The 72089-nt window shown below is 33.6% G+C and overlaps 1 pseudogene; it reads right to left on the bottom strand.

Annotated features, from left to right (window-relative positions):
* Positions 1–24408: 24408 nt before the first annotated feature.
* LOC149579647 (putative CCR4-associated factor 1 homolog 6 pseudogene) lies at positions 24409–24954 on the bottom strand (annotated as a pseudogene).
* Between the last annotated feature and the right edge of the window lie 47135 nt (positions 24955–72089).

The raw sequence follows: 72089 nt of genomic DNA, 5'->3' as shown, positions 1-72089 counted from the left end.
CGTCCTTATCATCAAAAGATCATAAAACAATCCTTAAGTCAGCCAAAAAATGGTTTACATAGAAGTTTGTGCCATTACAAATAACTATGTGAAAATTGTGTAACTCGGCACTTGAAGTCACTGATGCTTAGCATCAGGTATAAGTTCAATGCTATGACTTACCCTCTGAATGACTCAACATCCATTGCTCACTTAGCATCTGAATAGCTCAGCACATACTTTTTGCTCGATACTTGAGTGACTTGACACTTATTAGTTACTCATCCCATACTAAATATTTATCGCCTGACATATACTATCTAACAACTTATGCTTGGCATGTGTTACTTGTTTGGCATGAACTAAGTAAATGACTTAAGTATATTGTCACTCATTTGTTAAAACCAATCTAAGATTAACAATCTCCCCCTTTGACATGAGTGGAAAAATATGTGGTCATGCATGAATAACCTTTAGTCTTTCAAGCATAACTCAGATAATATCCACTTACATTCAAAACTTCAAAACTTCAAAATTTTGAAAAAACTTATGACTCATCAGTCATATGTCAAAATTCAACAACTTGCTCCGAGCTAATTAAGTTGTTCTTTATTTGAATCAAAATCATTCCTCCTACTAAGTAGATTTGTATTGGCTGATATATGTACTCTGTTTCTTGTCATTGACTACTCCCCAAAAATATTATCTCCCCCATATGTATTCTTATTTCTCTCATACTTCTTATTTCTCCCCCATTTTGACAATTATGTCAAAGGGTTATACATTGAGAGTGTATTTGATCAAAATTATTTTGTGGACCTCAAGCATTATTTTCAAAGCAGCATCCCAATTGTCACAAGGTACCCCCAAGGACTTGATTTGGATGGCCAGCTCAGCAACAAGGTAAACTAAGCCTTCATGAGTAGAAAGATGTAGATTTTCCTAAATGAGTGTTTTAGAAAAGGCTAGTTCCTTGTGCAATGTCTCCATATGTGGAGTTAGGATAGGCTGGATGCTAATCAATTTAGCCTTAATATTTGCTTCATCTACATGGAACACTGCTAATTGGCTCTAGGAGTTCAAGAGGTTCTTGATATGTTTCTCACTCTAGACTAGAGATTTTAGCAGAGTTGTACTGGATGACTATATATGACTCTCTAAACTTAGCATGTGGCTCCCTATTTCTTGTGTGAAGAGTGTTGGATTACACAATTTGGTGTACAAAGAGAAAATTTTCTCTAGTAACTTCTTCACACTATCAATTTTGGTTGCTAGCTCAACCTATCATAGTACAATAACACTTGATATATTTTGATCAACCTTCTATTGAAACTTTCTTTCAGACCATTCAAGTAACTTTACACGTGAATCTAGGTCTGCATCATTTACCTATTCCACTATGCTAGTTAACTGCTCTAAGATTGGCTTGGTTTATTCTGGTGCTAGTAGATTAAATGCATCAAGAAAAATGTCCTTGATATCTTTCAAAGCTTGCTTCTACCTATGCTCTTTTCTGAGTAGTTCTTGGTTCTTCTTCTTTGCAAGAGCATCTTGGAGTACGCTTATCTGTTCAATGGTGATGGTTGTAAAATCAAATTCGGGCAACTCAATCACTTCATCCAAGTTCACATCAACAAATGATGTAACTTCCTCTACCTTAGATGTGCTTGGATTCAACCTTGATGATTGTAGGGGTATATCTTCTATTCTTGGCCTGTGAAGAGCTTGACTTGGAGGAGTAGCAGATTCTGGCAAATTCACCAATGTTTGTATTGCTAGTTGCTCCTCAAGTTTTGTGGTCATACATAGCTCTTCAGTCTTATCCTTTGCTTGCTCTTTATTCAAAGATGCACCTTGATCTTGTAGTGTAGGTGTAGGAGTATCTACCTGACAATGTCGAACTTGTGTTCCTTCATTCTTTTTTGTTTCATTTTTATGCTCTCCAATTGTCTCATCCTTGTCATTTTCATTATCCTTTAGATTGACTGAGACTGCAGTACCTTGTATCAATGTACTGATAGTGGAAGTTACTGTCTCCTTCCTTTGATATACCTTAATAGGTAATGTAGGTTGTACAAATGTGAATTGAGGAGGGGTTGTAGATGTCACTTGTTTTTGTGCTTCCTCCCCTATAGATGCCTTTTCTGCCTTCTCAATTTCATCAACACTTACTAGTACAAGATTTTCACAAAGTTTAGCCTGGGTAGTGGATTCTACTAGTATCTTTTTCAATTCTTTCTCTATAAGGGGATTGATGTTCTGAGTGATAGTATTCGAAACATCCTTTATCATTATAGTATCACTGCCTATATTCACCTCATATGGAGGACTGACATGCAACACTAGTGTATCTTGTACACTTTGTTCTGGGTAAAAGTACAAAGTTGTGTCACCTTTTAGGTTGACTTATCAAAATGAATGAATTTGAGTATTTCTATCTAAAAATCATTTTTTTTCAAAAATATGATCTAGATAAATTTATTCTAGCTAACTTATATATAGTATGACACTTTTCCAATTGAAAATTTATATTAAATGCATGTTTTATACTAGTTTGTATCCAATTACTATAGAAACAAAATTATTTCAAAAAAGTGGCATTTCAATAACTCTTACTATTTTTTATTATATTATTTTAATAATATATAAACACCATTTTATAGATCTTAGAGTCAAGAATATTCTCATATAGATTTTATAGTGTTTTAATTAGATATAGTATATTTCAATTAAAAAATTCTATAAGTACGTATTTCAACACTCGAAAAGATGTCAATTTTGAGAAAGAAAAATAATATTAAATCATGTCAAAAAAATTTAAAAATTATATTGTGTTCTAGAGGAGAGAGTCCCCTTCAAGAATTTATAATTTCCTGGTTAGAATAGAATTATTTTGAAAAATGTGGTGGGAGATGAAAACTATTGATTTCAGGTGACTTGAAATTTGAACCATTTTAAAAGAAAAAATATAGGACTAAAGTCCATTTTTATTTTTGATTGTTCTAGTTATATATTTTATCTATAACATAGTCTGAGATCAAAGAGAAATAAGTTTATTTCCATTTAGTTTTGTGGTGAGAGCTAGACCCCTAATGTTTAGCATTTTTCAGCAGCTAAAACATTGTCTATAAAAAGTAGGAAAATATATCAATTCTTATTCCAAATAATTATTAAAAATTATAATCATAAACTTCATCCATTTATACACATCTCAGTAGTTTACCTCATTTTTAAATTCAAAACAACAGTAACCATTTTGTGGCATTGAAGGTGAACAATTATACTTTTGTTACCCTTTCCCTTTACAAAAGGGTGACACAGGTTTGTTCTTTTACCCTTCTGTCTTTTGCTCATCATCAGCTGGTGCTTGTGTTTCTTCATGTGTCTCAACGTCTTCCTTTTTGTGCAACTATGCTAGCATCAACTGTAGTAACCTCATTTACTTGTTGGTGTTCATATTTTTCCTCACCTACCTCAATAGGTGCCTGCTCAATTGTCTTGGGTGCTATTAGACCATATAGTGATTTCCAAATTTGAGTGGTCTTTGTACAACATCCTCAATATCATTCTATAGTATGTGGAATGCCCTATATTTTGGTGCAAATTTTCTTGTATACTTCTTTAGTTCCTTAGACATTGTCATCCTATCCAATTCTAGTTTTCACTTGTGCAAGTGTAGTCTCTCTAAGTTGTCTTTCTATATTGAGACTATATTGCCACTTCTACTCAAATCTATCAAATAATTCCTCTGGCAGAGATTTGGCAATCTTAATTGGAGTTTGTTTATGCTACCATCATGGCATATATTGACTCCTCCACTTGGTTCATCTCAACTTTTCCAAATTTTCCAAACTCAATATGTGCAAGACTAGATAAATCAACATTATTCCTTATGTCCTCACATATATTGTCTAAATCTAAAGAAGGATGGTGACTTACCACTTGGAATTGGCTATTGTAATCAAATTCATTCTTCTCTTCATCAAATTCAACTGGAGCTATGTACTTTCTCCTCAATCTCTTCTAAAACTCATCTTCTTTGGTAGCTGATTTGGCCCTCTTCTCTTTTGGTTTATCTACTTCTTGATCCTTTTTGGTAGTAGCCTTTGTGCTTGCTCTAGTAGAGGGAATTGTAGGCTTAGGTTTTCCAACCTTCCTTGGTTTTCTAGCTGCTGGGGTCTTAGCTTTCCTCTTCTTTGGCTCAGGTACTTCACTAGCTTCTTCTTCCTCGGTACCCTCTTCAATTTCTACTTCTTTTGCTTGATCTTCTCCTTGACCTTGAGTTAAGGCTAGTGGTGCTTGAGTAGGTATATCTTCTTCTTTTTCATCATCATCATCTTCTTCTTCATCTGCTCCTTCACCAAATTTCTCTTTAAGTTTTTTCACAATATTGTTCTTCTTCCTTATGACTGTGGTAGTCTTCAAATCCATCGTTATCTTAGATTTTTTGACATCATAATTCCCAAAGGTAGTAGCGTTAGCATCTAAATCTTCTGCAAGTAATGTTGTGATTGTTGTAAAGGCCTCATCCACATTGATTTCATAACCTAGTGGCCTTAGCCACCTTACCATTGGAACTACAACTTGAGCATATGTAAAATCAGTGTCAACTAGAAAGAAAACATCATTGAAATGTTTGTCAACTAGTGAACTGGTATCCTTAGTCCTTTCCTTCATTGATTGCTTGAAATCTTCAAAGTACCTGGTCATAACTATATCAAAGTTGTTTTCATGTTGCTTCATAAATTCACATATCTGCACTACAATATATCTATTTATTTTCCAGGAAACTTTACCAAAAGAAGGGAATCTATTATTTATGTAAAAGAATATACATACATGAATTGAACCAAATTTACATTGTGCACTTTTGGTCTTCCTTATTGCTCCCAAATTTTCTAACAACTGTTGCATCTGAAACTTGGCAAGGTCATATGTATGACCCTTCTTAACTATCTTATAGCCCATGTCAATAGCAATACATGGTACACTATTGAGCCTGTTGGATTGATAGAATTTATGTTCCTTAATCCTCACTACAAAAGAAATTAGGGTATCTAAGATTGTATCAATTGTCATGCCTCATTTTTTCCACACTGTCCCTATATTCTTCTTAATGACCTTTTTAGATTCACTCCTCATGATTTTAGGTTTGTCAAGTGTTGTATACCCAGTTACTCTATGTACAATTTTCTTTGTGGTTTCCACTAATTCATTATCCAACCATATATAATTATCGTGAGTTCTACTCAGAACTATCTTAATCCATTCAGTCTTGAAGATATTGGGGAAATCTAGGGCACAGGTTAACCCTTTTCTCTCTACAATTTTGGATTCTTCTTTCAACACTCCATTTTCACACAATTTCCCATAGGTTTCCCTAATCTCCATATCTCCTATGCTACTCACCTTGCATGTGTAGCACCACCTTACATCTGGAATCATCAAAACTCGTGGCAAGATCATTGACAATGCACTAGATGAATCTTGCTTGTAATAAATATTAGGAATGGCTCTAAAGTTTGGTTGTCTGATCTTATTTCTTACCAATTGCACCTTTAAATATTTTTTACCCTCTTTAACCTTAGGAGTTAAAGAACTAGATACCATTATGTAAACTAGGATTTCCAAAAATTGAAACTGTGTAGCTCGGTAGATGATAAATACCTTTGAAAATCTACTGTGATGGTGTGGAGCGACTGTTGAATCCTACTTGTAAATGCTAGGAATGATTTCTTTACTTCACCTTTCACTCTTCATGCTCTCCTTCAAATTCAAATGATGTCAACTGAGTAGAAATCGATCATATAGACCTTAAAACCTTGCATTTAATGCTAAGTGCTTACATAGCTGTAAGCTTGGCTTCAATAGATATTTTGACTCACTCAACTTCCATAAATTTTTCTTTACACTCGGCAACCACTATGAGCTTGGTCAACACTATCACTAATGATAGCTCAACATCAACTAACATTTCACTCAACAAGGATAGTGAAAATTTTCATGCTCTGTAGTAACATAAAAACTAACAAAACTTAAAGATATATTCTAGATTCTTAGCAACACTTTGCATCTTTCTTCATGAAAATATAATATTTTAAGAACTAATTTCTTGGAACTGATGTATAGTAAATATTTTAAATATCAGTCCCACACATACCTCTTGATTGCTTAATTGGAAGTGGTGTGATCACCTGACCCATTGAATGAAGTAATCTCATCTAAACTTGATGTGCTGTAATCTTCCTTTCACTTTCATGTCTTGTTCATCTCATCTCTAACATTCTCAACATCTGCCTTTCCTTTTCCTTTGATGAACTCACTGCTTGGTACCTTTGACCTTGTTGGAAAATACCTGCTTATGTGACTAGTCTTCAAATAGCTAACATGTAGTTTGACTCAACCATCTTTTGTAGTAACTTCTGAAGTATGTACTTATGCAATTTTTAGAAACATGTCCATACTTTTGACAATAATGATAACTATACTTAGTATTATAATCCCAATTATAAGATTTTTCATTGTGTTTTACCTTTTCCTTCTTGTTTGATGACCATTTAGTCTTGGATCTTCACTCATATGCTCTATGTCCATACTTCTAATAGTTATAGCAATATTCTTCAAATGTTTGTTTGTTTATGGTCATGGTTCTATATTCATGTGGTTGGTGACCTTGTTTGTTGCATTTGTGGCAATGATCCATGAACTTCTTCTTATGATTTTGATTTGCAATCTTGCTCCTACAAACATTAGCAGTATGACCTATCTTACCAGAATTATGACAAGTAGGTTTGGAGTTCTTACCTTTGTTACTTCTCTCTTCACCACTTTTGGAGATTCTCCTTCTTCTTTACTAGTGTAACCCAATCCAAATGTGTCACTATTGGATCTAGGGGATCTCATCATTTTCTCAAAGTACTTGATGGCTTCACTGGGTTTATTGAAACTTTCAAAAAACTCTTTTTCTCTTTTCAAATCATTTCTCAATTGTTCATTCTGCAACTTCAGTGTGGTATTCTTAATATCCTTTGCATTTAGTTCATGATTTGCAATCACCATTTGACTCAAATTTTCCAATTGCATGTTAGCAATCCTACTTAGCTCTAATGTTTTCTCTTCTAGTCTATTGGTGAAAATTCTTTTGCCATCTTCAATCATGACTTTGTCTTCTTCATCTTTCTTTTTCTACTCGGTCACTTCACATAGCAATACTGATTGGACTTCTTGTTCTCTTCTAAGATTTCTGACCTCTTTAGTTAGGGTTCCATTCTTTTCCATTAGATCTACAACTACTGCATCAAATTCATTGGTGTTTCTATCTGCAAACAATTGAGTAGTGTCAATTTCTTGGTATTGTGTGTCATTCTCTTCAATAGCTATTTTATTTCTTTTTTTCAATGATCACTTTAACTCATCTCTTGCTTCATTTAGTTGATGTAGAGAAACTTGTATTTCAATCATCTAGTTCTCAATACTATTTCCCAAATTATAGACTTCCATCTCCAAGATCTTTCCTCAAAGTTGCAAAGCTTTACTTTCTAGAGAACCAAACTTTGATATCAATTGTTGGAAATACAATAGGGAAGTAAACTCTAAGGAGCTAGGTGGGTGAATCAATGCTTAAAAGTTTTAACCTCAAAAATATTCACCACACATCCATCTCATAATCTATGCATATAAACTAAAATAGAAAATTAAGCATATACATCCATAGCATGAAAGTAAAATATTCAATCACATATATGACACAAGATATTTGGTTACCTAGAGAATCTCTAAGGAGAAGGTAAAACTAGTGTGGGGATGACACCCACAAATCTTCACTACTGCAGTAACAAAGTGTATCTAATGAAGGTTACAATGTTTTTGATCATGAAACATGATCTACCCTATGAAAGGTCTGACCTATTAAAGGCATACAAGATTATTAGATCTTACCTTGTTAAGGATTTCAACACCATATTAGAAGTGTGTTTGGTAAAAGGACTTGAACTTATAATGAAGTAAGCACCCTGTTAAAGGATTTACAATAGCCTATTAGGACTACTCTATTAAGAGCTTTAACTGATTCATCTATTATAATATTTCAGCAATGATCCTTCGGTTAGCACTCTATTGCTTGATGTCAGATCACCTCTATATTGATGTGTACCTAATCCTTTTTTATCAAGTGTAACTCTGTTGTCTTATGATTCCTTTTCTTTATTCTTCTTTAACTGATTCTGCAATGCAACTCAAATCATAACACCTTAATCACCATGAATTCTCTGTTTCTACATGCAAACTCTCTTCAATTCTCCTTAAGCATTCTTAGAAAGTGTAGGGTTTGTCTTCCTTAAGAAGACCTAGATGACTTATGGTTAGATATGAATCAATGATTGTGATTCACCCATATGTCCACTTAATCGTTCCCTTTTCCTGACTAGATGCATGTAATGCATAGAGATTCATAGTTAAGATTCATCCTTATCATCAAAAGATCATAAAAAAATCCTTAAGTCAGCACAAAAATGGTTTACATAGAAGTTTGCACCGTTACAATCAACTATGTCAAAATTGTGTAACTCAACACTTGAAGTCTCTGATGCTCGACATCAACTATAACTTCAATGTTGTAAGTCGACCTCTAAATGGCTTGGCATCCACTAATCACTCGGCAACAAAATAGGTTGACAATTACTATTTTCTTGGCACTTGAGTGACTTGACACTTACTAGTTACTCAGCTCATGCTAAATATCTATCACTCAACATATACTATCTAACAACTTATGATCAGCATGTATTACTTGTTCAACATGAACTAAGTAAATGACTTAAGTATATTGTCACTCGTATGTCAAAACCAATATGAGATTAAAATCTAACCTATATTTTAAAGAAAAATACACCTTAATAAAATTTTATATTGTTTAGAAAAGAAAATTACATGGGAAATGCATTAGTTTCTAGGTTCGATGAAATTATCTCTATTCTATTTTGGAAGAAGAGGAAAATATATGCATCTAAGCTATTAATTTTTTCATTAGACAAATTTCAAACATTATTGCCCAAAAATTAAAGTGTATATGTCTAGTTATAAAATTTTGAATTGCTTCATTTATGTATGATACTTCTATGAACACATTATTAAGACCAATGTTAAATGAATTTACATGTAGGAAATTATTATTATGAAGAAAATATAAATACTCTAAGTTTAGAATGCATAGTGCTTAAAAGTAATTTTAAATGTTCTAAAATTTTTTCCTTGGCTAAAAGTACAAAACCATCATAATTTTATAAAGAAAAATGTTGATAACACAGAAACAGTTCAATTCTAATGACATAAAAGTAGCATTTGTTTAAATAGAAACATATGACATATGTAAAATTAAATAAAGTTTATGCCTATAAATTTTTAATATTTTATCAATAATTTATGTAATTTTATTTTATTTTTGAGGTCCATTTTGAATTGTTATAGATATTGGATGTATTTCTTGTCAAACAAGTATATGTAAATAATATTTTTTTCATTTAATTTTAGTATATGTTGTAGCTAGAATATATTGCTAGCACATAAAAAGAGAAATACTAGTGTTTGATGTATATTTTCTCCATTATAAGTAATAGAAGTTTAACTTAGTAAAAAATAATAGTTTTTTCAATATGATTTTCTATTTATTTTTCCTCTTTTTAAGTAGCATTTTCTTGAATGTTAAAATACACACTTACAATATTTTAAAATTATATCATATTATATCTTAAATGTATATGACGATAATGTTGACTTTCTAATCTATAAAAGCATTTTTTCTTTTTCTTTTTCTAAAGATAGTTGTTCTTCGATGGTAAAATAAGATTAGGCTAAAAAAGCTTGGATCTATTGGAAATACAATATGGGAAAGTAAACTCTAAGAGGTGTGGGGGTGTTGGGGGGGGGGGGTGTGGGGGGGTGTTGAATCAACACTTCAAAACTTTAACCATAGTATTTTTCACTACGCATCCATCTCACAATTGTGCATGTAAACTAAAATACCTAATTAATCCTATACATCCATAGCATGAAAAAGTAAAATCATTCATACATATGACACAAATTATTATTACCTAGAAACCCTCCAATGAGAAGGTAAAACTTGGGTGGGGATGACACCCATAAATCTTCACTATTGTAGTTGTAAAGTGTATAAAATGAAGGTTACAATGTTTGATCATGAAACATGATCTACCCTATTAAAGGGTTACAAGATTGTTAGATCTTACCCTGTTAAAGGATTTCAATGCCCTATTAGAAGTGTGCCTGGTAAAAGGACTTTAACTTACAATGAAGTAAGCACCATGTTAAAGGATTTATCATAGCCTATTAGGACTACTCTGTTAAGATTTTTGACTGATTCACCTATTAGAATGTCTCAATAATGATCATATGGTTAGCACTCTACTACTAGATAAAAAATCACCTCTTTGCATGTATTTTTTATCCTAGTTTGATTAGATGTATCTCTTCTGTCTTCTAACCATTTTTCTCTATTCTCTTCTAATTGATTCTATAATGTATCTCAATTCACAACACCTTAGTCACTATGTATGCTCTGTTTGCGCATGTAAACTTCTCTCTTCACTCCTTCCACCCCCATAAAATTTTTAGGGTTTTTTCTCCTTAAGAAGACCTTTGTGACTTAGGGTTAGGTTTGGACCAATGCTTATGATTCACCCATATTTTTGCTTAATCCTTGCCTTTATCTAATTGGTTTCATGTACTACATAGGGATTGGCAATTAAAATTGGTTCTTATCATCTAGGATCACAAAATAATCTTCAAGTCAGCTCCAAAATGGTTTATATAGTAGCTTGTGCCATTACAAACAACTATGTGAAAATTGTATTACTTAGCACTTGATGTCCCTGATGCTTGACATCAACTACAACTACAATGTTGTAAGTCGATATCTAAATGACTTGACATTCATTGGTTACTTGGCATCATCTATCTTCTTGGCACTTGAGTGACTCGGCACTATCTATTTACTTGGCACATACTAAGTATCTCACTTGGCATGCACTATCTGACATGTTCGACATGCATTACTTGTTTAGCATGAACTGATTTCTAACTTATCAATGAATTAAGTGTATAGACACTCATATGTCAAAACTAATCTAAGATTTATAGAATCTAGACTATTCTGACATGGATCTATAATTTTACTCCATAGACATTACATTTGTTAGACATCTTCACTCAAGCATCAAATTGAATATATTTAGAGGATTAATTAGGAGAGAAGGGTACAAATCTTTTAATATCTTGACCATCTCACTATAATGACTTCAACATCACACTTTAATGACTTCCAAGGAGCATGATCTAAATGTAGTCAAGAAATAAGGGGTTTCCTAAAATCCAAGGCTAATGACATAGATGCATTGCAGAGATTTCTAGATTATTAGGCATACAATCATTTATTTGTTTGTAGCCTCCCAATAATTTTGTAGTGATATAAATTCAATTATTTTGAAAATACATAGTGACTAAGAGGAATATTAGGGATTATTGTGTTATCTTACTAAAATCATAAATTGATATGTTATAGATATTTAATAGGATTTTGTTAGGCTACTTATATGTATAAACAAGAGGGATTCTTTTGGTGTTAAGAGGAGAGTACATGTACAATAAGAAATATAATATAGTCTATCTAGATCTAAAGGTAGTCAATAGATAAAGGGTTTTCTTGAACTCCATAGCTAATGATGTAAGTGTATGCTAGAGATTCTATGTTCATTTGTAACCTTTGAGTAATTTGTAGTGATTTGAATCCAACAATTTAGAAAAGAAAAAGTGAGTTCGAAGAATAATAGGGATTACTGTTTGATCTTTCTTATCTTCATTAATATGTTTAAAATATGTTACTGTCTTTCATTAGGATATTTGTATGTATGAAAAAGAGGTAATATTTAGCCTTGGGAAAGGGAGAATTTGCCTACAAGAAGAAATTTAATATAGTCTCCCTAGATCTTAAGGTAGTTTGGAGATAAGAGGTTTCATCAACAACATCGCTAATGATATAGGTGTCTTCTAGAAATTTCTATATTTCTTTTGCATATATGCATTTGTGTTTTTAAAACTTCTAAATAATTTTATAGTAAAGCTTATCAATTTATTTAGAATATATCTAGAGTTAGAGGAAAGTACAGTTGTTAATGGTCATACCTAACATTGAAAATCGAAAAAGACTTACTAAAAGTGAAATAGAAAAGTGTGCAAGAGAAGGTAAAGATTGCAAAGTTCTTCCTTTTCTTGTTTTTTTTTTTTCTCCTCTCTTCATGAAGTAACAAATTTTTTCTTTACATTTGTGAGTGCTAGATTGGTAAAGAATTACACTAGTGATTTATTCATATCATGCGCTAGAATTGTAAAATTTGAGTCAGCGTGGATGATGTACTTAATTCTGATTGGTGTTTGAATTAAATCATTATTATGATAGATTAAATATTAGTGAGGAAAGAAATTTAATGAACAGTTGATGGACTGAATTTTGAGTGGTGTTTTAGTTACATGCTTTTAATCAATACAGTTGTTCGATTATTTGAGATTGTACTTAAAGGTCTAACAAAAATAGTCTTAAAAATAGAGGGTGATTATTTTAAAATGACATAAAGAATAGATTCTTTCATATAACATAAAATATTATTGAAATTACTGTAAATATGAAATTTATTTTAAAATAGAGAATAAAATTTAAAGATGAACTTCTTTAAAAGTCACCTTTTAAAGATTTACATCCTGGATTTTAATAAGATGAATTATTTGCGATGATTTTCCATAAGAAAAGCATCAAACATCTATCAAAATTATAATAAAGCCTCACTGAATTCTTTCATTTTAACTTAAATTTATCATCTCTATAAGACAATAGTAGTTTATGTAGTCTTATTTTGAGAACTTTTTTGAATTTTAAAATTGAAGGGACAAACTCCATTTAGGGTTGCATTAATGTTTAGATGAAAATATTATATTTTCCCATGTTGAATTAGCTTGATATGTTGAAATAAAATGAATGTTAGTCCCTAGCAACCCCTTTCCTAATCGTGGTGATTTATTTTTGTCATTAATTTATCCACTTGATTGACCACAAAAATATGAGAGGTGGATAGACATTGGAGAAGAAGCATTTAATACACTCATCAAAAGACTAAAATGGGATACTCTACCTCCCTTTAAATAAATTAATATTAGTATTGAGATATAGATATTATTCATTTATCCATCTTAAATCAGCTTCATATCATTTAAAAAGATTGAATAGCTACACTTGGTGTGCACATCCCTAATCTTATTGATTTATTCTCATAATTAACTTTTCCTCTTGGTTGACCACAATAACCATGAGAGATGACTACACTTTTTGACCAAACTTTTTGAGAGAATCATCCATGAAGACACTCAGACTTAGTCTAAAATGGAAGACGTGAAACTAAAATTACCCATTTGCCATACTTAGATTAGCTTTACCTAATAAAAAAAATAGAATGAATGGACACACCGCCCAGCCACATTCCAGATCTTAGCATGTTATTTTCATCAAATTAGTTATTTTGGTTGATCATGGTATGCATGAGAGGTGGCTAGAGCTTGGATGAGAAACATTGAAGACACTCATAGATAGTCTATTGATTGACTAATTTTATGAGCGCACCTATTGCCTCACAAGAAATAAAGTACAAAATGAGTGGAATATTTTCTATGCCAACAACTAGTAGATTCTTACATATAGGTGTGAGTTGGCAATGGAGCCCTCTTGTTCAAATAAAATTTAACTAGTAGATTATCACATGTATGTGTGAATTGGCAATGAGGCCTTGTTATTGAAATAAAATACAAGAAAAAGAATTAAAAAACTCATCAAATCATTATTCAATGGTTCAAACATAGATCAACAATTATATGTGAAAAAAGGCTTTGTAATATAATAAAGAAGAAGAAAACATTCATTTAAAAGGCAATTGTAGAATAGGGGATATGTTTATTTTTTAAAAGAAGTATTTCAATATAACATGCAATCAAGTAATCTAAAATTTTCAAAAATAATTCTTAACCTTAACTCACTTTAATAGATTAGTATTTCCAAAAGGCTAAGATTATATATCTAAATTGACCCACACCATACTAGATTGATGAATTTATTAGCTCCAGATGTACAGATGTATAGGCTCATTTCAATCTCCATATTCCAATGTTTTAGCAGTGCCTCTATTTGAGAACCCATTACTATTATTGTCAAGATATGTGGGTATGTTATGATAAATGTAAAAGGTAGTGGAATTGAGAAGAGAGAATTTAATATCATCTAGACTAGGGGAGAGACTAAAATAGAGGATATTTTTATTAAGAAAAATAAACATTAATGGGTGTTGACCCAAAGTACAATCAAAACTCTAGACACTAATAAAGAACAATAGTAGTGCCAAATTTAGAGCTCCCTCTTTCAAAGACAAAGGCCCACAAATGATTGACCTATGAACCATGGTCAACATTTGCAATGAAAGACTTGGAACAAGGTCCCAGAAAAGTTGTATACTTAACCAAAAAGAAAAACAAAGCAATAGAGTGTGTCCTTTAAAACTACCAGCAATCACTTGATCATGGTGAAAAGAAAAACTAAAATAGGAAATCACCATAATAACAAAGGCAAAAATGGAGGCCATCCATGCCTGTCAGAACACTACACCAAAATATAGGACCAAACAAGACTAGACCTCTAGCCTTGGAAAACATAGTGCATATCTTCTAACCATGGGTCCAGGCAAGGCTCAACCTCCAACCTTTGGAAATGTAGTCAAGATTCTTCTAGTCCCCCATAAACTCTCATAGCACCATAATACATATGAGAGGAGTGACAGGGAGGAAGACCAAACCCTAGCGATAATAATTGTTTCCCCTTCTTCCCCTAATAAGACCACTAAAAGTAGCACTTCGATAGACTAAGTACTATTGTGATACTTTTAAAATTTTATAATTTAACTAGTGATTAAATTTTTTTTTTTCAAAATAATCATTCTTTAAATTTACTTACAAAACTATTATATTGCATATTATAGATGCAATTTTTTTAACTTTATAATTTCTAGAAAATATTTTCTACAATTTGATTGGTGACTACATTTAACTCTTATATTGGCCTGATATGATGGATTTTAAAACTAGTACTTTTTAAGACTGGTTTTTTATTAAGCTAATGTGATTCATTAATGTTTAATAATTTTTTGAATGTAGGAATAATTTTTTGAATGTAACTGAGTTGATTCAGATTTCTACATTTTACTATTGTATTTTCTCATAATATATTTTTTTAGTTCAAAAATACTAACAAAGCTATATTATTTATATTATATAATTTTTTAAGAAATATTATTTTATATTATTATTATGAAAATATTACTATTTATATATTATAATTTATTTATAATATATCAATAATTATACTAATAAATAATTTTTTTAACATATTATAATAAATTTATTAAATTAAAATTAGATTTATATAAAAACTAGAGGCAAGTAATAAGTCACTATGTGGCACTTGTATATATTATCTAAGTTTGGTAATAATCAAATTCTAAAAACTCTATATATAAAATTACATTTCAAAATTAATATATATTTTAGTTGTAAAATTGTGTTTGTGTGTTTCTGTGTGTGTGTGTGTGATTTAATTGATAATTATATTTTTCAAATGAATCTTCTTTAAAAATTTATTTAGATTCATATAAAAAAAATAATAAATTAATTATATTCTTACATAAATATAAAAGAATAATAAAATATTTTAAATTGATCAATTTTCAATTTAGTTCTAAAATATAAGAACAAAAGAATAATAATAAATAATTATAATTTTTACACAAAATAAGTCAACTTATATATAATCAAAATTCAAATTATCAGATTATTAATCATGCTAACTCTCTCTAGTATAGTTCTCTGAATAATAAAAGATGGAATAAATAATTCAAACTCCTTTGGATTGGAACTATTGAACCCAAAGTTAAGTGCTTCAAATGGCTGGCTTTGTTGGACAAACTTCCTCTCAGGAAAGATGTTGATATGGCTAATTGTTGTAGCTTGTGCAGGCTTCCTGAAACTACTAGGCGCATTCTTTTTTATCGTATGTTTGCTAAGGAAATATGGAGATTATTTGGCATTATTTACCCCACTAGCATCACTATTATTGAAATTATCAATAATCGTAGCGATGGATTAAGCAAAGATGCTAATAAATTCTAGTTTATTTTATCCTCTAACATTCTTTGGTAGATCTGGAAGTGCAAAAACAAGGAAAGGTATCAAGGTTTTCATAGATCTAGTACTGAGTCTTTTCAAAAACTCATTCAATATAAAAAACTTTTACAGGTTCAAACTGCAATGATGATTGATAAGGATAAGCTGAAAAAGTTCCTTAAAGATGGTTCCGCAACTTTTTCATCTACGAGTTGAAGCATGGTCTTATCTAGAAAAAGGCTCTAGATGACTTTTAGATGTTCGAAGGTGCCTGCAACTACCTAAACCATGAGATTAGGAAGAGAAAGAACATTGACATAGAAGAGTTGTGCATTCTGAACAAGATCCAAAACAGGAACATTGTATGGATGGAAGGGCTCTTAGGGTGGACCACTTGGGTTATATTCTCCATTAGCTCTCTTGTGCTCTTGGCCCGTTTTGGTCTTTTTTTTTTTGTATGCATAAACTTTTCTAAGGCTTGGCCTCTTTGATACTCTCCATGCTACTTGGGTTCTCACCCTAATTATTATTTTAATCCAATGATTATCAATATAAAAAATAAATTCAAATTGAATATACTAACCAACTAATAGAAAGAACCATTAATTTAACTTAGGTGGACTTAATGTAATTCTTAAACCATTTTCTTCTCTTCCAAGGAAATATATATATATATAAAGAAAAAGAAATAAAAGGCCTAATCAACACTTATTCCTTTGTGGCGGGCCAAATATATCTCTGACCACACAATGAACCTCTGTGTTCACAAAGTGTTTTGAATAAACTTTATTTAATGTTGAACATGTTCAAACACCATTAAACATTACCGAAATCTAAGCATTTAGATTAAAATTGTTTTGATTGGCTGTCTACAGTACCTATGTTGGAGTCCACCGTGTTAGCTGACATTGAACAACTAAGTGACCTTTATAAACTGCCTTATTCACTGATGGAGAATGTCCTCAACAAACACATTTTTCGACCAAGAAAGAATAAAAAACATGTATATACTTCATAAATAACTATAAACATAGTTTACAATTTAAGATCTAATGGGTCTATTGTACGACAAGGTGTAAACAACAAACTAAAATGTATACATTGCCAAAGAGGACACTTATTAGTCCCTGCCGCCCATAGGTCGAGACTAATGTTTTCATTGTACTTTTCAATTAGACGTTGCCTCAGAACTCATCCAAATGTTAAAACAATCCCACTAAAATCCTCCTCTAGCCTGCATTTTGATTTACCATTATTTTCCAGATTGATTTGCACTGTGTTTCTATTGGTTTTGGATGACTTTCCTGGTAGTCTTTTCATTATATTCCAATAATAATAAAAATTTAATTATTTTCCACTCCACCTGTTCTTCCAACATCGCACAGCACGTGCCCTTTGCATGTTCGACTGACATTCCCGTGCTTTTTCTTGTCGTGCCTCCATTTTCGTTTCTCAAAATACCCTTTGCATGCTTCGTTGACATTCCAATGTTGGCTATTGCTCGCTTTCTCAAAATATGTGTTCATGATGAAGTTCTCTTATTATTACCATCTTTACCATTTTACTATTCTGGACAATGCTTTTGCTTCTAGCTGTGCTTTTCGAAGTTCTTCTGTTCATGAGTTCCTCTTCCTTGTGTTGGTTTTTCCTTTTACCGCACATTTTCAAAGGTATTCTATTACAATTTTCTAGTTTCCATTCATTCATGCGGTAATTTTTCTTGATTTCATATATTAGGGCTTAGTTTTTTATTATATCTATTTCCTACATTGTTGGGTTGGAGAGGAGAGTGATGGCTCTTGGCTAGGGTTTGCAAAAACCAGATGTCTTCAATTCTATTGCATTCTATGCATGTTACAAATTTCACCACCCTTGAGTAGTAAGATTTGGCTTTCATTTAGAACTATAAATAGGGGATGCCTTTTTAAATCTCTCTATTGCTTAGCTTCATGGGACATATATGCTAACGCATAGTGATAGCATAACAAAGATTATTGGCAATTAGGAGACCTCAATCAATCTGTCCTTCACCACTAAAAATTTGTAGTAGTTTGTTATATTCATTGTATAATGTATGGCTCCACCCATTCTCTAAATATTAATAGAAGGATCAAATTGATCAGTTTCATGAGGAAATCTATTAGGATTTTATTCATTGTTTACTTAGTTTGGTGTGCTATCTCTGTAATTATATCATCGAAACTTTATTATACTCCAAGGTTTTCCCCTCTTCACTACAATTGTATTCATAGCATCATTTGTTTTACTCTTCTCTATTTTTATGCAACTCTATAAGAATAGAGATAGAAACCATATATCTGATTTGAAAACCTTAGAAGCCGAAATCCGAAGAGTTTTCTAGCCATTGAGGAAGTGTCAGTCCCTTCTCAGCCAAATTGTGCTTGTTGGTTTAACACTGCTTATTAATTCTAACAGCACAATTCTAAAACTATCATCTTTAGATGCTCTTTCTACACAAAAAAAAAACTTAGTAATTAGATCTAATATATCATTGAAAAAAGCATAAAAGATTATACCAAATAATAAATAAAAACCAATCATTCAAAGTGTTTATCTTTGTGAAAAATTCTCATCTGCGGTTAGTTTTCTGAAAAAAAATTAATTTTTTTTCAATTGCTCATATTTTATTTTAAAAATGCATCATTTTAATAGACGCTTGTGGTTATCCTTGGTCTACATGAGAACCTAGATTGAAGGTTTGATCACATGTATTGACCATATTTAATGGATAAATTTCAAACTTGCCTTTGTTCGTTTACGTGTCTGTTTTCTTCTGACTGTTTATGCCCATGTACAACATTATTTTCTTCATCCTCTTCATCCTTTTCAAAACATGATATGGTCAATTTCCCAAATCAAGCTTACTTTAATGATTCACCATCTGTTAGGTTCCCATTACATTTCTAATTTCAATCAAATATTTCAAATTGCTAGCAATAGAACTAAATATTGGTGAACTTTTATTGTAGTTTTCCAAAACCCTAATTGTATATTGAATTATAATTATTAATTATTTCCTATGTGTGTAAAGTGTTATCTTTAGTAGAGATTATAATTCTAATTATATTTTTATAAAAATAAAATATTCCTATCTCTTGGAGATATTTTGACAGGGAATGTGAAAGCATAAAAATAAGATATTAGGGTAAAACATTTTCGCTAATTATGTTTGAAAGCTTTATTCTCCAAATATTGCGTTATATTTTGTCTAGAAATCCTGATATTTGGAAATCTAATTTTCCAAAACCCTAATTCTATATTGAATTATAATTATTAATTATTTCCTATGTGTGTAAAGTGTTATCTTTAATAAAGATTATAATTCTAAATTATATTTTCATAAAAATAAAATATTTCTATCTCTTGGAGATATTTTGAGAGGAAATGTGAAACCATAAAAATAGGATATTAGGGTAGAACATTTTCCCAAATAACATTTGAAAGTTTCATTTTCCAAATATTGTGGTTAACCAATATTAAGGTGGGAATGAGTTGGGCTAACATAGAAGTAGTTTACCCTAGAAATAATTTTGAAATTAATTTCCCATAAAAGCATCATACAACAATAATAGTAGAAATAATTTAAAGCTATCTGTATTTGATTTTAATTTTTCTCAATTGGCACACATGACTGCTACATTTTCTATATCTATTATCTTTGTTGGTATTAAGCCTCTGTAACTCATATTTGTTGTCTAATACAACTCACTAAGGATCTCACATGTTTTCATTTTCTATAGATTGTTCATGCTCCCAGCATTTCTTCAACCTCTCCATCTGCAACATTTGAGGTAAGTTGTCCATTGCCATAGCCTTGAAATTTTCTACAAATGATGTTTCTACTTTGTACATGCATGTTGTTCATAGTTAAGTTCATTTGTAAATAGAACTGACAACATAAGTATTACAACATCTTTTGTAATTGCAAATGCTTTCTCTGCAACAACCTTCTATTTGCTTAAATATGATATTTCTAAGACCTCCTTAGTCTTAACAATCAATATGTCATCAAAAAGATCACATCAAACAAAATAGAACCCGCAAACTCCTATCATAGTAGAGTCATATAAGTAATCTAAATTAGCTTCCCAACCAGATATACTATCAGTTGATCAAGCTCTAGAAAACCACCATTGCTTCCGCATTAATTCATTCAACTACATTGTTGGTGACTATTTGTTTGACACAATACACGTCCTACTTCATGGGCAATACACAACAGTCGAGCTTTGCAATGGACTCGTAAGCTATTTCTTGGAATCCCTACATAATGGTTGTGCTATTGCTCTAAGATGCTTACAACATGAACTACACCCATCAATACTATATGACTTGCATGGCATACATGATCCAACCACCTACTTATGTAGGATGCAAATTTTAGCAGCAAGAACAAATCTAGCCAGTGAAACAGGACTTTGGGGTGACACATTTTGCATTCATTGGCTAGGATGATGGTTGAAACTCCCTATATGCCTCTAGTCATTAACGCATAGGAAACCATATCTACATTTCAATATAGGTGCACCTCATCTACTACTATCGATACTTTTCCATGACACTAATCTGACGGCAAGGCATTATGAACATATTTTTTCAAGGAAAAGTATACATAATGCCCAACAAAACCCCCGAATAGACATCCCCATTATATATTGCACTCTAGAGAACACTTGGAACATTATCGGTCAAGCTTTTACCAACATTAACCTCTCTCGGCTTAGCACATTCAATGCTCCATGTGGCGAGAGCATGTTTGCTACTATAGCCTTCCTAGCTGACAATCAGTTTGATGCAACAGCTTTACGATTATTCACAGCACAATCATTGGCTAATGCTATAAAAATTTAGGATACTATTGCCACATCATGCTTTAGATCATTGAAACACCCTCATACAATGAATGGTCCTCTTGAACAAATATAAGTACTGATATCTAAGATTGAGATTCCATATTCTACAAGTGGCCTTGAAGGATTTGAATGTTGTTTACTATAGTTATCCCACATATTCCAGCTAACCATATATGTATGGTCAGCATCTCAACAACCACAACCTCATATATATTGCAATTGCCAAGAACCAAAGAGATATATTAACTTAGTTTGTTTCCCCAATAATTTAGGGTATTGTCATTACGAGCCATTAAGTGAGACAGTTACCAATGCTTCTACATCACAAGGTACTTACAACAATGTTGTATCAAGCATGCCCAAAGTATAAATTCCAAAAGTGCGTTCAATAGTGTCTACTGCCCGTCATTCATTATGTTTGTTAAAAACAACAATCCACAACAAGGACACAAATGAAATGCAACTAGCACAAGAAAAACCTATTGCACCCAACAAATTTGAAAATAAAAAACACTCCCCTATACAAGGGAAAAGAAAAACTACCTTTCGTAGGCCAAGGCAAGTTCACTACCTTGCTAAAGATACACATGCAAGTACCACAAACAATGTAGTTGACAAATCCATCAAGCTATACCTGTGTAGCCTTCATGATGTACCCACGCAATCATGCACTCTTTGTGAAATACTATGCTTCCACAAGGACCTATACAAGGTCGGCGATGCATTAGTACATGAATTGTCATTTATATCTATTTCAACTAACATGAAATCAATTTCATTAGACCAAGCTATTTGCAAGTGATGTATAGATTTTGTGACACTTGGTAAAGTCCTTGTCTTTGCATCGCTATACAACATGCAATGCAATACACAAATCAATTCCATTCATGGCTTGACCACATTAGAATAAAGACTAGTCTCACTCCAAATTGCTTTTGCACAAATTTGACAACTAGGATACAAAAGGGCACAATATGGATTAAATGGTACAATCATCAATGTGCCAGTAGATTTTAATAAAGTCCAGAAAGCATTGCCTAGAAAAATGGACGAAGCTAGGACAATAGAAATCCGACTAAAGCGCAAGTTAGAATATGAAAGTGCTTATGCACAAGGCAATGTTTGCCCTACACGTGTTATACATGCCTTAGCAGAGCTATCAAAAACATCACTATATGTGAAAGAGAACATTACGATCAACAATGACTGGGAAAGCCTCTTTAACAACAATAAAGAACACAAGCAACAAGACATAGAAGAAGACACAGATGTAGATGAAACATTAGCTGAATATGATGCTTGGGAATAGCAAAAACAGATAAACCATCCCACAAAAGTATGCACTATGATCATTTTCTATTAAAAGTTTTTTTTTTCTTTAAATTTTCTGTCCCCTCATTGGTTCACAGTCATTTTACTGACAGTATTTTTCTCTTTTCTCTACCCAAATTTGAGGAAAAATAGTTTTGACAAATCATGACAAGCAGTGGCAAGAGATCCATGTGTGTTTTGTACAGTCCAGTATAGGTGGCTTCTACATGTTTCATGTTGCATGTTTGAGTAGGTTGTGGTAAGCAGTGACGAGATCCACTTATGTTTTTGGGTAACCCATTGTAGTTGGCTTCTACATTTCTTTACCGGAAGTGATTGTGCCCTTGCAATGCACGAAGAGCTTTTCCTTTGACATTTTTTTTCTATCTTAATATGCCTAGTATTCAAAGGTATTCCTGTCTATTATTTGTTGTTTTATTTTTACATCGCATCAGTAATTCTTTTTTATTTGTACCCAACAAGTTTTTGCTTCTATTTTGTTTGCTCCTCTATATTTTTTATTGTCTATTTGCATTCTACAACTTATCCATAATGGGGCTTGGCCCTTATGTATTAAAGTTTTCTATATGGGTTTCTTTATTTTCTTGTCTATTTGTAGTTAGAGTAAAGAAGCATGGTTCAATCTCAAGGCCGCTATACAAAACACAAATTTTTTCTAAGATAAATGTTCATCTTTTACCCTTTTTTTCAGATTACATGTTTCAGTTTATGATTCAGATTATTGTTTGAGTTGCCTTTCTTTAGAACGAGATATGTCATTGACCATCACTTAGAAATCAACTTCAGCTGTAAATTTGGCTCTCTCCAAAAGATTTGGCATCCTTTGACATGGTGAAGGGTAAAATCTAACGAAGAATATCCTTTAGCCTATGGAAAAGGAGGATTGGCTAAAGGTCTTCTCCATGCCTCTAATTTTTTAAGGGAACATGAAATCTTGAAAATTAGTTGTATCAATATCTGATACTGCAACTAGTTAGACATAATTCTATTTTTTACCATAGCATGTTTCTGTTGTATTTGAATTTACTTTTAGCATCCTTTGGTGATTGAAATAATTTCTTTTGTTCATTGTAATGCTGGTTGGGTACTAAAAAAGTACTCAAAGTATTTCCTAAATGTTTTCCCCATCTCATGGTTTGCTTCTTTTGGCAAAGTTATATTTTACATTCTTTTGTTTTGCCATGGTATGTCTGAAACACTTTATTGTTAGCCAAGAAATGTTCTTCATAGGCATATAACAATCACACACGTAAAAGGTTTAACTTACCATGACATTCTCATGTCATTCTCTTAACATCTAGGGAGTCAGGGGTCCACTATATCTATTGGATTCCAGCATAAGCCTATTCCTATTGAGCTCTATCATTTTGTAATGGTTTTGGATTTCATCATAAGCCTATTCCCAAATTCTTCATTTTGGAACAGTTCCATGCCTCATTTTGCAAGTTTTCCTCCAATATTTCCACACATGCTTGGGCAGAGCCATCTTGCTTAGTTGCATTTTCAGAGTCTGTATTTCCACCATCTCACTTATCGTTTCCTTAGTTGTTGGAATACGTCACCTTGCTGTAGGTATTAATTTCTATGGCCTTTGTGTTCGAAGGGCTTTCGAGCATCACACCATTACCTATACCACCTGTTGTGACCGCCAATCACCATCACCCCAATCGGGGGCCCCCTTTCTATTTTAAAAAAAAAATTTGCCAGCTTTTTTTTCCTTCTTTTGCGGAGTGCAAGAATGAAGAAGTCACGAAAAAACCAAAATCCCTTCATTCCTTCAAAATTCCGCTTTCCATAAAGCATTTGAATGCAGTTTTAAATCAGTGAGGAAAATGGATAAAATCCTTCGTTCCATGAAATGTCTGATCTTGCTAAATATGGAGCACAATTTTAAGATAGTGGAGGATTGTTGGAAAATGACAAAATCCTTTATTCCATGAAAATCTCGACCCGCAAATTATGGAAAAAGAATACATTGATTCAAAAGTTTGATCAAATATGCAAAATCATAAGCACTATGAAAAGTAACCCATCTGATATTCTCATTCAAAACAATACCCGAGGACATAAAAAGCTCCACAAAATGCCTTGAATTGATGCCTGTGTAGCTATTTTTCTTGAAAATGATCCCACACTGCCTCAGCAACTTGATGGAATCAGGGGCATGGAGGTCCATAAATGGGTTAAACTCCCTCAGATTGAATTGTCACACACACGGCTGACTCGTACCGCACTTTGCCAGATTTCCCTCTTCATCTAAGAAAGTAAGGCCCAACTGGATCAATTTGAGGTTGTTCACATTGACTTTCAAGGTACAATAATGGTACTCTGCCTTGCTCCTGGATCTCCCGTATGGCCTTATGACAACCTCGGGGAACTCTGTATCCATGGCTACATATCGGTATCAATCTACCATGCCTCTGATCAGCTCAAATTCTTCTTCTAGTTTATCTACCCACACCTCCCTTATGCAAACTGAATCGCTCTTAATCCTAACCATCATGAACTCAATTCAATTCAAGACAGATCCTCCCAACTTTTATGAATAATTGTAGTGGGAAAATATGAGAGCAAACATATATAGATCAGCAAAACAAGCTTTTTTCCTTTTTCTGTGGAGTGCAGTTTTAAAGAAGTCGGGAAAAGTTGTAAAATCCTTCACTCCATAAGAATCTCGCTTTCCATAAATTGTGGAGTGCAAGTTAGCAGGAGTGGAGGAATAAAGAAAAATCCTTGATTTCATAGAAAACCCACTCCTGTAAATTGATTGTAGCACTAGAATTTGTTCAAAAATGGTGAAAAGCGGGAATATTGAAAAATTTAGGAAAAAAATTCAGAAAATTTAGAGGAAGAATGAATTTTCTTATGAAGTGAAAGTTGGATTTAGAGAGGAAAAGTGAAAAAATGATTTTCCTTCAAAAATTTTTTTTTGGATTTACATTAAAAAATTAAATATTAGTTTACTAATATTTAATTTGATTTTTTTTGAATAATAATCCAAAAAATAAAAATGGAGAAAAAGTTGCAAATGAATTTGATTTTTCATTTAGAAATGGAAGTTAATTAAATATTGATTTTTTTAAATTGATATTTAATTAATAAAACAAAAAAAATCAAAATAGAAGAATACTCAGCGTCATCATGAAGCTAAGAGCATTAAAGATAGCAACTTTTTGAATCAAGTAGCAAAAAGGCGACAAGTGGCACAAAAAATGGAAACCTTAATGGTTAAGTAAAGTAGTTGCCTGATTTTAGTCTGCAGCTTTAAAGGCATCTTTTTGAAGAATGATTTATAGAAGATACCCTCTCATTCATTCAGGCTCACAAAAAAAATTGAAGAGTAGATCGAGAATAGGAGTAAGATTTGAGGAATTCAAGGAAGCAGATTTTATTTGAGAATTTTTTTGAAATTGTTGAGGAGTTTTTTGGGAATTCACAATAGAAGATTTTGAATCCTATCAGTAAGGAATTTTCTTCACAGTGAGTTGTGGAATTTCATAGTTCTCGTGGAAGTGTTAAAAAGTGAATCTTGAAAGGAGTATGGAAATTTTGGCAAAAATCCAAAATCTTTGTCTTATGGACAAGTCATATCTATTCTTTTTAATGCTTTCCTTGCATAGTCTTATGTATGTACGTTTTCTGTTTTGCAGGAAAGGAAAATGGCAGAGCCCAGGGGAACAGGAGAAACGCGAGGACAATTGATAAAGAATGAAAGGAGAGGATTCTATCCTGAATCCAAAATCATGTCAAAGTGGATAGAAATTTGAGATACAAGTCTTGGCGGCCTTGATTTGAAAGACTTTAATCGAAGAATGCTCGGATATAACGATTATCACCCAACACACTTGGCTACAAAAATTGTGAGAAGTGGAATTTTTTGCTGCAGCCGATTTCCCTCCTTCTTTTCAGCATCTAGAGTTAATTGTGGAATGTACCAAGCATTACAGTCCTAGAGATAGAAGCATCCAGGATTCTGAACGAAATATTCTGGCAGATTTTTCTCCGACATCCATTTTTGAAGCATTTGGAATTCCTTCAAATCCAAGGCTGGTCACAAAAACACAAGAGCAAGCACTGAGAATCTATACATATGGAATTAACTTTTGTGAAGAAATAATCAACAAAAGATGGTTGAAAAATAATAGACCACATCATTCCAAGATTCCTAAAGAAATATTATGGCTCGACTTGCAGAGGGAATATAGTGATATGGTCATGATGTTGAGTCGCATATTTGGCATGCCTTATTCTTATAGGTTTGAATCTTAGATGTGGTATTTTGTTGAGCAGGTAATAGAAGAAGGTAACAGAATAGATTGGGCTAGGCTCATAAGTGATAACCTAAATGAGCAGTTGATGAATCTGGAGCATACAAGGAGATTTTACATGAGCTCCTATGTCATCTACATGCTAGCACAGATGACAAATTATGATGGACTACGATGTAAAGGACCAATTGGAAGTGGAAGCCAACACCTCAAAGTCCATGAATGTTACCCGCAATTGCATTTGTATTCAAAGGATGATTACATGAGGGTTAATGATATATTTGCCATGCCCATAGTAAGAACACTACAATTGAGGCCACATATAAGAATGTCAATGGGTGCAATGAAGTTGGTTGAAGAATATGGCGCCTGGTTCATTCAATTTCATACCTTTTCATGCATCCAAGTTCAAGGATTCTCCACGGAGCCATAAAAACTTCCTAGGTATCCAACGGATAAGATGGTCTTGTTAGAGCTTACTAGACAACTTACTACCTATGAAAAGATTCAGAAAGGGAAGAAGAAGTTGGGATTGCAGTTTCCAATTTCCATAGGAGAAGGGAAAATTGAGGTATGCCCATGTCTAAAAGCTATAGAGAAATCATCAGATGAGCTCCACTTCTTTCACCTTCCGCTTTATCCAAAGAGGAATGATTTTGATCCTTTCAACAAGATCTCATCAGCAGGAGGGTCAAAGTACCAACACAAGGTTCACCTTGAAGACTTTTGGGCAAATGCAGTAGATGAGAATGAGATTAGAAAAAAATTGCATTCAAGACTACCATTGAACATTATTAGAACATGCAACATATTCAAGGTTCCTGATCAAATGGAGGAGGACCCAAATGTGATGCGAAAAGGATTCAATCCAGAAATGACACCTCAACCATTTGATTGGAAGAAGAAAGAAATTATAGATCTCGAAGCCCTTTCAAAACTAGTCTTAGATTTTACAAAGTGGTGGATCAAGTGTAAGATTGAAAAATTAGTTGCACCAGCTAATGGATTCACATATAGGTTGCTTGGACACAAACCACTTAGGGATGAAAGATCAAGACAAATATCTGAAGGGACTGTTGAAGAAAGGGGAACTCCATCTGAAGATGTAGGAACCAAGAAAGGGAAGGAGGTACCTCAAGAAAAGCATCCTAGGATTGAGGAAGTCATCCAGGAACCTCAAAATAAGAAGCAAAAACACGGAGATGCTCCCTCTTCTCCAAGTTGAACTCCAAGTGTCCAAGAGATAGAAACTTTTGAAAGGCAGGATGTAGGGACAAGTATAAGAAGATTTGAGCAAGAAGAGAATTTGGATAGGCCAATTCATGATAGGTTGAGTATAAATGCTTATGAAAAATCCATGCAAGAAAGAGGGAGAGATCAAGATATTGCTACGGAAGAAAGTCTTGCTACGATCTTAGAACGAGAAATGATTAATGATGGAGATGGTCCACTAGAGGAAGAAACTCCAGGGGTAGCAATACATCTTCCAAGTGTCGAAGCTATAGTTCCTAAGGTTACAATGGATAGTCCAGGAGGTGAAGAGGAGATTGACATTCGAGCAGTCCAAAGGAAAGAACAATTGGTAATTCTGGGGGACCAAAGTATACCCATTCCAGAATGGTTGAGGCAACGAATTCAATTGCATCAACAAAAGGAGGTTGATCCAGCAATTGAATTACAGGAAATTTTGGACCGATCAAACCAATTAGAAGAACAAGGGAAAGAAAAAAGATATACTAAATTCATCAGAGCAGAATCAGGATCCAGAATCTTACAGATTGCAATTCACATAGTTGACAAAGGGAAAAATCAGATTGTTCCAGATGAATATCATGTTACAGAAGTAAATCTTGGTTAGGCCTCCCTAGAGCAAATATTGGAAGAGTTTGATGACTCCACATAGGCTTTGCAGGATAGGTTGAAGAAACTAGAAGAAGGGTATGAAAAGCAGAAAAGAGAAATTCAGGCCTTATGTCAGTACATCAATAACTTGCCTCATCCAGTAAGAGAGGAAGGTCCATCATTTGTCCCTCCAACAGGTGTTTCCAGTGAAGTGGTAGGTGATATTGATAGAATCAAGTGGATTGCTCAGGGTGCAAAGATTTGGATCGAAGGAATTAAGGAGGTAGCCTTCAAACATGCAAAAGAATTAGTGCAAGTGCACAATAGGGCATTAGCTGTAGTCTCTAGGATTCAGTGCATGGAGGAATCCTAGGTGGATGAGCATATTTACCAAGAAGAGGTGATTGCCGATTATTCAGAGTCTGATGGATACCCCAAAGCAAGAATTGATCGATGGTCGAGTTATCAGCGAGGGGGATTTCTATGATTTTATTCGATGGTACAGTGCAGTGATCATGGCTAAGGAAATGTTCAAGAGCTTTACTAGGGAATCCAGTCGATGGAAAAAGATTGTTGATAACATCAAGCAAGGAATATCAAATGCAGTTGCATCCTTGTTATCACAAAGATTAGGGGAAGAGGAAATGACAACTGATAATCTGAAAGTAAAGTTAGAGGAATTCTTTCAGCTAAACGTATATGGAAGAGATGATTTTGAGAACTTCTCCATCTTCTCAAATACAATGCACACTAATAAGGACTTACTACCAAATTGGGATGAAAGCTTGGGAAAAGAAGAAAGAGCAATTGCAGTTCTAGAATTCAAGCAAGAATCTGCACCAAGCATCAGTACAGAGGAGGTGGAAATAGTATTAGATCGATTTCAATCTTTCAGGTGAAGAAATCAAGGATAGATGCATTAAATGTAGAGTGGGTGTGCATAGGGATCATTTATTACACCCCACTCCTTAAATTAGCATGCATGGTGGGCATTTATTACCCACTACAGTAGTGGATTCCTTATGGCATTAATGTAGATTCCTTTCCATTGCCCTAACCCTAATTAGGGTTGATGTGGCATGATCTCGGCCATCGGTTATTGTGATCATCCAAGCCACCCGTTGTAATCGAGGACCTATATAAAGGCCTCATTTCTCATTTGTAAGAAAAGATTTTTATGAGATTGTTGCTATGAGCTACTGAGATAATAAAGTTTTCATTGGAGTTTGGTGAATACTTGACGTGTCTTAGTGCTTGCTTGTTCTACTAAATTTCTTCAAGTGGATCAAGTTTAGCATAGTCAATGTGTGGTGATTACAATGGAGAATATGATGGTGTATTGATGAATTCCTTTGGTTCATACTTTTGACGTTTTAGTGATTCTAATTCGTTGTGTAAAGTTAGCCTGAACCCCTTTCATGCATATGCTCAACTTCTATCATTTGTATACATTGTTCTTTATGATGGTGTATGCGATGATATGAAAATCTTTGGCATAACCCTTGAAGATTGCACTGGTTCATGCTTAGTTGTAGTATAACTTGGCAAAGCGAAATTTAGTAAATTGAGGAATTTGTCAACTAGAATACTATTTGTTATTATCACTACCCTTAGGATTATAATAGAATTCCTGAACCCCATCCTATTTAATTTCTGCATATTCTGTGAAAAATTCAAAAAAAGAAGCGCTTCATTGCAAAACCTTAAGATAACTCCCACATCCAGTATGGTTTGAAATGAATATGAATAAACATGTACGGCCCCTTGTGATCATCAGCAAATCACATCAACCACCGATCTTATCCATAGTCAAGACCTAGCATTAAAGGAACCTTGAAGTCATTGTGTGATCTTCTAGCAATCTTAGCATACACAAGACTTTATTCAAGAGAGGATAAGATATTTTGGTATTTTGTTCTACTGTTTGGTGAGTCATAAAGCACACATCAACACCACCACTATTTTTGGTGATCTCTAGGTAACAACATAAGAGAAGTATGATTGGTAAGCTACTCCCCTTGCTTCTTACTCTACTGCTACAGATGCTAGATCAGATACTATTATTGGTACTGAATATGCTATTTGATCTACTTATGGATATGTTCTAATCAACTTGCTAGATAAACAATAACGAGTGTTGCTTTAATAGAATCAAGCACTTATTCTACCAAATCATCTACCGAATCAACTGTCTATGCCTTTGCCTCTGCTACCAGTTAGCTATTTGATAGGTGACTAGTTGCTAAAATTTATAGTTTGAATGAAATGTTTATAATAGTGCATGATATTCGCAACATTTAGAAGCAAACCATGCCAATGAGCCCAGTTGTAGCAACAAAATAGGCCCAGCCGAGAAACCCATATTTCAAACTTGTTGTTTGGTCTCTTTTGAAGCTTCTTCTTTCTCATGCTGCATATACACCTCCTGCTACAGGGACTAGAGCTGCACGCAACCCTTGTTTTGTATCTATTATTATTTTCAAAAGGAGAATTGGGAGTTCTATAAGCCAACTTGAGCTATGCAAAAAGTAGTTCATAAACTCTTTCAATCAAGTTTGCTAGCTAATCATGAATTCATATTAATTTCGCATTGATGGTCTTAACCAATAACAATGGTCATACTTTTGATTAGGCTGACATCTGTGGTTATAATCAATAAGAATGAACTTGATCTATATTGACTTTTTTGTTTGAATACTCTTATGAATTCTTAGATAGATAAAACTTCACGGTCATGTTATATTTATTCTCACACACATGGGAAATTTTTATTTCAATTAGCAAGTTAGTTTAAGAATTCATCTTGTGATTCGTAAAATTCTATATCATGATATTATTTACATCACACTCAAAGGTATCTTTCAAGATCATAGTATTCAAAATATCTTAATGAACAACAATAATAAAACTATATTAATAGCTCCATCCATTTTTGAATTTATTTTTTTGTTTTAAAGTGTTATTAGATTTATCAAATGTTCATATAAATTTAATTATAAAGATCAATCGGTATTTATTATTATATTAACAAGAGCTCTGTAGAGCTACAATGTCACATTGTGCAAGAAAGAAGTATGGAGCGATTTGGGTTCTTGGTAAATTGATAAACTATGACAAAAATACTAGATCTAAATGTGTTATTTTAAAGAGCTACCAAATCTAATTATTTTTTTGTCTTATGAAATAGGATTTGAACAATCATAATTTGAAATGGGTCAAACATAGAAAACTTGTAAAGATGTATTTCTAAAGCTTAGAGTGAAACACAATCAACCCAACTAAACTGGGAAAGCTTTATAATAATAAAAAATATTAATAATTTTTTTGTCATGAGCTACTAAATCTAATTATTGTTTTGTAAAATGAAATAGGATTTGAATAGTCATGATTTGAAATGGGTCAAACATAAAAAACTTGTAAAGATGTATTTCTAAAGCTTAGAGTGAAACACAATCAACCCAACTAAACTAAGAAAGCTTTATAATAATAATAAATATTAATAATTTTTTTGTTATGAGACATGTCTTATAGTAAACTGGGAAAGCTTTATAATAATAATAAATATTATTAATTTTTTTGTTATGAGACATGTCTTATAGTAATGTATTATAGTAAGTTGAATACAAGAAAACAAATTGAAGTGCTTTGAATTTCCTTATACAAAGAGGCTTTCTTGACTAGGTTGGGTATCCACCTTATCAATAATAATATAGTCAGGTTAACCTTTGCAAACAAATGGTAAATAAGCCAATGCTATTGAACTATTCAACTGCATCCAAATGTGTGCAAAATACTCTCTCAAATGATACATATATTTGTAAAAGCATTTACAAGGTACTAAAATCACATCATTATAAAGTAACATCCCTTACAAATAATAAACCTTACACATTTTGTTATACTTTGACAGAAGTTCAACTTTGGCGTAGGTTGTTTTGAATTTGGCTTTACAATTGCATTCCCTTCATTTTTTAAAACTCTGTTTAACAAGTAAAGCTTGTGCATATCTTATAACCATCACCACATTTATTTGATTCCTTTTTTAAAATAGTCCACGAGCTTCCAATTTTTTACATCTTTTCAAACATGCAAAAAAAAAAAATGTAGAAATTGAAGGCGAACCGCAATGAGGAATGAAACCATAGAACACTCGAAATCCAGTACGAACCCAACTTCAAAACTGTTGAGACTAATTGCGATCTAAGCATTATAGCTATCAAAAAATTACCAAAGATTGCGTTTATTTTATCTACAAAGGTTACTGTGTTTTGGATTCTGTAACAGGACAACTTTCATAATAATTTTCATGTTGATATTTCTCGACACAATTTCCGAGACAAACTAATGCAAAAGATATGCAGGTGAAAACATTATTCTCGGCCTAGTAGATTCTCCCTAAAATAGACCTATGTTTATTTCTTTTTATACATGAAAATAAGTCAAATTATGAAGATGTTTATGAAAGAGTAGCATAAAGCTAATCTCTAAATATTTGACTTTGAAGTTACACTGGGAAAGATTAATTAAAATCTAATTGAAATTGATGTCCACAGATCAGTTATTTATCTATTCATATTGTAACAAGAAGCGTACTCCTTTTTATTATTCTCCTGTCACAGATAAGATAAAAGTCCATTGAGGGCATTGCTATTCTAACAAGGATTATAACAAATACAAGCAGATCCCTTACGAGTCCACTTGCACTCTCCATATTCAGCATGATCAAGAGTTTTGCAGAGATAATCGCACCGCTTAATAATAAGATCGCATTGCCCTTCATATGAACCGCTCCAAAATCCACAGTACCCAGGCTTGTCATAATCCATGGATTCTTTTTATTGCCAACAAAACCTCAAATTAATAATGGCAATTAAGAATTTATTTAGAAGATAAATGTTAATTAAATTGAAGAAGAAAGAAGAACGCATTTTACCAGAAGCAAAAGCACATGACGCCATGACTAACAACAAGAGCACGTATCTGTATCCCTTTGCCATTTGTATTCTGTGATGAAAAATTTAATGATGACACTATCTATAGTTAAACTGCACAATAATTTATTTAAGGAATTTTCAGGTTGATGAGTAAATTCTAAATTGTTTAGTTTTAAGGAATCTCTAGGTTGATGAGTAAATTCTAAATTGTTTAGTTTTAATTGCTCACGTTATTTGCAATGTAAAAGTGTACCCCTTAGCCATTTGTATTTTGTGAGAAAACAATTAATGACGACACTATTTATAGTTAAAGTGGGCAATAATTTATTTAAGGAATATCTAGGTTGATGAGTAAACTCCAACATGTTTAGTTCTAATTCCTTCACCATTTGTATTCTGTGAAAAAAAAAACTAATGATGACACTATTTATAATTAAACTGGGCAATAATTTGTAACTTATGGAATCTCTAGGTTGATGACTAAACTCCAAAATGTTTAGTTTTAATCGCTCATGTTATATGCGATGTTCAGCTAATAATGACAAATTAATTGTTGTGATGGTGCTTGCAAAGCTTCTCATAATGGCATCGATTTGGAGTTGGCTTTTTGGACATATATTCCCATTTTGGTGTTTGTATTTTTTATGCGAAACATGATTAGTCGATGGATTCAAGAGTCTACAATATACAATTATATCTAATATAGCTGTCTCATTCTTGAAAACATCTTTCCATCTACTATTAGAAAAATTAAATTCTTTTTATTACCAACAAAACCTCAAATTAACTAAGGCAATTCAGAATTTATTTAGAAGATAAATGTTAATTAAAATGAAGAAGAAAGAAGAACACATTTTACCAAAAGCAAAAGCACATGACGCCATCACTAACAACAAGAGTATGTATGTGTATCCCTTCACCATTTGTATTCTATGATAAAAAAATTAATGATGACACTATCTATAGTTAAAGTGGACAATAATTTATTTAAGGAATCTCTAGGTTGATGAGTAAACTCCAAAATGTTTAGTTTTAATTACTCCCGTTATTTGCAATGTAAAAGTGTACCCCTTAGCCATTTGTATTTTGTGAGAAAACAATTAATGATGACACTATTTATAGTTAAAGTGGGCAATAATTTATTTATGGAATATCTAGGTTGATGAGTAAACTCCATCATGTTTAGTTTTAATCGTTCACTTTATTTGCAATGTAAAAGTGTATCCCTTAGCCATTTGTATTATGTGAGAAACAAATTAACTATGACACTATTATAGATCTCTAGATTGATAAGTAAACTCCAATATGTTTAGTTTCAATCGCTCACATTATATGCAATGTAAAAGCTAACAAGTGTCACATGGTGGATTAGCACTTGCCTTTAGTTTTTATATAAATCTAATTTTCATTTAATAAATTTATTAAATTATGTTAAAAAAATTATATATTTACTAATATATATGTTCTATTGTGTGTGTGTGTGTATGATAAATAACTTATAATATGAAACTAATAATATTTTCACAATATTAATATAAAATAATATTTCCTAAACAATTATATAATATAAGTAATATTAATTTTTAAGTATTTATAATTAAACCAAAAAAATTATATTATAAGAAAATATAATATTAAAATATTAAAATCTAAATCAAGTTAGTTACATTCAAAAAATTATTAAATATCAGTGAATCACATTAGCTTAATTAAAAAAAGTTTGAAAGAGTATTAGTTTTTCAATCTACCAAATCAGACCAATATAAGAGGTAAATGACTTCACCCAATAGTTTTTAGAAAAATATTTTCTAAAAGTTGTAAAGATAAAAATCTTGCATCTATAATATGCAGAGTATTAGTTTGATAAGTAAATTTAAAGAATGATTTATTTGAACACGTAGAAAAGAATTTTTTTATCACTAGTTAAAATTCAAAATTTATCATAGTAGTTAGCCTATAGGAAAATACTATTAATGAAAAATTAATTGTTGTGAGGGTGCTTGCAAAACTTTTGATAATGACATCGATTTGGAGTTGGCCTTTTGGACATATATTCCCATTTTGGTGTTTTTATTTTGAGGGACTATATATTAATGTTAAACAAGATTAGTTGATAGATTCAAGAGTCTACAATATACAACTTGTTACCCTAATAATTTACCCAAGAAAGTTAAAAGAAATTTTAGTTTGGGAATGAGATTAAATTTAAAATGCAAAAACCTTCTCTCTCCTAGTACAAAAACCTTATCTCTCCCCATACTAAAACCTTCTCTCTCTATGTGCTAAATAACACGTCCAAAAGGAATGCGAGAATGCCACGTCACTAGTGATGCTATGGAAGAAGCAACAAGAGGAGTACACAACCCAGCCAAGGTAGAAGGCTTGGCAGTTGCTTTAATCCCCTGTGTGCCAGTAGGGTGTGAAACTTGTGAAACTTTGAGAGTATTTCCTTTGTTTACTGCTTGCTAAACACTAGCAAGAATTAATGCTCCTATGGGGATAGGAGGAACCATAGTGACTGTAGCATAGGACTACTTGTGGGGCAAGGGATTCAAGGGAGCCTTGCCCTTATGGCCAATAGTAACACATTCTTTTTTTTTCCCTTTAGCTTGTTTGGCAAGCGCTTCTTAAGGCATGGGCTTGACCCTAGGCATAGCCAAAGTGTAGTACTTGATCTTGTGTTTTGCAAATTGGCACCTATAACAGGTGTTGGGGAGATTCAAGTAGAGCACCTTTTGGGAGAAGGTTTGAGTTCCAATTTGAATTTTCACAAAATCCTTAAGATCCTTAGAAAGGTCTACCTCGACGCAAACACATCATTGTAGGTGAGTATTAAAAAAATTCTCAAGCTCCTTAGTAACAACTTTACAAAGGGCTTTGGCAATAGACTCAATGAAAGGCCAGCATGGCAAGGGTAGACCTAGGAACTCAACCCATAGAAACCCTAAGCTTTTTATCATCTGAGACTGTAAAGTCTCGTGACCATTTTTGAAAAGAAAGCAAAGAGGAACACACAAATCAAGGTCCATTGTTAAAGACCACATCTTCTTGCGATTGGTTAGCAAAGCGAAATAAAAGAAAACCTTTGGTAAGGTTTTCCACAGCATCAAGGCGGACTCCATGAGGAGTCTAGCTCTTGTTAACCCATTCTTTGAGCATAGCTTCAAGAGGAGTCCTACCCACAAAATAACTTATCAAAGTGTCTTGTTCTAACTAGTCACATGCAAGATCAAATTCTTGCAAAGAAAGGATAATATCAAGATTACCTCATGAAAAACCTTCGAGACAAACTTGCATGGGCATTTATTCTAAGGCGGTGCCATGGCAGACTAGAGCAGCAATGTGAACACCAAAAACAACTAGTTCACTGCTGGCCAGAGCCATTATATCCTAGCCTAAAAAACTCCCACAGTAAATGTTGGGTAACAAGTGGTGCTTATAGAAAGAAAGATCAGACGAAAAGTAGTACACAAAAAATTGAAAGTTCGCATGAAGCAAGAAACCCCAGTAGAGCCAGCACTAGTTTAAATTTCAATCCCACTCTATTCAATTGACTATCAATAAGCAAACTTCTTAGGCACTTTTTCATTTTATCATATGATGAAAGACAATTAAATCAAATACTTAATGATTAAATAAATATTGAATATGAGTAAGAATTTGAGCATATATTTGAAAAAAATAAATAAAAAATTTATGTCTCTTTTCTTACACCATATCACATAGACACCAACTACAGAACCAGACCCAACAGACAACTACAGAACCAGACCCAACAGACAACCATGACCAAACTAATAAGAGACACTATATACATAAAAAACAAAGGGTGAGGACCTCAGTCCTTGAACCACGCCACGATCTCCTCCCTAGTGAAGTTTGGAATGCCACCATGTTAGGACCCTTCCGCGATTGCGTTCAAGCCTCTGTGCATCATGGATCAAGGACACGTTGACGCCACCCAACACCATGTTGTCCTCACGAGCTCGCCTTGAAGTTTGGGGAGAAGACCCCGACTTCGCCCATGTTAGTTTGGGCGGAAGCTACCATCGGAGTAATGGTCTGTTGTCTTCCCCCATGGGAGCTATGGAGTAACGACGTATAACCTTACAAAGTCTCCTTCCCCTGTTTTCAGATACTCCCTTAAATCTATCTTGTTTGAGGACAAAGCATCGTACTTTGTTCTAGTTCGTCTAAACCTTCAAAATCATGTCCTATGGTGGATTCGATGAAGTCCAAATGACGAGGGATTGAATTAGTGTGTCGTCGGCGCCCACCATCCCACATGGCCCCTCTTTCATATCAATTCCAACCTCTAAAACAGCTAAATCAATTTCGTTCAGACCACCAGACCATTGTGATCTCAGACAAGCGACATCAATGTTCTTTACCTCCACCTTACTCTCTCCGACCAACATCCAAGTATTCAGGACCAAACATCGATCTCACAGCTTCCATGAACTCTTCATCCTTGAAAAGAAACACATTACCAAGGCGCCTGCATTGGATTTGACTGTCGAAGCCATGGATTTGTCCCACTGATTTTAGACAATAATTGGCTTCCATGGTGCGACTTGACAGAGATATTCGCTTCGTAATTAAACTGGGAACATCAAAACTTAAAGGCTCTCCAGATCATTCGAGAAGCTCCAGCTCTGATGCCAAGAAATCATCCACACCTGAGCATGTGAATAAATCGATGAGCGAATGTTAAAACAATCCCACTAAAATCCTCCTCCGCCCTGCATTTTCATTTACCATTATTTTCTATCATTATTTTTCAGTTCGATTTTCCCTGTATTTCTATTGGTTCCGGATGACTTTCTTGGTAGTCTTTTAAATTTTGTTTCTATAAAATTCACTTCTACCGGTCATATGCACAGCCTGCAAGACGTACCTTGTGCATGTTTTGCTGCAATTACTTTTCCAACCTGGGTCCCTTCGTTGTTGTGGCCTGTGCTTGTTTTCTCAAAATGGGCGTGGTTGATTTGGGCTTACAGCTGCGCACCCTTTTCTTCTTCCATTTAATGGTATGAGATTTTTGTTTTATTTTCTTTTTTTCCAGGTCGTAACTGCCAAAGCCAAGTGTAGTTCTTGCAATTCTCATTTGCGGTTAGTTTTCTGAATTATTTTCATTTGTTCATCTGCGGTCTCACATGATTTACATTAGACATTTTCATGTTTTTCCTGGATTTTAGGAGCTCGCTTAGGGTTCATTCTCTAAAATATTTTTTGACACCATCAATTTATGTGGTCTTCTTCTCTAACTTTGTCTGTTAGGGCTCAATTTCTTTCTCTCTATTTCTTATGTTTCATCATCTAACTGTGTCTATGTTTTGTCTAGACCATAGCCTCTAAATCAATGCATCCATTGTTACAGAAGCCATAGCCGATATCGTGAAACATATGGCATTTGTGCAAAGCCTTCACTCATAGCATAGTATATCTTATACTCAACCCCTTCTTTCCCTTTCATCTCAAGGAAAAAGATTTGGTTCATGGTGTTAAAATAGGGAAAAAACAGAGAACATCTCTAAAAGCTCATTGTGAAGTTCTCTAATCTTGTCTGAACACTACTATTCTCATATTATGACTCCATTTTCTTAATTGAATGCTAAATCAAGGAAGGCCAAACAAAACCCATCATACTTGAGACTTGAGATGGGGCATCCCATCCTTCCCATCCTTCGTTGAAGCAAGTACAGAGGACACTAAATCTTGGAAAAAAAACTTCTGTGGGTTCAGGTAGAATAAATGCGAGTAAAAAATGGCTCACAAAAATGTTCAGAACCACCATGAGGTGTCACAAGAACTGTCACATAGGAGAATAGATGCATAGCTAACCAAAAATGACTTTTTCTTCCTTCACAAAACCCTCTTCATGAAAAGCAATGATTTGCAGGGAAAAAAAGGCTGAAAAACCCTCGATACTACTTTCTGAAACCTTTAAAAATTGTAGAGGCTTCACAACAGTTGCAAATCACCCCTTTTTTTCATAAAACTTGATATGATTAAGGCATACAACAAAGTGATATGGGAAATGTATTCTATTAAAAGTTCTAGAAAAAATTGGCTTCTCAAAAAATTGGTGTAAATGGGTAAGGGCATGCATATCTGGTGCTTGGTTTTAAATCATCATCAATGAAGCTTCAATAGGATTTTTCCCCTCATCATAAGGGGTTAGGAAGGGGGCCCATTGTCTTCAATTCTTTATATAATCATGGTTGAGGTTCTCAGTCACACTATAACAAAACAACACAAGCATGGATTGTAGAGAAGGGCCCATTGTTGGCACGAATAGTTTAGTTAAACACTCTTTATTTGCTAATGACACACTATTTTTTGGTAAGGCTTGCCTCCTAGGATAAAGGAAAATTAAGAGGACATTGGAATCATACACTTTAACATTTGGACATAATATAAATGTCCACAAATCTAAAATCTACATTTTGAATGTAAATGATGCCCTTGCTACTCGAATTGTAAACATCATGGGCTTCATAGTGTTTGCATGGGGGGATAAATTGATCCATTATGGTAGTGTTGTTGATATATACTCAAGGAAAGTCATTTAGAAGGATCCTTTAGACTTACCTCTAAATGAGTTGCAAAGGGTTCATTTGAAGTAGGTTCTTGCTGATTGTGAAGTTTTCTTCTCAAAGAAGCAGGATGTCCTTATATAGGCTCTACCAAAGAATGGCTAGTGCAATATTAAGGAAGGATATGCAACTATGCAACATATTGAGAATTTGAGACTTGCATCCAGAGCTTTCACTATGTGTTGGAACAATGTTGTGCTACCCAAAAAAGGGTGTTTTTCTTGGTTAGTGCTAAGGAAATGTATTCTTACAAGTGATAATTTAACCATGCTCCAAATATCACAACCTTTCAATTATGTTCTTTGTAATGCAGAAACTGAATTAGGTGCTCACCTCTTGTTGAATTGTTCATTTTTCACACAATGTTGGCATTTTGTTCTTTCAAAACTAAGCTATTATATGCCACTACCATATACCTTATGGGCTCTATTTCAATCCTGGATAGTTTTGTTTTCTGATTCCTTGTTTCATAGCATCTAGAAATGTGCTCCTACAACTGTTGCATGAGCTTTATCATGGGATTGAAATCGTCACATATTCAAACATGAATTTTGTTCTTTGAGCCAAGTTCAAGGCCGATTTGAGGTAAATATTTTGGGGATGGTGAATGCAAAATTAATTAACAATATATGTAATCATTATTTTTCTCCTTGGGATGGAAAATTTTTGAAAACATGGAAAGAGTTAGATATCCCAATAAATACAATTCCTATTCCTAATGGCCATCAGTTAGTTGACAGCACAACTATAAAATGGAGTCCTCCTGAACAACTATAAAATGGAGTCCTCCTGAACATGGATTTTGTAAAGTTAACTTTGATGGTTCTTCACATGGTAACCTTGTGCAATCTAGAATTGGGGTTTGCATAAGGGATCAGTATGGGTGACTATTGGCTATCAAAGCTTTACCACTACCACTAGGTACAAATAATGTTGCTAAGGAACAAACACTAGTAGAAGCTGTAACTTTTGGCAAAACTACGTAGTTTTATAAAATTGCATATTGAGGGTGATTCTCTTATTATTATTAATGTTTGCATCACCAAAAAATTACTTAATTGGAGGATTTATTATTATTAATGTTTGCATCACCAAAAAAGTTGGATTTAGAGAGGAAAAGCGAAAAAATGATTTTCCTTCAAAAGATTTTTTTTGGATTTACATTAAAAAATTAAATATTAGTTTACTAATATTTAATTTGATTTTTTTTGAATAATAATCCAAAAAATAAAAATGGAGAAAAAGTTGCAAATGAATTTGATTTTTCATTTAAAAATGGAAGTTAATTAAATATTGATTTTTTTAAATTGATATTTAATTAATAAAACAAAAAAAATCAAAATAGAAGAATACTCAACTTCATCATGAAGCTAAGAGCATTAAAGATAGCAACTTTTTGAATCAAGTAGGAAAAAGGCGAGAAGTGGCACAAAAAATGGAAACCTTAATGGTTAAGTAAAGTAGTTGCCTGATTTTATTCTGCAGCTTTAAAGGCATATTTTTGAAGAATGATTTATAGAAGATACCCTCTCATTCATTTAGGCTCACAAAAAAATTTGAAGAGCAGATCGAGAATAGGAGTAAGATTTGAGGAATTCAAGGAAGCAAATTTTATTTGAGAATTTTTTTGAAATTGTTGAGGAGATTTCTAGGAATTCACGATAGAAGATTTTGAATCCTATCAGTAAGGAATTTTCTTCGTAGTGAGTTGTGGAATTTCATAGTTCTCACGAAAGTGTTAAAAAGTGAATCTTGAAAGGAGTATGGAAATTTTGGCAAAAATCCAAAATCTTTGTCTTATGGACAAGTCATATCTGTTCTTTTTAATGCTTTCCTTGCATAGTCTTATGTATGTATGTTTTCTATTTTGCAGGAAAGGAAAATGGCAGAGCCTAGGGGAACAGGAGAAACGCAAGGACAATTGATAAAGAATGAAAGGAGAGGATTCTATCCTGAATCCAAAATCATATCAAAGTGGACAGAAATTGGAGATACAAGTCTTCGCGGCCTTGATTTGAAAGACTTTAATCGAAGAATTCTTGGATATAACGACTATCACCCAACACACCTAGCTACAAAAATTGTGAGAAGTGGAATTTTTGCTACAGCCGATTTCCCTCCTTCTTTTCAGCATCTAGAATTAATCATGGAATGTACCAAGCATTACAGTCCTAGAGATGGAACCATCCAGGATTCTGAACGAAATATTCTGGCAGATTTTTCTCTGACATCCATTTCTGAAGCATTTGGAATTCCTTCAAATCCAAGGATGGTCACAAAAACACAAGAGCAAACACTGAGAATCTATACATATGGAATCAACTTTTGTGAAGAAATAATCAACAAAAGATGGTTGAAAAATAATAGACCACATCATTCCAAGATTCCTAAAGAAATATTATGGCTCGACTTGCAGAGGGAATATAGTGATATGGTCATGATGTTGAGTCGCATATTTGGCATGCCTTATTCTTATAGGTTTGAATCTTGGATGTGGCATTTTGTTGAACAGGTAATGGAAGAAGGTGACAGAATAGATTGGGCTAGGCTCATAAGTGATAACCTAAATGAGCAGTTGATGAATCTGGAGCATACAAGGAGATTTTACATGAGCTCCTATGTCATCTACATGCTAGCACGAAGGACAAATTATGATGGACTACGATGCAAATGACCAATTGGAAGTGGAAGCCAACACCTCAAAGTCCACGAATGTTACCTGCAATTGCATTTGTATTCAAAGCATGATTACATGAGGGTTAATGATATATTTGCCATGCGCATAGTAAGAACACTACAAAAGAGGCCACATATAAGAATGTCAATGGGTGCAATGAAGTTGGTTGAAGAATATGGTGCCTGGTTCATTTAGTTTCCTACCTTTTCATACATCCAAGTTCAAGGATTCTCCACAGAGCCATACAAACTTCCTAGGTATCCAATGGATAAGATGGTCTTGTTAGAGCTTACTCGACAACTTACTACCTATGAAAAGATTCAGAAAGGGAAGAAGAAGTTGGGATTGCAGTTTCCAATTTCCATAGGAGAAGGGAAAACTGAGGTATGCCCATGTCTAAAAGTTGTAGAGAAATCATCAGATGAGCTCCACTTCTTTCGCCTTCCACTTTATCCAAAGAGGAATGATTTTGATCCTTTCAACAAGATCTCATCAGCAGGAGGGTCAAAGTACCAACACAAGGTTCACCTTGAAGACGTTTGGGAAAATGCAGCAGATGAGAATGAGATTAGAAAAAAATTGCAGTCAAGACTACCATTGAACATTATTAGAACATGCAACATATTCAAGGTTCCTGATCAAATGGAGGAGGACCCAAATGTGATGCAAAAAGGATTCAACCCAGAAATGACAACTCAACTATTTGATTGGAAGGAGAAAGAAATTATAGATCTCGAAGCCCTTTCAAAAGCAGTCTTAGATTTTACAAAGTGGTGGATCGAGCGTAAGCTTGAAAAATTAGTTGCACTAGCTAATGGATTCACATATAGGTTTCTTGGCCTTAGACCACTTAGGGATGAAAGATCAAGACAAATATCTGAAGGGACTGTTGAAGAAAGGGGAACTCCATCCGAAGATGTAGGAGCCAAGAAAGGGAAGGAGGTACCTCAAGAAAAGAATTCTAGGATTGAGGAAGTCATCCAGGAACCCCGAAATAAGAAGCAAAAACACAGAGATGCTCCCTCTTCTCCAAGTCGAACTCCAACTGTCCAAGAGATAGAAACTTTTGAAAGGCAGGATGTAGGGACAAGTATAAGAAGATTTGAGCAAGAAGAGAATTTGGATAGGCCAATTCATGATAGGTTGAGTATAAATGCTTATGAAAAATCTATGCAAGAAAGAGGGAGAGATCAAGATATTGCTATAGAAGAAAGTCTTGCTACGATCTTAGAATGAGAAATGATTAATGATGGAGATGGTCCACTAGAGGAAGAAACTCCAGGGGTAGCAATACATCTTCCAAGTGTTGAAGCTATAGTTCCTAAGGTTACAATGGATAGTCCACGAGGTGAAGAGGAGATTGACATTCGAGCGGTCCAAAGGAAAGAACAATTGGTAATTCTGGGGGACCAAAGTATACCCATTCCGGAATGGTTGAGGCAACGAATTCAATTGCATCAACAAAAGGAGGTTGATCCAGCAATTGAATTACAGGAAATTTTGGACCAATCAAACCGATTAGAAGAACAAGGGAAAGCAAAAAGATATACTAAATTCATCAGAGGAGAATCAAGATCCAGAATCTTACAGATTGCAATTCGCATAGTTGACAAAGGGAAAAATCAGATTACTCCAGATGAATATCATGTTACAGAAGTAAATCTTGGTCAGGCCCCCCTAGAGCAAATATTGGAAGAATTTGATGACTCCACATAGGCTTTGCAGGATAGGTTGAAGAAAGTAGAAGAAGGGTATGAAAAGCAAAAAGGAGAAATTTGGGCCTTATGTCAGTACATCAATAACTTGCCTCATCCAGTAAGAGAGGAAGGTCCATCATTTGTCCCTCCAACAGGTGTTTCCAGTGAAGTGGTAGGTGATATTGACAGAATCAAGTGGATTGCTTAGGGTGCAAAGATTTGGATCGAAGGAATTTAGGAGGTAGCCTTCAAACATGCAGAAGAATTAGTGCAAGTGCACAATAGGGCAATAGCTGCAGTCTCTAGGATTTAGTGCATGGAGGAATCATGGGTGGATGAGCATATTTACCAAGAAGAGGTGATTGCCGACATTCAGAGTCTGATGGATACCCCAAAGAAAGAATTGATTGATGGTCAAGTTATCAGCGAGGGGGATTTCTATGATTTTATTCGATGGTACAGTGCAGTGATCGTGGCTAAGGAAATGTTCAAGAGCTTTACTAGGGAGTCCAGTCAATGGAAAAAGATTGTTGATAACATCAAGCAAGGAATATCAAATGCAGTTGCATCCTTGTTATCACAAAGATTAGGGGAAGAGGAAATGACAACTGATAACCTGAAAGTCAAGTTAGAGGAATTCTTTCAACTAAACGTATATGGAAGAGATGATTTTGAGAACTTATCCATCTTCTCAAATACAATGCACACTACTAAGGACTTACTACCAAACTGGGATGAAAGCTTGGGAAAAGTAGAAAGAGCAATTGCAGTTCTAGAATTCAAGCGAGAATCTGCACCAAGCAGCAGTAGAGAGGAGTTGGAAATAGTATTAGATCGATTTCAATCTTTCAGGTGAAGAAATCAAGGATAGATGCATTAAATGTAGAGTGGGTGTGCATAAGGATCATTTATTACACCCCACTCCTTAAATTAGCATGCATGGTGGGAATTTATTACCCACTACAGTAGTGGATTCCTTATGGCATTAATGTAGATTCCTTTCCATTGCCCTAACCCTAATTAGGGCTGATGTGGCATGATCTTGGCCATCGGTTATTGTGATCATCCAAGCCACCCGTTGTAATCGAGGACCTATATAAAAGCCTCATTTCTCATTTGTAAGGCAAGATGTTTATGAGATTGTTGCTATGAGCTACTGAGATAATAAAGTTTTCATTGGAGTTTGGTGAATACTTGACGTGTCTTAGTGCTTTCTTGTTCTCCTAAATTTCTTCAAGTGGATCAAGTTTAGCATAGTCAATGTGTGGTGATTACAATGGAGAATATGATGGTGTATTGATGAATTCCTTTGGTTCATACTTTTGACATTTTAGTGATTTTAATTCGTTGTGTAAAGTTAGCCTGAACCCCTTTCATTCATATGCTCAACTTCTATCATTTGTATACATTGTTCTTTATGATGGTGTATGCGGTGATATGAAAATCTTTGGCATAACCCTTGAAGATTGCACTGGTTCATGCTTAGTTGTAGTATAACTTGGCAAAGTGAAATTCAGTAAATTGAGGAATTTGTCCACTAGAATACTATTTGTTGTTATCACTACCCTTAGGATTAGAATAGAATTCCTGAACCCCATCCTATTTAATTTCTGCATATTTTGTGAAAAATCCAAAAAAGGAAGCGCTTCATTGCAAAACCTTAAGATAACTCCCACATCCAGTATGGCTTGAAATGAATATGAATAAACACGTACGGCCCCTTGTGATCATCAGCAAATCACATCAACCACCGATCTTATCCACAGTCAAGACCTAGCATTAAAGGAACCTTGAAGTCATTGTATGATCTTCTATCAATCTTAGCATACACAAGACTTTATTCAAGAGAGGATAAGATATTTTGGTATTTTGTTCTATTGTTTGGTGAGTCATAAAACACGCATCAACACCATCACTATTTTCAGTGATCTCTGGGTAACAACATAAGAGAAGTATGACTGGTAAGCTACTCCCCTTGCTTCTTACTCTACTGCTACAGATGCTAGATTAGATACTATTACTAGTACTAAATATGCTATTTGATCTACTTATGGATATGCTCTAATCAACTTGCTAGGTAAACAACGATGAGTGTTGCTTTAATAGAATCAAGCACTTATTCTACCAAATCATCTACCGAATCAACTATCTATGCCTTTGCCTCTGCTACCAGTTAGCTATTTGATAGGTGACTAGTTGCTAAGATTTAAAGTTTGAATGAAATGTTATAATAGTGCATGATATTCGCAACATTTAGAAGCAAACCATGCCAATGAGCCCAGTTGTAGCAGCAAAATAGGCCCAGCCGAGAAACCCATATTTCAAACTTTTTGTTTGGTCTCTTATGAAGCTTCTTCTTTCTCATGCTGCATATACACCTCCTGCTGTAGGGACTAGAGCTGCACGCAGCCCTTGTTTTGTATCTATTATTATTTTCAAAAGGAGAATTGGGAGTTCTATAAGCCAACTTGAGCTATGCAAAAAGTAGTTCATAAACACTTTCAATCAAGTTTGCTAGCTAATCATGAATTCATATTAATTTCACATCGATGGTCTTAACCAATAACAATGGTCATACTTTTGATTAGGCTGACATCTGTGGTTATAATCAATAAGAATGAACTTGATTTGTATTGACCTTTTTGTTTGAATACTCTTATGAATTCTTAGATAGATAAAACTTCAAGGTCATGTTATATTTATTCTCACACACATGGGAAATTTTTATTTCAATTAGCAAGTTAATTTAACAATTCATCTTCTGATTCGTAAAATTCTATATCATGATATTATTTACATCACACTCAAAGGTATCTTTCAAGATCATAGTATTCAAAATATCTTAATGAACAACAATAATAAAACTATATTAATAGCTCCATCCATTTTTGAATTTTTTTTTTTTTTTTTAAGTGTTATTAGATTAATCAAATGTTCATATAAATTTAATTATAAAGATCAATCGGTATTTATTATTATATTAACAAGAGCTCTGTAGAGCTATAGTGTCACATTGTGCAAGAAAGAAGTATGGAGCGATTTGGGTTCTTGGTAAATTGATAAACTATGTCAAAAATACTAGATCTAAATGTGTTATTTTAAAGAGCTACGAAATCTAATTATTTTTTTGTCTTATGAAATAGGATTTGAACGGTCATAATTTGAAATGGGTCAAACATAGAAAACTTGTAAAGATGTATTTCTAAAGCTTAGAGTGAAACACAATCAACCCAACTAAACTGGGAAAGCTTTATAATAATAAAAAATATTAAAAAAAAATTTGTCATGAGCTACTAAATCTAATTATTGTTTTGTCTTATGAAATAGGATTTGAATAGTCATAATTTGAAATGGGTCAAACATAAAAAACTTGTAAAGATGTATTTCTAAAGCTTAGAGTGAAACACAATCAACCCAACTAAACTGGGAAAGCTTTATAATAATAATAAATATTAATAATTTTTAGGTTATGAGACATGTCTTATAGTAAACTGGGAAAGCTTTATAATAATAATAAATATTATTAATTTTTTTGTTATGAGACATGTCTTATAGTAATGTATTATATTAAGTTGAATACAAGAAAACAAATTGAAGTGCTTTGAATTTCCTTATACAAAGAGGCTAATACAAAGAGGCTTTCTTGACTAGGTTGGGTATCCACCTTATCAATAATAATATAGTCAGGTTAACCTTTGCAAACAAATGATAGATAAGCCAATGCTATTGAACTATTCAACTGCATCCAAATGTGTGCAAAATACTCTCTCAAATGATACATATATTTGAAAAAGCATTTACAAGGTACTAAAATCACATCATTATAAAGTAACATCCCTTACAAATAATAAACCTTACACATTTTGTTATACTTTGACAGAAGTTCAACTTTGGCGTAGGTTGTTTTGAATTTGGCTTTACAATTGCATTCCCTTCATTTTTTAAAACTCTGTTTAACAAGTAAAGCTTGTGCATATCTTATAACCATCACCACATTTATTTGATTCCTTTTTTAAAATAGTCCACGAGCTTCCAATTTTTTACATCTTTTCAAACATGCAAAAAAAAAAAATGTAGAAATTGAAGGGGAACCGCAATGAGGAATGAAACCATAGAACACTCGAAATCCAGTACGAACCCAACTTCAAAACTGTTGAGACTAATTGCGATCTAAGCATTATAGCTATCAAAAAATTACCAAAGATTGCGTTTATTTTATCTACAAAGGTTACTGTGTTTTGGATTCTGTAACAGGACAACTTTCATAATAATTTTCATGTTGATATTTCTCCACACAATTTCCGAGACAAACTAATGCAAAACATATGCAGGTGAAAACATTATTCTCGGCCTAGTAGATTCTCCCTAAAATAGACCTATGTTTATTTCTTTTTATACATGAAAATAAGTCAAATTATGAAGATGTTTATGAAAGAGTAGCATAAAGCTAATCTCTAAATATTTGACTTTGAAGTTACACTGGGAAAGATTAATGAAAATCTAATTGAAATTGACGTCCACAGATCAGTTATTTATCTATTCATAATGTAACAAGAAGCGTAGTCTTTTTTACTATTCTCCTGTCACAGATAAGATAAAAGTACATTGATCCCTTACGAGTCCACTTGCACTCTCCATATTCAGTATGATCAAGAGTTTTGCAGACATAATCACAGCACTTAATAATAAGATCGCATTGCCATTCATATGAACCGCTCCAAAATCCACAGTACCCAGGCTTGTCATAATCCATGGATTCTTTTTATTACCAACAAAACCTCAAATTAATAATGGCAATTCAAAATTTATTTAGAAGATAAATGTTAATTAAATTGAAGAAGAAAGAAGAACGCATTTTACCAGAAGCAAAAGCACATGACGCCATGACTAACAACAAGAGCACGTATCTGTATCCCTTTGCCATTTGTATTCTGTGATGAAAAATTTAATGATGACACTATCTATAGTTAAACTGCACAATAATTTATTTAATGATGACACTATCTAGGTTGATGAGTAAATTCTAAATTGTTTAGTTTTAATTGCTCATGTTATTTGCAATGTAAAAGTGTACCCCTTAGCCATTTGTATTTTGTGAGAAAACAACTAATGACGACACTATTTATAGTTAAAGTAGGCAATAACTTATTTAAGGAATATCTAGGTTGATGAGTAAACTCCAACATGTTTAGTTCTAATTCCTTCACCATTTGTATTGTGTGAAAAAATAAAACTAATGATGACACTATTTATAGTTAAACTGGGCAATAATTTGTAATTTATGGAATCTCTAGGTTGATGACTAAACTCCAAAATGTTTAGTTTTAATCGCTCATGTTATATGCAATGTTCAGCTAATAATGACAAATTAATTGTTGTGATGTTGCTTGCAAAGCTTCTCATAATGGCATCGATTTGGAGTTGGCCTTTTAGACATATATTCCCGTTTTGGTGTTTGTATTTTTTATGCGAAACATGATTAGTCGATGGATTCAAGAGTCTACAATATACAATTATATCTAATATAGCTGTCTCATTCTTGAAAACATCTTTCCATCTACTATTAGAAAAATTAAATTCTTTTTATTACCAACAAAACCTCAAATTAACTAAGGCAATTCAGAATTTATTTAGAAGATAAATGTTAATTAAATTGAAGAAGAAAGAAAAACACATTTTACCAAAAGCAAAAGCACATGACGCCATCTCTAACAACAAGAGCATGTATGTGTATCCTTTCACCATTTGTATTCTATGATAAAAAAATTAATGATGACACTATCTATAGTTAAAATGGACAATAATTTATTTAAGAAATCTCTAGGTTGATGAGTAAACTCCAAAATGTTTAGTTTTAATTACTCCTATTATATGCAATGTAAAAGTGTACCCCTTAGCCATTTGTATTTTGTGAGAAAACAATTAATGATGACACCATTTATAGTTAAAGTGGGCAATAATTTATTTATGGAATATCTAGGTTGATGAGTAAACTCCATCATGTTTAGTTTTAATCATTCACTTTATTTGCAATGTACAAGTGTATCCCTTAGCCATTTGTATTATGTGAGAAACAAATAACTATGACACTATTTATAGATCTCTAGATTGATAAGTAAACTCCAATATGTTATATGCAATGTAAAAGCTAACAAGTGCCACATGGTGGATTAGTACTTGCCTTTAGTTTTTATATAAATTGAATTTTCATTTAATAAATTTTTAAAATTATGTTAAAAAAATTATATATTTACTAATATATATGTTCTATTGTGTGTGTATGATAAATAAATTATATTATGAAACTAATAATATTTTCACAATATTAATATAAAATAATATTTCCTAAAAAATTATATAATATAATTAATATTAATTTTTAAGTATTTTTAATTGAACCACAAAAATTATATCTTAAGAAAATACAATATTAAAATATTAAAATCTAAATCAAGGTAGTTACATTCAAAAAATTATTAAATATTAGTGAATCACATTAGCTTAATAAAAAAAAGTTTGAAAGAGTATTAGTTTTTCAATCTACCAAATCAGGCCAATATAAGAGGTAAATGACTTCACCCAATAATTTTTAGAAAAATATTTTCTAAAAGTTGTAAAGATAAAAATCTTGCATCTATAATATGCAGAGTATTAGTTTGATAAGTAAATTTAAAGAATGATTAATTTGAACATGTAGAAAAGAATATTTTTATCACTAGTTAAAATTCAAAATGTATCATAGTAGTTAGCCTATAGGCAAATACTAATAATGAAAAATTAATTGTTGTGAGGGTGCTTGCAAAACTTTTGATAGTGGCATCGATTTGGAGTTGGCCTTTTTGACATATATTCCCATTTTGGTGTTTGTATTTTGAGGGACTATATATTAATGTTAAACAAGATTAGTCGATAGATTCAAGAGTCTACAATATACAGCTTGTTACCCTAATAATTTACCCAAGAAAGTTAAAAGAAATTTTGGTTTGGGAATGAGATTAAATTTAAAATGCAAAAACCTTCTCTCTCCTAGTACAAAAACCTGATCTCTCCCCATACTAAAACCTTCTCTCTCTATGTGCTAAATAACACATCTAGGAGGACTGCGAGAATGCCACATCACTAGTGGTGCTATGGAAGAAGCAACAAGAGGAGTACACAACCCCACCAAGGTAGAAGCCTTGGCAGTTACTTTAATCCCCTGTGTGCTAGTAGGGTGTGAAACCTATGAAACTTCAAGAGTATTTCCTTTGTTTATTGCTTGGTAAATGCTAGCAAGAATTAATGCTCCTATGGGGATAGGAGGAATCGTAGTGATTGTAGCATAAGACTGCTTGTGGGACAAAGGATTCAAGGGAGCCGTGCCCTTATGCCCAATAGCAACACATTCTTTTTTTTTCCTTTTGCTTGTTTGGCAAGCGCTTCTTAAGGCATGGGCTTGACCCTAGGCATAGCCAAAGGGTAGTCCTTGATCTTGTGTTTCGCAAATTGGCACCTATAATAGGTGTTTGGGAGATTCAAGTAGAGCACCTTTTGGGAGAAGGTCTGAGTCCCAATCTAAATTTCCACAGAATCCTTAAGATCCTTAGAAAGGTCTGCCTCAATGCAAAGACGTCATTGTAGGTTAGTATTAAAAAATTTCTCAAGCTCCTTAGTAACAACTTTACCAAGGGCTTTGGCAATGGATTCAATGAAAGGCCAACATGGCAAGGGTAGACCTGGGAACTCAACCCATAGAAACCCTAAGCTTTTTATCATCAGAGACTGTAAAGTCTCATGACCATTTTTGAAAAAAAAGCAAAGAGGAACACACATACCAAGGTCCGTTGTTAAAGACCACATCTACTTGCAACGGGTTAGCAAAGAGAAATAAAAGAAAACCTTTGGTAAGGTTTTGTATAGCATCAAGGCGGACTCCATGAGGAGTCTAGCTCTTGTTAACTCATTTTCTGAGCATAGCTTCAAGAGGAGTCCTACCCACAAAATAACCTATCAAGGTGTGTTGTTCTAACCAATCACATGCAACATCAAATTCTTGCAAAGGAAGGATTATATCAAGATTACCTTGTGAAAAACCTTTGAGACAAACTTGCATGGGCGTTTGTTTTGAGGCGGCGCCATGGCAGACTGGAGCAACAATGTAAACATCAGAAGCAACTAGTTCACTGCTGGCCAGAGCCATTATATCCTAGCCTAAAAACTCCCACAGTAAATGTGGTGTAACAAGTGGTGCTTACAGAAGGAAAGATCAGACGAAAAGCCATACACAAAAAATTGGAAGTTCGCATGAAGCAAGAAACCCCAGTACAGCCAACACTAGTTTTAATTTCAATCCCACTCTATTCAATTGACTATCAATAAAAAAACTTCTTAGACACTTTTTCATTTTATCATATGATGAAGACAATTAAATCAACTACTTAATGATTAAATAAATATCGAATACGAGTAAGAATTTGAGCATATATTTGAAAAAATAAAATAGAAAAATTTATGTCTCTTTTCTTACGCCATATCACATAGACACCAACTACAGAACCAGACTAAACAGACAACCGTGACCAATCTAATAAGAGACACTATATACATCAAAAACAAAGGGTGAGGACCACAGTCCTTGAACCACGCCACAATCTCCTCCCTTGTGAAGTTGGGAATGCCACCATGTTAGCACCCTTCCGCGATTGCGTTCAAGCCTCTGTGCATCATGGATCAAGGACACGTTGACGCCACCCAACACCATGTTGTCCTCACGAGCTCGCCTTGAAGTTTGGGGAGAAGACCCCGACTTCGCCCATGTTAGTTTGGGCGGAAGCTACCATCGGAGTAATGGTCTGTTGTCTTCCCCCATGGGAGCTATGGAGTAACGACGTATAACCTTACAAAGTCTCCTTCCCCTGTTTTCAGATACTCCCTTAAATCTATCTTGTTTGAGGACAAAGCATCGTACTTTGTTCTAGTTCGTCTAAACCTTCAAAATCATGTCCCATGGTGGATTCGATAAAGTCCAAATGACGCGGGATTGAATTAGTGTGTCCTCGGCGCCCACCATCCTACATGGCCCCTCTTTCATATCAATTCCAACCCCTAAAACAGCTAAATCAATTTCGTTCAGACCAACAGACCATTGTGATCTCAGACAAGCGACATCAATGTTCTTTACCTCCACCTTACTCTCTCCAACCAACATCCAAGTATTCAGGACCAAACATCGATCTCACAGCTTCCATGAACTCTTCATCCTTGAAAAGAAACACATTACCAAGGCGCCTGCATTGGATTTGACTGTCGAAGCCATGGATTTGTCCCACTGATTTTAGACAATAATTGGCTTCCATGGTGCGACTTGACAGAGATATTCGCTTCGTAATTAAACTGGGAACATCAAAACTTAAGGCTCTCTAGATCATTCGAGAAGCTCCAGCTCTGATGCCAAGAAATCATCCACACTTGAGCATGTGAATAAATCGATAAGCGAATGTTAAAACAATCCCACTAAAATCCTCCTCCGCCCTACATTTTCATTTACCATTATTTTCCAGTGTTTCTATTGGTTCTGGATGACTTTCTTGGTAGTCTTTTAAATTTTGTTTCCATAAAATCCATTTCTACCTATCATATATGCACAGCCTGCAAGACCTACCTTGTGCATGTTTCGCTGCAATTACTTCTCTGACCTGGATCCCTTCATTGTTGTGGCCTGTGCTTGTTTTCTCAAAATGGGCGTCGTTGATTTGGGCTTACAGCTGCACACCCTTTTCTTCTTCCATTTAATGGTATGAGATTTTTTTTTTATTTTCTTTTTTTCCAGATCGTAACTGCCAAAGCCTAGCATAGTTCTTGCAATTCTCATTTGTGGTTAGTTTTCTGAATTATTTTCATTTGTTCGTCTGCAGTCTCACATGATTTACATTAGACAGTTTCATGTTTTTCCTGAATTTTAGGAGCTCGCTCAATGTTCATTCTCTAAAATATTTTTTGACACCATCGATTGTGGTCTTCTTCTCTGACTTTGTCTGTTAGGGCTCAATTTCTTTCTCTCTATTTCTTATGTTTCATCATCTAACTGTGTCTATGTTTTGCCTAGACCATAGCCTCTAAATCAACGCATCCATTGTTACAGAAGCCATAGCTGATATCATGAAACATATGGCATTTGTGTAGAGCCTTCACTCATAGCATAGTATATCTTATACTCAACACCTTCTTTCCCTTTCATCTCAAGGAAAAAGATTTTGTTCATGGTGTTAAAATAGGTCAAAAATAGAGCACATCTCTAAAAGCTCATTGTGAAGTTCTCTAATCTTGTCTGAGCACTACTATTCTCATATTATGACTCCATTTTCTTAATTGAATGCTAAATCAAGGAAGGCCAAACAAAACCCATCATACTTGAGACCTGAGATGGGGCATCCCATCCTTCCCATCCTTCATTGAAGCAAGTATAGAGGATACTAAATCTTGGGAAAAAAACTTTTGTGGGTTCGGGTAGAATAAATGCGAGTGAAAAATGGCTCACAAAAATGTTCAGAATCATCATGAGGTGTCACAAGAACTATCGCACAGGAGAATAGATGCATAGCTAACTAAAAATGACTTTTTCTTCCTTCACAAAACCCTCTTCATGAACAGCAGTGATTTTGCAGGGAAAAAAGGTTGAAAAACCCTCGATACTGCTTTCCGAAACCTTTGAAAATTTTAGAGGCTTCACAACAGTTTCAAATCACCCCTTTTTGTCATAAAACTTGATATGATTAAGGTATACAACAAAGTGATTTGGGAAATGTATTCTATTAAAAGTTCAAGAAAAAATTGGCTTCTCAAAAAATTGGTGTAAATGGGTAAGGGCATGCATATCTGGTGCTTGGTTTTCAATCATCATCAATGAAGCTTTAATAGGATTTTCCCCCTCATCATAAGGGGTTAGGAAGGGGGCCCATTATCTTCAATTCTTTATGTTATCATGGTTGAGGCTCTTAGTCGCACTATAACAAAACAACACAAGCATGGATTGTAGAGAAGGGCCCAAATTGTTGGCACGAATAGTTTAGTTAAACACTCTTTATTTGCTAGTGACACACTATAAGTGTTCTTCTTTGTGACATTTCTGTACAACAAAATAACGTATTTAGCTAGTGAAGGCCCTATAGACCAATGTTATTTGCCTATGGCATATAGCATGTCCAGCTATTCCAGTAGATATTTCTTCTTACCTTGTGCCACAAACAAACAACATATAATAGTCAACAATAATATGTACGTTGGCCGCAACATAAGAGAAGCATGGAAAAGTCACATATCAAACATTTTTGTGCAATGTGATTGCTAGTCTAACAAGATTCATTGGAATTACTCCTATGAGTTCTCTTTCAATATCTATACCCATTTATCATTTTGTATTAACTTATAGGGCTCTTGCATTTGTTATTAGGCAAGCAACATCCCTCACTTTTCCTAGTGATTCTTGAGTAAACAATATGCTTCCCAGATAACATGATTGAATATATGAACTAGGTAGTTAATACAGTTGGTATTTGTTTCACTACAAATTAACACAACATTATTACTTGGAGAACTACATCCAATAACATACCAACAATGAGTTCTCTATTAAAAAAAAAATCTAGTATAAAGAATTATTGTCACAACTTGCTTTAAATATGGAGTTAAAACAATGACCAAATTTTAATTCAAACAGAAATACCTACATGAATCAGAGCTAAGGAAATGATCTTTGAATCAAAACTCTATAAAGTTATGCTTCTTAGAGCATGACAACATATAATAAAGGAACATTGTTGTAACAAGATTATGTGTGTATCACACAATAAGTTTGGTCTATGCTGTAGTGGGAATTTAGGATGTTGTTGTGAACAGGGTTACTAAGGTAGTGTGAAATAAGGATAATATATGATCTGAGCTAGGTGAAATAAAGTTACATAATTCACAGATGAGAAATCTAAAATAGTGTACAAGAAAGCAGTAGTAGAAAATTCTTGACAAAGTGGAGTAATTGTCAAATTTAGCTTGTGTTGTCACTATTGGTGGATGCAAATTGTGTCATGTTGCACAATTAATGTGAGAAAAATTTTGCTAAAGAAAAAAAGGATAAGAAACCCAAACCTACTCATTATTTAGGATGTAGAATAATTATAAACCCTTAAATTGTTCTTGTTGATTGATCAGCCACTGTATAGTATTTTGAATTCCTTCTGAACTCGCAGAAAGCTAAATGTTCATTAATTTTCAATATCCTTTATCATTAATATCTACAATGCTGATCTATATATTCACATGTTTTTCATTATCCTGCAACATGCTAAAGGAAAAAGTCACAATCTACACATTGATATATTTTATTTGGATGTATCCCACTATATATTTGCAACCAATATGCCAATGATATTTTTGTGGCTTCCCAAGAACATCACAATACCTTGTATTATCAAAAAATTTACAACATAGAAATGAAAGTCTAGTTGGAGCCAAAGGATGTCACTTTTTTCTCCATGGAAGACCTTACAAATCAAAGGATTAGAAAAGACCAATTTTAGTAAATGTGCATCATCATGTAGTGCAATAACGCCCACAAGTTAATCTTCTTTCTATTTCAATATCTAAGTTAGAGCAGTGAAATCAAGAAATGATATCAAACTATATTGTTTTGCATCTACTACAAAGACATTCTCACATTATTATAATTTATAACTAAGAAAGAACTTCTAACCAAATCTTTCTTAGATCCATGATTAAAGTGACAATTCACTAACACGTAATTAGAATATGAATTATACAATTCCAAAGGGGTTGGTTCTTTCCATATCTTGATTTGTTATTCATGAATGAGGTGGACCAATTGAATATGTTGTTTGGGGGTACCTAGTTGTCAATTGGTATAGAACTAGGTTGGAATAATTTTAGTTGTTACACGCAGTAGCCATTCAATGTCTATGAGATGTCTTTTATCTAAAAAATCAAGTGGTCCAAAATTCCTTAACTGCCAAACTATTGGGTGGTCCAAAAATTTAGAGATGTAAATGATTGAAAGTAATAATGTAAACTAAATAATGATTCCAAACCTACAACAAAAAACCTTCAATAAATTTTGTTCAAACGATGTAGAAAAACATACGTATTTGGCTTCAAGAAAGAGTATTAATTGTGGAAAGAAGTAGGTCTGCTAGCTCACAAGTCTATATAGGAAAGAAGTAAGAATGGTGAAGGAAATATGGCTCTAGAACAATTATGTATAGCCAAGACTAAGTTTGAAAGGATCTACAAATTATTGTTACCATTTTTCAAGAAACCCTCATCAAATTTGGCCTCTAAATTCTTGTAAATCACATGCTAGGCACCTTGAAGTGGTTCAACTTGCACGATAGATGGAAAAGTTAATGACTTCCAATCTATGCCTTATGTCACCTCAAATATGGAATCACTTTTTCACTTTCAAATATACCTTCAAAAACTCTATCAATACTTCTATAAACAAGTTCAATTAAGTCTCCCTAAAATGAGACTACCTCAAGAATAGCCTAGAAAGATCTTTCACTATTGGATATACCGAATCTTGTGAAGTATTTTGTCTTTAAAAGCTCTTGATTCAAACCTTTTCTTTAACTCTCAAGCCAATCTCTCTGAAATGAAATTTCTTGAATATCTTCAATTGGGCGCCCAAATTGTCTTTTTATTCTTCTTCCTCAAAACCCAATGCCATTTTTAGGTTATTTGATAATTGTAATTAATATGCAAAAATATGTGGGTCACTTAACCAATAAAATTCTATATTGGGCTTTTGCCCATGGGCAATTCCATCCTGGTAATTGATGGATGCCATAAAATTGCTTGATGCCAACCAATATATTAGTTTCATGAATTATCTACTACAAACATTGAGTTTATTTTTTGGAGTGGACTATATAAAATTGAGCAATCATACAAATTTCTCCTTTGAATGAATATGCATCTTGTATCTTTGCAAACTCTAGGGAATAAACCTTCATCTTAAACGTCTTGTCAAATTATCTTCTTTATTGAATCCTCAATTAAAAATATCACTACTTTAAGAAATGCACTTTTTAGTCCCTGCCACCCATAGGTGAGGACTAATGTTTTCACTCAACTTCTACATTAAATTGTGCCTCAAGAGTCAGGATAATCGAAAAATAATCCCATAAAATTATGCATTGTTTCTCCCTTTCTTAAAAAATCATTTCCTTTTGAAAATTATGAAATTCTCATTGGTCAGAATTAATTTTCCCACTAGTCTTTTGGTTTTCCTTGTCATAAAATTCAACCCAAACAAATATTGGGTTAGACATGTTATTTAGATAGCCCACTATACATGTTTTTTTGCATGCTCTTGTGACATGGCTTGTCCATACTTTCTTGAGATTTGTGTTATGGATCAGGGTTTCTTTATTACAATAGGAAATTCTATTTTTGAAATGCATGGAATTACTTCATCTTGTAGCTATAGATCACTAGGTATATCCTCCTGACATTTCTCCTTTTAGGTGATTTCATTTTATTGCCCTATCCTCTTTTTCATTTGTATTTTCATGCTCATTGTCGGATCTATAATTGATTGTGGTGTTTAGATTCTTTATGATCCATGAAATAGTTGAATCCTTACATCTGTGTATTTAGCATTCTATTTCAGACACCAAAAGCTACACCTTTTTTTATTTCCTTAGTATAAATCTATTCGTTATGCAGCTTATGTTAACTGCAACTAGCATAACATTAGAAACTCAATATTTTGTTGACAAGAGCACCATATGAAGCCACTTTCTCTTCTAAAAAATTCAATTCAATAGTTTTCAAAAATTCTAAGAAGATGAAAGAAAATTTAAATTATAGGTAATTCAAAAATTTTAAATGTAGAGATTAATGTCTTTCAATTTTTCTAGCCCAAAGGTTAATGAAGGAAAATCAAGATAAGGATGCATCTGTGCTAAATTCATTAAACATACTCAAAAATAGCTATAATTCATAATAGCACCGTGCAATGACTATTAGTAATAGACTAGGTCAATAAACTAGGTGAACTAACAAGTAGGATTTTAGCTTGCAAAATTTTGATACAAAAAGAGTTTGCACTCAGGACTTGGTCCCATAGAGTGGATCATCAACCTAATTATTGGTGTGTGGGAAGATTCATGAAAACTATATTTTGAAACTAGAATAACGCACAAAATATTGCCCCAAAAAATCAAAGTTCTTATATTATTGGCAGGATGGTTTGAACTGTAGCTATAGAAAGAGGATAGAGGTTTCATGGAGTCGCACAAAAACTTGCAATATCTTTTGCACATTATTTTAATGTTGGTAAATTTGAATAGAAATTTAGTATTTTGTGTTATTTTAATCAAATATCTAATGTTTCATGAAGCCTGTTAACCTGTACATGGTTTTTAGTACCCTTGCATTGTAACTGGGAAAAAAGATCAAGTGAGTACCTTTCATGGAAATTGCCATCAAAGAGTTGCACTATGTAGGAGAAACCCTAGATGATTTCTAGTGTAAACTAAACCTATAATATGAAAATAACCTTATAAACCTAAAATACCATTTCTTGTGGTGTGTGATTTTATGTAGCTATTGAATACAGTGAACTGAAAATTTGCAGCATCCACTTTTGAAAAAAAAATTCCAGAAGGTGGGGAGCTATGGAGAAATAAAAAATAGATCTAGTTTTCCTTTTTTATTTCTATTATTCAATATATCTAGAGGTGGTCTTTTTTGGAGATTCAAGAAATGATGTTTGTCAAGAAAAATATGAAATCTACCCTCCATGTGGCTACTAGGTAAACTCTGGTCCATCAGAAATTTAGACTTTGTTAATTTGAGTGGTTTGAAAAAATTTAATGTATACAGAAGCATACATAAGTGAGTATATTTTTGATGTAGGATATTATTATTCAGCTCTTTTATTGGCATGCACATCTTAGCATTCTTACTCTTATATGTATATTCAATTACAATTATTTGTGAGCATAGCGATTAAAGTTGTCTACTGCCTTTTATAGGGTGTTGGAAAATCAACAATATTGAACAATCTAATTGGACACCTATTACTGGTACACATTATATCTCTTCCTTTTTTATAATTACTTCGAGCTGAGTGTAATGCCAAATTTAAATGTTTTTAGGATTAGGTGTTCCCCCAATTTGGTGAATTTATGTGGCCTTACTACATTTCATTTGTCTATATGTGGTAGCCAATAGGATAAAATGGAGCAACTCGTGCATCTATTATTGTTAATTTTCTATGACATAGAAATATAAGAAGTTAGGTTATATTCCTCCAAATTGAGAATAAGACTCAACCAATTTCTGCTAGTGAGTAGTTTTTCCTCATTATATAGTTGAATATATTTTCTTTGATTTTTAAAAAATATTATCGACATATATGCTATCTTTGATACAAAATACCTATGGAAACAACCTCTTAGAATTAAATACAAAAATATTTTATGGGTACCTCTATTCCAATTGTGTGCTAATGCACATTTCTCCTATGTTAGTTTTGTTGTCTCTACATGGCTATGCCGTCACCCTATAATTTTATGGGCCCCCGCCCTGCTAAATAGATTATTGCTGCCCATTTGCGAATTGTTTGGCTAAAGCACAAGGGTAGTCTAGCTACTATACCTATTGTTTCAATTTTTCATTTATGTCATAACTTATCACTCAACATCCTACATATTCATAGTGACCTACTAAAAATAGTCACCCTTTTTTGCCCTCTACATGCGTAAAGCATCCTCTAGCAGTGATAGTAATCTGCCCCACCTCTATAATTCTATACAAGCTACCTTTAGGCTCTATTATTCTAATATAAAAGTGAATGGCCTATAAGAACTCCTAAAAAAATTTAGGGCTTGTTGTTGAGCCTGTGCTTATAGCTTCCCATTCCCCAGGCTACCTGCAGCAGTTAGAGTGGGTAATTGTTGTGTACCTATACTCGAGGGGATCCACACGCTCTTGGTTAGTGATCAAGAAGCTTTCATGTATGAAGAGGTCACTTGTAGACATATACCATTCCCAAGTTAGATATTGATCCTCAATAGGTGTTTATGTAGCCCAATGAAGCTTTATTTGTTCACCCTAAATGCATGCAAAGGTAGCCTTGTAGTGTCTATTCTCTTCCCCAATACCCCTCTCTCTAATTTACTCTTAGGTCATATCTACCTCTATTTCTAGGGTTGGGGTGTAATTATTTTTCAAGGGATCTTAGCCAGTCATCCATTATGGTGATTACCTCTTTTTCCTACGAAACTAAGAGCTCTGTTTGGGGTACTTTCCCCGACTAGAATTATAGGTGTTTGTGATTCTGCCTACTTTGTTTGGGTCTAAATTGTTCATCTATTCCTTGATAGGTCCCAAGCAACCCCCTTTCTATAATTGTGTATGGGAATAGTTGTTCCAAATTGCTCTTCAATCTTGGGCCCCTATTTTGCCTTTTTTCTGTTGGATCTTGGTGTATCCTTTTCTGCACCCTACCCCTACAGGAAGAGTCATTGACTCAATGCCAACTTGAGCACTTGGTGTTGTAACAATAGTGCACATATGAGTCATGTTGAATTTGATATGGTTGTCCTGTGCACCTGTGATGGTTTCTCAATGAGCCTATAGAATAATGGGGATTGAGTCCATAACATATAGAGGAAAAGGGAGTGGATCACCTAGTTGAATCTATTGATTGAGTATATTTTTTAGTTTTTGATGATTTAATTGACTTAGTCTACACCTCTTCATCATAGGTTCTTTCTCCATGCAGGCCTTGCTTGCTCCTTTCCTATCCCATCCATTCCATTTTGGCAAAAAGCCATTGGGTACATGTGTAATTTCTATAGAAGACATGGCAAAGAGAGCGACTGCCTTTACTTTTTTCCATGCTTATAGTGGTGTGGGCACTTACAATGATAAATCAATAGAGTCACCCAATAGAATAAACTACAAAATTTGATGATGCTGGTGGTGCCACTAATGCTAGGAGGTTTCAGTCCCAATCTGGAAATGAAACTACAACCTCTACCTTTGTTATAGTACCAATCTTACTTTCTATGTGTTTGTAGTTCCTAAGGAACAAGTTACTAATACACTCCTTACCTAGGTGGTCTTTACCTAGTGGCTAGTGGGCCTTATAAATAGAAGGGCATTGTCTGGCTAGTAGCCCTATCTAGGGCTGCCCTTTAGAATAGTAGGGGTAACTAACTTTACTAGGGCTTGTTTTTATACTGGTGGATATAGAAAAATAGAGATCTATATCTTTGGATGAGAGATGTTGGACCCTACTTATCTGTAGGCAACTAGAATTAGGTCAACGGTCATTGTTATAGAATCAATGGTTGGATCTGTTACTTAATCTTATTCTGCTTCATTGCTTCATTGAATTGACTGCCCATGAATATATAGGGAAAAATCACTTGCTTGAAGCTCTGCTGCATGTATGGCAATGATTCTATTGTCTCTATCTAGCTATGTCCTTAACCTTTTTCTTATCCCTGTCTCTAGTTGAATGTGTAGCCTAAAATTAATTTTTTTTTCTTCGAGTATATGTTTCTTAAGTATATAAGTTATTTGAAACTAATTATGAAAATGAGGTGGATTTTAAAAATTTATTGTAATCTTGTTTCCTTTTTTGTTACAAACCTCAACATTGTTGGCTTCCTTTTGTTACAAATCACATTGATTCCAACTCTGTAAAATTTCCCCTGGTAGTAGTCTACCTAACTGCAAATGGATCTAACATTGTCATAGACTCAATCTAGTAAGAAAAGCACATGAAATTAGTCTACAACATTAGCATATAAATAATTCCAACTTCAACCATATAAAGAACTTCAACTTCAACTATATGTTTTCTAATTAAGGCTTACAAAAGTAGGCCTACGCAAATAGAATACAATGTTACACCAAATTTATTTTTCTTTTTTCCTCTGCAATAGAGAGACAATGTTCTACCATGATTACAAGCATAGTTATTAGTTAATAGATATATTTCTAATTTCTTTTCTAATTTTGCAAAGAGATATTGCTCTATAAATGCTCTAGAATGGATTTATTGATTGTTGTCTAAAATGCTCTAGGATGCTCTAGATGATGCTTTAAAGATTTTCAAAGAGATACCTTTCACATATGTGATCTTGTGGAGTGTCATCATTGTAGGATATGCACAAAATGGTTTATTTTAAAGTGCCATCAAGGTATTTAAGGAAATGAGATTGATAGGTTTAAAGCTAAACTCTACAACTATTGCCAACATGCTCCCAACCTATGCCAAAATTAGATATTCGAAACTTGGCATCGATATCCACCAAAACATTTGCTTGTTTATTAGCATGTACCTATACATGCTTAGTGGAAGATGGAAAAAAATAATTCAATGTCATGAATTAGTCTCACTGCATTATTCTAACCATTGATCATTATGTTTGCATGACTAATTTTCTTGGTTGTGTTGGCTATTTTGTGGAAACTCTTAAATTTATCATCAAAATGCCAATTAGACATGAGATGGTTATGTGAGCATGTTTCCTTGATTCCTGTAGACCATATAATGATATAAAGTTAGTAGTATTTACAACAAACCTTCTCTTTGAGTTGTACCCTGATAATACTACAACTTATGCACTTCTATCAAATATGTATTCAAAATTTGATAGGTGGGGTGATGCACAAATGGTGAGGAGATTGATGCAAGGTAGTGAAATAAAAAATATACTTGGATGTAGTTGGATTAAAGGCCACAAGACAATACATATTTTCTATGTAGGAGATAGATCACACCCATAGATACAGGAGATCTATAAATAGTTGGCGAATTTGTCCTAGGAGATGAAGGTAGTAGGGTATTTTCCACATTTGACACATGTATTGAATGATGTGAAGGAGGCAAAAGAACTCTTCATTTGTCACCATAGTGAGAAGTTGACAATTGCATTTGGATTGTTAAACAAACCCCCTAGAGAAACTATTAGGATCACCAAGAATCTTCAAGTATGTGTTGAGTGCCTCATTGCAACCAAGTTTATCTTCAAAATTATTGCAAGAGAAATTTTTCATAGAGATGTAAATAGGTTTCATTATTTTAAACAAGGAAAGTATTTTTGTGGAGATTATTTTTGAGCACAACAAAACTATAATGTAAACAATGAGACTTGCATCATATCAAGTTTCAAGTGATACAGAAGGGATTGGTTATTATTTTAAGTTTTTAAAACATGAGTTTTCCTCTATTTATAGATGTAGAACATGTTATTAAATTGGTAAACTCAGATGTCCATGATGACATGTAAATTACTACCTACATATACTAATATTGTATATCTGTTGAATTCCTATTTTACAATTGGCATGAGGGGTCATTAAATTGAATTGTTTATTGATGAGGAGCAATCGCAATAATGAAAATCAAATAATAAATGATACAATTTTAAAAGGGAACTATATGGCAGACTCCTCCTAGCACTTCTTACTCTTGAACTAGGGTTTTCTCAATCACTTGATTAAAAACACTTCCAATCCCAACTAACAATGAATTCACCTTCACATGTACATTGTTTAATATCTCCAATCAGCAAATAAACCCCTTGTTTGGGTAGAATCCCTATCTTGTTTAATTCTGCACGTGCTTGGTTAGTAATATATCATACATGTTAGAATAACTCTTTCCATGAGTATCAGGACTTCATCCTCATGGAAAGATCTTCATTTCCTTTAAAACCTACTACAACAAATAAATAATTAAGAGAAATCTACTGGTTCTGCAACATGCATAATAACAAACCTATAATAACATGAAACTTATCAACAAAGTACTTGGAATGATGAATGAAATGAATAAGTTTGTAGAGCCAACCAATCAGTTTGCAGACCACAATATGCAATTTGAGTTGCAGAATATCTAAGTTTTAATATTGTTGTTCATGAGTCCGTACATACCAGTCTTCCCATATTTTCTCTCCTCTTTACATTAAAGACTCTTTCCAATTTATAAGACACCCTACAATAACTGATTCCAACCAACTATCATCATTGAGTTGGGTATTTTAAAATTATTACAAACTAAACTTCCCTCTAAACCAACCGTTACATTTTTTATTTAATGTTTGAACTTGAAAAACCATACAATTGTTTTATTAAACATTAAACTCTTTCCTATACTTAAACCTATCTTGAAGACCTAATATTATTTTAGCATCATGATAGGTTCCAAGACTGCGCAATTGATTTGATGACCTTGTTTATACATTCTTTCCTTCTAATTTGTTTTAAGGATTTTCGTGGTCTTTCTAATCTTCAACTGTTGCTTAAATATTTGAGGTGCTCCTGCACCATACTCCCCACCATAAAAAGAACTCTTGCCCCAAGAGTTGACCTGTGATCCATTTTTCCTTGCTCCCATCTATTGTTGTTGAGGGGTGAAATTATTCCCCAAAGTGATATGCTCCTTCATCCTAGTTCTTGTAGTCACACACCAAGATTTAGATACATAAATATTTGGATTAGATTGTCCTCTTGCTTGATAGTATTGCTGTTGCACATTAGACTGCTGGAAAGTCTTTATTTGTCTCTGCTTTGTCACCATATCATCTTCATCTATCTACCCTCTTAGAGGACACTTCATTGCTCCAACCAAAACAAAACGTTGTTCAACCAGCCCTACCACCCCTAGATTGTCCTGCCTCTTAGCCTGGCATTGCTTCCAACTAGTATCATAACGTGGAGTACCCTGATCCTGCACTAGAATATCTCTACCAAAACACATCAGTATAGATTCCTTATGACTCCTTGCCAATGGATACAACTTATACTTCACCTTTCCTTGTTGAACTAAATATGTATTTTCATAGCCATTATGCATGACTCTCCTTGAACATTGCCAAGATCTTCCCAAAATGAGATGCCCACAAGTCATGTGCATGACATCACATAGTACCTTGTCTCTATAACTCCCAACTAAAAACTCAACCATCACTTGATCTTTAACCAAAAAATTCTGATTCTCATTGACCCAAGTAGCATAATAAGGAGCAGCATGTGCAAAAGCTTTCAAATTCAATTTCTTAACAGCTTCATAAGATAACATATTATTACTTGCCCTTGAATCAATTATAACCTTGCATACCTTGCCTTGAATGAGACAATTTGATCTGAATATGCTTGGATCTTTTGGTATTTGATTGCTTCTTCCCATCAGTAAGTACTCTCCTTCTTCTAGAAGAAGTTCAACGGGTTCGTTCTGCTCATCCTTTCTTGGCTCGTCATCAACCAAGTTTACTCTTCTCTGTCTCCCTTTGTCTTCCTGCCATTTAGGAAACTGAAAGGACTAATGGCCTACTTCATTAAAAGTGAAGCATCTTCCCATGAACACTCCACTTCCTCTTCCTGCACTTCTTCCACCTCTATAATCCCCTCTTGATTCTGAAAATGTTTTGTCCTTATCCTTATCGTTGTTGCTCTGAAAATCAGTAGTACCTCTTCCCCCTCTTCCTCTCATGGAATATCCACCTCTATTGTTGCTCTATTTTCATTTTCTCCTTCTTATCTTCTCTTTATCTCTCAAGGCTAATTGACAGCATTCATCAACTGATCTCAGGGTAGCAAGACTAAGTTCATCCTGGATATTGAACCTTAGTCCCCCCATATACCTTGCAATCTTTTCTTCTATCTCTTCATCATGATCCACCCTAATATCAAGCTTGTGAAATTCCTTAGTGTACTTCTATACATCCATCTCCTTTTTTCTTGAAATCTCTCATTTTCTTATACAAATGTACTCTATAATACTTTGGCAAAAATTTTGCCTTCATTTTGTCCACCATAGTATACCAAGATGTGATCTTGGGTCTACCATTCTTCCATCTGTCTACCTAGATGTAATCCCACCACAACAAAGCATTTCCCTTCAACCTGGACTTTTCTATCTTCACTTTTTCCTTCTCTTCTATCCCTTCACACTCAAAGCAATTTTCCATTGCACCGAACCAATCTATTAGTTCTTCATCATCAATTTTTCCTCCATACACAGGTAAGTCTGTCCTTACCCTTTTATCTTCATTTCTTATGGCTTTTGCAAACTTAGCCATTCTTACTTCCTTAGAGTCCTTTTCTTCTTCTTTGGGTTCTTCTTCCTCTTCTTCATCTCTAATTTCTTCATCCAATCTAATGCTCTTATCTTTCTTCTCTAGTGCTGATAGCCTCTCCATCATGGACTTTATCAATCTATCTTTTTTAGCATTCTCTTTGTCCCTTTGTTCTAATGATGCCCTTAAATTTTTGTTATCTGCCACTTGTTCTTTCACTATCTTTGCCAACTCCATATTTGTCATCCTTGTAGGAATCTCTTCTTCTCCTTCAGACATGGTTGCTTGATCAACTTAGTACAAGAATCTACTATAGGGTTACTCCTCTCAGGATAGTTCAACTACAAGGGCTCACTAAGGGATTCAAGAACCAACTTCACAAGACCAATTACACTTCCACAAGAGCTTTCCCTCACTCTGATACCAATATGATGAGGAGCAATCACAATAATGACAATCAAATAATAAATGATACAATTTTAAAAGGGAACTATATGGCAGACTCCTCCTAGCACTTCTTACTCTTGAACTAGGGTTTCTCAATCACTTGATTAAACACACTTCCAATCCCAACTAACAATGAATTCACCTTCACATGTATATTGTTTAATGTCTCCAATCAGCAAATAAACCCCTTGTTTGGGTAGAATCCCTATCTTGTTTAATTCTGCACGTGCTTGGTTAGTAATATATCATACATGTTAGAATAAATCTTTCCATGAGTATCAGGCCTTCATCCTCATGGAAAGATCTTCATTTCCTTTAAAACCTACTACAACAAATAAATAATTAAGAGAAATCTACTGGTTCTGCAACAGGCGTAACAAAAAACCTATAATAACATGAAACTTATCAACAAAGTACTTGGAATGATGAAGGAAATGAATTAGTTTGCAGAGCCAACCAATCAGTTTGCAGACCACAATATGCAATTTGAGTTGCAGAATATATAAGTTTTAATATTGCTGTTCACGAGTCCGTACATTCCAGTCTTCCCATATTTTCTCTCCTCTTTACATTAGAGACTCTTTCCAATTTATAAGACACCCTACAATAACTGATTCCAACCAACTATCATCGTTGAGTTGGGTATTTTAAAATTATTACACACTAAACTTCCCTCTAAACCAACCATTACCTTTTTTATTTAATGTTTGAACTTGAAAAACTATACAATTGTTTTAATAAATAGTAAACTCTTTCCTATACCTAAACCTATCTTGAAGACCTAATATTATTTTAGCATCATGATAGGTTCCAAGACTACCCAATTGATTTGATGACCTTGTTTATACATTCCTTCCTTCTGATTTGTTTTAAGGATTTTCGTGGTCTTTCTAATCTTCAACTGTTGCTTGAATATTTGAGGTGCTCCTGCACCATTTATGGAAACATGCAATCTCTGGATCAAAAAGATGGGGGAAGAGGCAGATAAGGGGAAAAACTAAAGTGGAGGAGCCCTTGAAGGGATTGGGAAAAATACTTGACCAACAAATGCTTGTATGTTCAATTAAATGTAAGAAAAAGACTTACAATCAATTTCATGCTTGGAGTTCTTTATTTCAACCCCTATCATTTTGTACAACCCTTCATTGACACTGTGCTTATATTATTTTTGTAGGATATCAACTTCTGGGGTAGCATGCATGCTACATTTGTTTCTCTTCCCTAGTTTTGCCAAAGAAATAGAAGATTATGGTGCTACAATAAATGACTATGACCAAGAAATTTACAACCTTTTGCATGAAATTGAATGTATCAGTTTGAAAATTTTCTATCACTTACTCAAAATGGACTACCTTTGGGGTGAGGCTGCATTGAAAACAAAAAAGTAATGCAATAGAGACTTCAGGGATAATATTTTGATAGAGCCAAAGGTTTGTGCTGAATTAATCTACCATCATTTGATTTACTATTGATGTCTTTCATTTTCCATCGTGAATCTTACTAGCTTCTACACCACACACACACACACACACACACACACACACACACACACACACACAGATATATAATAAACCAAGAGATATCTTTCTCGGGTTTACTATTGTCGTAAATTATCTCAGTGCAATAGGTGCTTGAGAAGGATATCTCTAAACTTATTTTGTATATACAAGATATATATAAGCTAGTAGTAAATTGAAATATATAATAATTATTAATCATTAATCATTAAAAACAATCATGAATCATTGAGAAATAAATAAGATGGAATCATACATTTCTTTAATGAAAATTTATTTGTAATAACAGTTAGAAAAGAACTTCAATGAAAAAATAATAACAATAATAAATAAATAATATAATAAAATAAGATTAGATTTGCACATGTTCTTCTATCGTGGATATAATATTGAATGCCGACGTAATGGATTTGGCATGTGCTTGACACTTTCCCAAATCATTTACTCTGTCATTTTTAAGTCAAATCATCTCCTTGATTTTTAAGAAGGGTGACACAGCACATGTCGATTAAGTCCAAACGAGGCTCAAGCAAAAGGTGTCAGAAAGTTAGCAACCCTTCTTCTCCCTGCGTTACGCAAATTACATCACTCAGAAAACATAATTTATCCCCCCCGAAAACCAGCTGTTGTTACATTGTACCAAACTTTGTTGAGAGAAAAGAAGAAACCATTATGATCTAGTCTAAATTATAAATACCAAGTCCTCTCCTCGCACAATAAATTCATCCCCTGCAGGATCAGACTGTTGATTTGGGATTGTTTATCTGGTGTGTTTCCCAGATTCGCAACGTTTTTCCTGGGAAGCTTTCATTCATTCATTCATTTGTTCACAGACAGGGCTTGTCGAATCTCTTATCACTTATTAGTTTGCTTCATTTATCCACGAGCATTTGTCCTTGTCTAATCTTCACCCATGCTTTAGGACCAAATAATTTTTTAATAAATGACATTACACAAAAGGATACATATAATAAATGTTAAGAAAATGTAGCGCTCTAATAATTTTAAGTCAAAAAGAAAAAATGTCAAAATTATTTATTTTAGACATGAAAGGAGATGAAATACATTTTGAAGCTATTTTGTGCCCTATCTAAAGTCACCATAGCATGAATTTGCATTTTAATAAAACAAGGGTCAAGATCTAAAGTGTTATATTTAAAAGTATAATACATGAATCCTATAGGCTCATTATGAACTGATGTAGTTCAAACCCTTTAAAAATAATACTCAGAAAATATTAAAAATTTAGAACACGTAATTCTTTATTAAACTTCTCCAACTATAGTCTACCTTTCAATGAAAGAAAATGTATGCTTATTACAAATCTGAAAATTACCATATTTGATAGATTTTCAAAAAAATATAACTTTTCATTTTTGGTAATTCCCAAAATCGATCCTACGAATCCCGATTTTTCCCAAAAAAAGCCCGCAACTAAGGCAAGATGAATTGTAAACCAATCTATGAATCAAGAATATGATTTCAGATTTATTACAAAAAATAACTTTCTAAAAACATTGGAAAAAATACAAAAACCCAATTTCAGAGGTCAAGACGATATTTCAGGATCCCAAAAAAATGATCAACTGACCACCTATCATGTGGAGTAGGATCAACAATCCAAATAAATCCTTATGCAATTGCCTATAAAATTTTAGCCAAAACCCATATCCAAGTCAAAACTTATGACTTCCAAAAATTGATGCATCATTTTCCCACTTGACCAAACCAAACCTCATTCATATCCTAATACCAGATCTTTGAACTAGCATCATAGTGATCCCTTTGATCACTTACATACACTTATAAAATTTGCATATCATTTTCTCCCATACAATAGAATTCACACTTTTATAATTACTCACTTCAACGCAAGGAAAGTAACCTTTCATTATACCATATCCTCAAAATAATTCCTTGAATTGACTTTGAGGCTTTCCCAATTAATTATAATAGGTCCTCATTAAGAAATTATAATTCAGTATAGGTTTTTGTAATTACAAAATGATGTCATCTCATAATGAATACAACTTCTCACACGTGTGACCTCTAACCTTGCACACTCATTCACATCATCATCAAGTAGTGTATTGTCACTGTCAAAATTTTCTCATCATGATTCTATCCCTATTAAGTGATACACTCCAAACATCAAAAATTACTTGTAAGGCACTTGTTACCTATTTTTGCCCCCACCAAAAAAATTGAATTTAAACACAACACACCCAATGGCTACTTCCCATCTTTTATATTATTTAAATCCCCCTGAAATAGGAAAAATAAACGATTAAAACTTATGGTATTTCTTATTTTCCTAAATTTGTTTCTACTTATCCTCAACTTTTCACGCCATCAGATTTTTTTTAGATCTACGGTGGGTGCTTTCCCACATTTTGAAAATGCACTACCTTTATGTAATACGGGGAAGCCCCTTTGTGACATGTGGCAAGTGGGTCCATGTTCTTCATGTGGGCCACAAAGGGGAGAACTACTGGCTGAGCTGGCGATTCTATTTGTGCCTGCTTTCCCGCATTCTGAGTTCTGTCAAATTTTTTGACAATGCG

This window comes from Cupressus sempervirens, chromosome 1 (genome assembly GCF_028749045.1).
Source record: "Cupressus sempervirens isolate cs-2001-9-10 chromosome 1, ASM2874904v1, whole genome shotgun sequence".
NCBI classification, from domain to species: domain Eukaryota; kingdom Viridiplantae; phylum Streptophyta; class Pinopsida; order Cupressales; family Cupressaceae; genus Cupressus; species Cupressus sempervirens.
This window is presented reverse-complemented; position numbering and strand designations above follow the sequence as displayed.